General features: G+C 41.9%; 1 protein-coding gene and 1 pseudogene across 1 annotated transcript; both read left to right on the top strand.

The window, feature by feature from the left end:
• Positions 1 to 32,879: 32,879 nt before the first annotated feature.
• On the top strand, positions 32,880 to 62,500 carry LOC147626983 (uncharacterized). The gene is made up of 7 exons (XM_086815560.1): positions 32,880 to 33,065; positions 34,832 to 34,882; positions 35,024 to 35,115; positions 35,208 to 35,321; positions 61,885 to 61,952; positions 62,029 to 62,140; positions 62,241 to 62,500. The coding sequence occupies exons 1-7, from the start codon at positions 32,933 to 32,935 to the stop codon at positions 62,334 to 62,336; spliced, it is 666 nt and encodes a 221-aa protein (XP_086671686.1). The 5' UTR covers positions 32,880 to 32,932; the 3' UTR covers positions 62,337 to 62,500.
• LOC147626984 (uncharacterized) lies at positions 56,148 to 61,096 on the top strand (annotated as a pseudogene).
• Positions 62,501 to 72,089: the final 9,589 nt, after the last annotated feature.

The following is a 72,089-nucleotide window of genomic DNA, read 5'->3' as shown; positions in this document are numbered from 1 at the left end:
AAAACCATCAAGCCAAAGGAAAGCTCCCAAAATTCATGTAAGTTAGAAATCTTTTATTTTTCTTTATTCTTTTAATGGTTTTCTAATTTGTTTGTTATCTTAAAATGATAAACAGATGCTATGCCTTCTTGGAAAGGCTTTTCCCCTCTCTCATTCTTAAAATCAGCCCTTCTTTATCCTAGTCAAGTGATCTAATTGTTGGAATTAATCTTTTCATATTGTTTCTCTCTTAAAAGTGAAAATTGATTAATTTAGAATGCTTTAAACCAATTGGGGATAATTCCTAAGTAGATTAAGGTTAGAAAAATTAAAAAATGGTCAGCCATACAAAGGAGGTTAGGGTAAAATTTTCTAAAAATTTATGAAATAAATTTTATCTTTTATTAATAAAAAAGAGTAATCCCCATCGTTAGTGTATTCTAAAAGTGTCATTTTCATTCATGCATAGAAAGATGCATATTGATTATTTTTTATTATTATAAAAGAGTGATTTTTAATAGAATTAAATTCTATGCATAGAAAGATGCATATTGATTACTTTTTTTATTATAAAAGACTATTTTTTAATAGAATTAAATTCTATGCATAGAAAGATGCATATTGATTATTTATTATTATTATAAAAAAGTGATTTTTAATAGAATTAAATTCTATGCATAGAAAGATGCATATTGATTATTTTTTATTATTATAAAAGAGTGATTTTTATTGGAATTAAATTCTATGCACAGAAAGATGCATATTGATTATTTTTCTTATTATAAAAGAGTGATTTTTAATAGAATTAAATTCTATGCATAGAAAGATGCATATTGATTATTCTTTTATTACAAAACTATTAATTTCATCAAAATGGATAGTTATGCATAAATAGATGCATAAAAGAATAATTTTTTTATTATAAAAGTGTTACTTTCATCATTATTGATTTTTATGCATAAAAGGATGCATAAAAGAATTTTTTTAATTATAAAAGTGTTACTTTCATCAAAATGGATTTTTATGCATAAATAGATGCATAAAAGAATAATGTTTTTAATTATAAAAGTGTTCCTTTCATCATTATTGATTTTTATGCATAAAGTGATCATAAAAGAATTTTTAATTTTTATAAAAGTGTTACCTTCATCATTATTATTTTTTATGCATAAAATAATGCATAAAAGAATTTTTTTATTCTAAAAGTGTTACTTTCACTAATGTTGATTTTTATGCATAAAATGATGTATAAAAGAAATTTTTTATTATAAAAGTGTTACTTTTATCATTATTGATTTTTAGGCATAAAATGATGCATAAAAGAATTTTTTTAAATCAAAATAAGAGTTCACTTTAATCCTATGTTTAAATCCCATGAATATTGGAAAAATGAATAAGTAAATACTCAGTGAAGGAAAATTATACCGTTTTATATTCTCTAGGATGGTAATGAGAAAATTCAAAAAAACTATCGAAGTCAGAATTTTAGATAAATGACTAATTTATTACTCATAGGAATTCGTGTTTAGTTTTGAATTCAGTAAAGTAGTAATTGAAATATTACCTTCGAGAAAGATAGTTTAGGGAGAACCTTTCTAGACTCAAACCCTGAATCAAACTATGACCAAGACGTAACTCCTTCGTCCAGTTTCAAGAAATGACGATGTGACCAGTTCAGTAATCTACACTCAAATCACCCACCGAAATTGAAACTAAGTTGAGACCTTAGGATCAAGAATTCAGAGTTCGAGGAATTCTGCCTGGGAATCCAGACCTGTGATCTAGAAGTCTTGGGATACGGAATTAAGATATACTCATTGTATTCAAAAGAAAATCAAAACTGAAAACTTGCATAGAAACCCTGTTTTCTTAAAGGACTATCTTACGCCAGAATGCTGGTGGAGGGAGCATTTGGTATATGTGTGTTCTAAGGGAAGTTCGGTTGCAACAGCTGGCGGGGAGTGTTCAAAGGACGGCTCACGCGGCAAAGCCTGCCTAGGTCTTGACCAGCCTCGGTAAGGTTAAAATGGTGCGCTTCCGATACGATGGACGAGGGCCGATGAAGCGGTCCCTAAGTGAAGTGCCAGGACACCTAAGGAGGATCCTGTAGGGTTCTGACCAGGTGATGCACGGGCTTGTGGTACCCGAGGACACCCATGCATATGTCGTGGAAGATATATATGTATGATGACGAGAAACTTATTATAATCTGTTATTGGATCTCGTTGTTGACCTGCTGGTCTCAATGGAGAGTCCAGAGTGATACGGTTTTGTGAGAAACAAGGATTGAATGGAAATTTTGAGTTGTGACATCTGTACCCAGTAATTATTTGTCAATGGATTGTTTTATAAATTAAAGTTTAAAGAGGAGTGTGTGAGTATCTGTATTCTAAAGCAAAAGTTTAAGAATGGCTTTCAATTATGGGTGGGTGAGTGCTTGTCTGGTTCTACTATTCCAGTGGTTGGGCGGTGGCTAACCCATGGGCCGGATGGGGTTAGGTTGGAATCAGTAGAGTTTTAATAATAAAATTGATTAACGCTTAGAATTCGAATAGTTAAATAATAACCTGAAGACTTCTCAAATGAATAGATCAACGGCTGTGCCTAATTCAATTAGAAAAAAAGCGTTGATTCCTTCAAGTTAAGTTTGTTATAGTTTCCCTTCTATCCAGTTTATTCAGATGAAGGTTAGTTCAGTCTTGACCTCGTTAGAAAAATTCATTAAGAAATTCAAAATGGTGGAATCGTCCCCGCTTTCCGGGCATGGGAAATTTTCTCGGTTTCGGTTTTCGGAATGACCACCAGCTTAGTCTCGTGCCCGGACATTCGAGGGTGAGGCCCGAGTGGGAAACCCTACCCCGTGTATTGCCCTCTTCTCTAGAAATCTATTACCATGAAAGGTTAGGCCGAAGGTCTTAATCTTTGCATCCTAAAGGACATGCCCAAAGATTTAGCAATGTTTTTGTCAGCAAGCTTGACCATGAGGCTTGTGCCTATGAGTGGTGCGCTTCCCCACGCTTGATTATGCTAACATCAACACCACTATCCAATATTGCGGAGATCGTTGTTTCTTTATAAATGATAGGTAACGGGTCGTCATTTTTTAACTAAAAATGATTGAAATTTGCGTATAAGCTTGATCCGGTGTCCGTTTTAGATGCTATAAAATTCTATATTAGGGTAAAATCACACGCAGATTCCAAATTTGGGCTCAAAATTCAAAAATTCTAAGTAGAAATGACTCATTTAATAAAATCATTGATTTTTATACCATAAAAACTCTATTACATGGAATTTCTTTATTATTAGAGTGAAGATGGGTATGTTACAAGCACAAATCTATAGTTTTAATTTGAACTCACCTTGCCCGTCCACCTAGTTTATAGATGGCATTCCAAGCTTTCTCTTCTTTGTACCCACCAATTGACATCGGAAGTATGAAGTAATGAAATCAATTTTTGGAAACAATAAAAGATCAATATAGAGTCCACACAACATAAACTGAGGAGTGCCCAAAAAATAGATATAGTTATGTACGTACCTTCATCATCTTGTTCCAATCATGTGATTTGAGACCATACAATTGATGCTCACTTATCTTCTTTGTTATTTTAAATGCACCCTTTAATGAGTGCATTACACCAGCTAGTGTACGAAAAGATGAAATTTGATTCTTGACATTCTTTTTCTCTTGCCTTGTCAACCCCCATGGCACCTTTGGTAAAACCACCTTGTCATTGATGGCTATGCATTTTCAATGCCTTTGATATCCTTTAGGTTATCCCTTATTGCATTGGTGTATTTTTACCAATTAGATGGACCCAAATCATTGATGCCCCACAGTCTAAAAAACGTGCATTGGATCCAAAATATGATTTATTCTTAACTCTGTCCAATATGGTAGACGATAGAAGATTGAGTACCTTTTCATGCCCACAGGTGCTGTGATGGGAGTCACCCTCCATCTCTCGTCCCACTCTCCATCTCTCCATCTTCCCTTATGCATAGATCTTTAAGCAAGCTATATGCATAAGGCTTATACATAGAGCTTATGCAAGCTTTATGCATAAGTCTTATAGCTTATGCATAGAGCTTATGCAAGCTTTATATATAAGGCTTGTCGGAGTTTGGTCAAGACCCGGCACTTACATGGTTCTGGACCACCTAGTAGGATCTAGAGGAGCAGCGCGATGTAGTTCAACCCAATGCAATAAGTTAATGTGCTAGGACATTGAGCTACCTATCTACCTACCTAAATGCAGGGAGCTTCATTATGATTGCAAAGCAAGTTAGTTCCTAAGTCTATCTCCTGAATCCAGACGGTGATCCGCATCCAGATATGACTACACTTAACATAAGATTGAATGTTGAATGGACAAAGATATGTAGAATAAACAAAATTAAGACAAAGGCCAACCTATGAGTCATTCTTAAGCAATAACAATACAGTACAATGCCTTAGCAAGAGCTCTAGTCATAAACTGCTCACTCAACTCTCCTATCAGTAGTATTGTTCCTCTCCTTTGGCCCAAGTAGATTCGACATGGTTCTTGGACTAACCAGACGGTAATGCACTCCTTTCCTACATTCTCAGCTGGGTAGGGCCAAGTCTTCCCCAACCTCTCTATCCCCTTATCCGACTAATTTTCCTTTTTCCTTTACAACTACATGGGTACTACTCATTCTTGAAGAAGTTGTTACAAGTTTGTTACAAAATAACAAGGCTCGGTTTGTTACACAATGGTCAATCTCCGAGTGACGATCTAGGCGGCGGCCAAATGGGCTGATTGGCCGCCAACACCTGGCAATCACGATGGATGCTACACTAGTAGTAGTGAAGCCCAGAGTTGTTGTTTAGAAAACATTGTGTGTCCGGATTGCCTTTGAGTCCATATCCTCCCATCCAGACTCCTTATGGCATGTTCCAAACATCTTCATCTGGTACCTCCTCTATTGTAATGCCCCCTGAGATGAAATTGATGGGGCGATCCCCTGGGCATATCTTTGCTCGTATGCCTTCCTTCATGTTGCTTACCTAGGCATGCCCTATGCTTGTCCTCTCATCAACCCTTCGGAACTTCACATCAATGAGCCATGCCTCTAGATACCTTTCCCTTTCCCTCTTCATTATTTCCACAACAACCATGCCTGCTGTGCGAAGGCATATTGGGGCTCTGTTTGCTCTGGGTGATGACACCTTCTTCAAAGACGGTGTTCTCAGGGTACTTTCTCCTTCTTTTCCCACCCTAACTCCATTTCCACCCATGGGCGGTATTCCTATAGGTTCTATCTTCAGGAGACCCCAATGCAATAAGTCAACGCTAGGATGTTGAGTACCTATCTGCCTGCCTAAACGCAAGAAGATTGATTATGATTGCAAAGCAAGTTAGCTCCTAAGTCTATCCTGAATCTAGATAGTGAGCCGCATCCAGACATGACTACACTTAACACAAGATTGAATGTTGAATGGACAAAGATATGTAGAATAAACAAAAGTAAGACAAAGACCAACCTATGAGTCATTCTTAATCAATAACAATAGAGTACAATGCCTTAGAAAGAGCTCTACTCTATCATGAACTGCTCACTCAACTCTCGTGTCAGTATTGTTCCTCTCCTTTGGTCTCAAGTAGATCCGACCTAGTTCTTGGTAGTATCCAGACGGTAATGCACTCCTTTCCTACATTCTCAACTGGGTAGACCAAGTCTTCCCCAACCTCTCTATCCCCTTAGCCGACTACTTCCCCTTTTTCCTTTACAACTACATGGGTACTACTCGTTCTTCAAGAAGTTGTTTTACAAGTTTGTTACAAAATAACAAGGCTCAGTTTGTTGCACAACGGTAGTCCGGGGGCCAAATGGGCTGATTGGCCGCCAACACCTGGCGATCACGGTGGATGCTACGCCAATAGTGAAGTCCATAGTTGCTTTTTAGAAAAAATTGTGTGTCTGGATTGCCTTTGAGTCCGGATCCTCCCATCCATACTCCTTATGGCCTGTTCTAACCATCTTTGTCTGGTACCTCCTCTATTGCAATGCCCCCTGAGTGAACTTGATGGGGTGATCCTGGGCATATCTTGGCTCGTATGCCCTCTTCCTGATGCTTACCCAGGCATGCCCTATGACCGTCCTCTCAGCAACCCTTCGAAACTGCACATCAATAGGCCACGTCTCTAGATACCTTGCCCTTGCCCTCTTCATTGTTTCCACAACCATGCCTACTGTGCGAAGGCATATTGGGGCTCTGTTTACTCTGGTGGGGTGAGGACACCTTCTTCGAAGACAATGTTCTCAAGGTCCTTTAGCCCTCTTTTCCCACCACAACTCCATTTTCACCAATAGGGTGATATTCCTGGATGTTCTATCTTCAAGAGCCCCCAATGCAATAAGTCAATGCTAGGACGTTGAGCTACCTATCTGCCTGCCTAAACACAGGGAGATTAATTATGATTGCAAAGCAAGCTAGTTCCTAAGTCTATCCTAAATCCAGACAGTGATCCGCATCCATACATGAGACTACACTTAACACAAGATTGAATGTGTTGAATGGACAAAGATATGTAGAATAAACAAAATTAAGACAAAGACCAACCTATGAGTCATTCTTAAGCAATAACAATACAGTACAATGCCTTAGCAAAAGCTCTACTCATAAACTGCTCACTCAACTCTCCTGTTAGTATTGTTCCTCTCCTTTGGGCCCAAGTAGATCCGGCATGGTTCTTGGACTATCCAGACGGTAATGCACTCCTTTCCTACATTCTCAGCTAGGTAGACCAAGTCTTCCCCAACCTCTCTATCCCCTTATCCGACTAATTCCCCTTTTTCCTTTACAACTACATGGGTACTACTCGTTCTTCAAGACGTTGTTAAAAGTTTTTTACAAAATAACAAGGCTCGATTTGTTGCACAACGATAAGTCTGGGCGACGATCTAGGCGGCAGCTAAACAAGATGATTGGTTGTCAACACCTGACAATCACGGTGGACGTTGCACGAGTAGTGAAGCCCATAGTTGTTGTTTAGAAAAAATTGTGTGTCCAGATTACCTCTGAGTCTAGATTCTCCCATCCAGACTCCTGATGGCCTGTTTCAATCATCTTCGTCTGGTACCTCCTATGTTGCAATGCCCTCTGAGATAAACTTGATGGGGCGATCCTGGGCATATCTTGGCTCGTATGCCCTCTTCTTGTTGCTTACCCACGTATGTCATATGTGCAGCCTCTCATCAACCCTTCAAAACTGGTGACTCGACACATTCTCCTTTCTATCCATGCACCTTTTTTCGGGGAGACAACCTCGATGCCAGCTGGCTTCTCAATCTCTATGTACACTGCAATCATATTTACATATGTAATGCCTAATTTTGGATTTTGTTCCTTTCTATTTTTATTTTCTCCAGAATCATGTCTTGATTTTCAATCCTGACTAGACTCAGATTCTGCTTGTTGGACATTCTCTAGATCTGGATTGGGACACACTTTTCCTTTTGAACACACTTTTCTTAGCATTCTTCATAAGGCTTCAGTCTATACCTATTCACCAGTTTCCTTACACTTTCACCATCCAGATTTGCTAGCTAAAAGGTTCATGTCCCCATTTTCTTGATAATTCTAAATGGGCCAGTCCATCTCTTTTTTAATTTTCCTGGGTGGTGTCCCATTCTTAATGAGAAAAGTAGGACTGCATCTCCTTCTTCAAAGATCTTGAATTTTTTGTTCCTGTCCACTTGTAGCTCTCCTCTTCTACACAATTTTGGATGTCCATGCATTATGCAGTCTCCTTTCATCCAACTTAAAAAGTTGCTCAATCCTATGCACCTCTGATTCTTCTGGGGAGATCCTTTCTCCTTTACTACTATCCTAAGGGTCTGTGTGAGGAACTCCAATGCACCTCTGATTCTTCTGGGGAGATCCTTTCTCCTTTACTGCTATCCTAAGGGTCTGTGTGAGGAACTCCATGGGCACTACTGCTTCCAGTCCATACACCATGCTGAAAGGTATAAGTCCTGTTGCATTCTCGTAAGCTGTTTGGAATGCCCATAATGTTGAGAGTAGCTTCGTGTCCTAGTTGGTCCTATTCTCATTCACTATCTTGACTAGGATTCCCTTCAGAATTTTATTTGTGGATTCTACTGTTGACTTCTTATGTATTATCATATGTTGCTCTGTCAGCTTCTTAATCACTTCATTGAGGAAGTGGGTCCCTTGATCTTGATAACTATCTCTATTGGGCATCTGAATCTTATCAAGATAGTTTCATAAAGAAACTTTGCTACACTAACGATGCCTTACAGTCTCTCAGGGCCTTTTCTTCTACCCATTTTGTGCAATAATCTATAGCCACCTAGAATGCATTTATTTCATGTTCATTGAGTTGCTGGATTGAATGGGCTAACAAAGTCTAGACCCCACTTCTGGAATGGCTCTAGGGACAATATTGGGTTGTGAGGCATTTTGTCTACATCATTTGGTTGGTCGAGCCTCTGGCACATATTGCACTCCTTTGTGAACTTGTGTGCATCTTTAATGCAGTCAACCACCACAATCCTACCTGGAACACTTTTTGCCCCATGAATTCTCCTAAAAAAGTGCCCTCCACTCATTCCTTAGTGCGCTTTTGCCACCACAGCCTATTGTTCATGTTCGGGGATGCATCTTCTCAGTATTTTATCAATTCCCATCTTGTAGAGTTGTTTTGCTACTACCACATGAATGACTTGCTCTAGAGATTCAATTTTTTTCTCTGATCTCAGGACATATACTCCAGAAAGGACAAGTCCGACAGAAACTATAGCATCTCATTATACCAACTGTGTTTTTCTCTGTCTATGAGGAAGAGCTACGCATCCAGGAGGTCATCTTTCAGCCCCTCCGAATCTTCTCCTAACTCTCATTTTGATAGGATATCTACCACTACATGTTTGTTTCCAGGGGCGTGCCTTATGGTGAACTCGAACTCTTGTAACAAAAGCATCTATCTGGCTAATTTTCTTGCCAAGTCTAGTTTGTTCACCAGGTACAAGAGTGCTAAGTGATCTACATGAAATTTAAACATCTTTCCCAACAGATAGTGCCTGAACTTCTTGATCGAGTAAATCATCCCAAATGATTCCTTTTCTATGGTGGAGTATTTCCTTTCTAGCCTGGACAGCCACCTACTTGCGTAGTAAACTGGTCTGAACTAGCCTTCTAGAGATTCCTGCATCAAAGCACTACCAATGGCAAAATCAAAGGCATCAACAAATACATGAAATACCAAATCATAGTTCGGTGAGAATGGGTGCTGATGACAGTATCCTCTTGAGATTCCAAAATGCCTCCTGACTAGACATATTATGCATCTTTCACCACCATCAGACTATACAAGGATACCGCCACATTTTCAAGGAGCCTCATGAATCTGCTATGCCACTTGATTAGTCCCAAGAATCAGGCAAGTTCTTTGGCATTCTTGGGTGGTTTTAGCTTTACAATAATTGCGACCTTGGCCGGATCTACTGCTAGACCTTCTACAAAAACTATGCACCGTAAGAGGGATTCACTTGTTAACAGCAAAGGTGCACTTGGCTAGATTAAGGCTTAGTTTGGCTTCGTGAGGTGTATTACGGTCTTCTTTCTTTCCGAACACACTGAAATCATCCATGAAGACCCTCATGAATGTGGTTAAATATTCATGGAATATTTCCTAAACCATCCTTTGGAATGTGGTTGGAGCATTCTTTAGCCAAAAAGTCATTATGTGTTGGAGGCAAAAGCCCCCCATTCTATTACAGAGGCTATTTTTCTTTATACTCAGGGAACATCCATACTTGGTTGTACCCACTGAACCCATTCAAGAAGGAATATGTCTCATGCCCACCTATCACGTCCAACAGGGAATCTATGAATGGTAGTGTGGAAACAGTTCTGATATGGTGGCTTGCGGTAGTCAATGTAGACCCTCAGCTTCCCATTCTTCTTCGAGACAATGACTATTGGTGAAAGCCATTCTGCCATGTCCACTAGATAGATGAACCCTACTCTCGCAACTTATCAATCTCCTAATTCACCTATTTGGCACTGTTAGTGTTCATTCTATATCTACTCTGCCTAATAAGAATTGCATCCTCTTTTAGGTTAATCTTGTGTTGGTAGAAGCTAGGATCAATCCCCTTTATGTTGCAGTAGTTCTAGGTGAACACATCTTTGTGGAATTTTAGCAATTCTAGGAGTCTTCCTCCCTCTGAAATCTTGATCTATTTTGGCACTGACTCTAATTGTTTTTAGCTCTTGGCCATCCCCCAGATTCACTTTTTTGAGCTCATCTTCCTAGACATTGACGTTCCGCTTCCTGAGCTAGGCTTCCTCCTACTTGAGAGCCATCATAGCCTTTTCTTGCTCAGCCTACAGTTCTTATCTTCGTTTGCACTTTCTTCATATAGTAGCACTTTAGGGTGAGCCACTAGGACTTCTTGATCGTAGCTCTATACAATCCTTTCTATATCCACCTCAAATAGTGACATCAGATCTAGATTTTCTTTCATGATCTTCTCTTCTTTGTCATCTTCTATCCCTTCCAGTAATTAAGACGATCTGCATGCAGCGGCCGACTGGCTAGATTTTTTTTGTCTTTTCCCTGCGAGATACAGACCTTCTTTTTTCCCTCCGAATTGTGACCTTATCCATATCCCAATTGTGCTTGATCCTTCCACTTCTAAGCCACGGTCTTCCCAACAGCATGGGATATGCACCCACTATCTCAATCATTTTGAGGAATATGAACATGGTAGTGAACATGCATCCTACCACTTCTATTTATTCTCCCTTGATAATTCCAACTGTGGGCGGATTCTTCTTTGGTCAACCATGTAGATCTAGAACGGAGCTAGCTGCACTTATACCTAGCTTTTTGGCCAGGCTATTTGATATTATGTTCACTCGATCCTCCATTTAGAATGACCCTCGCCCACTATCTGCCCTCTCATCTTAGTGGTCACTTTCGGAAGGGACATGTCACAGTCTTAGGGCAAGAGTCTTGGACCGTTTCCACATTCCTGTATTCTGCTATCAGATTCTTCAGTTCCTGCAAAGGCATCTGCACCAATTTATCATTTGGTATTATGGCTTGAAGCAGCTTTTGCCTATAATCGGGAACTAGATTTAGCATTTGGTCTAGTGTGATGTTTAGTTTCATCTTGCTAAGATCCTCCCACATGTCATATTCCTTCACGGAGTTGCTACTTTTCTCCTTGTTAGTGGACATACCTTGACCTCTGTACATTCTTCCTCCTTTGCTTCCCTTTCCTTTTCCTGACTTTCCCTTGTAAGTTTTCCTATGTGAATTCCTTCCATTTACTTTCTTGCGACACTTCTGTTGCTTTGGGCTATAATTGACTCTAGTTGGCACTTCAGTATCCTTTCTTTGAATGCTCTACCATTGCACATCAGCTTCTTTCCTACTATAATTTCTTCCCTTTTCTTGAAGAGGTTTGTCCTGTCTATTCTCCTCTGAATTCTCTCCCAGGAGCGGGCTTTCTTGCATTGTTCACACCATCTCTTATCCACTCTACACCAACTTGGTGATTTGCTCAGGGACTCTCTGCTGCCTTGTTTACTATTCTAGCTTTTGTTTCTGTTCTAGCTCAGAATTCCCACTTGTCACCGTTGTGTGAGGAGAATCTCAAACCCCTCCTAGGCATGGTGTATAGATAGATGAAGTGGGTAAAGCATGTTGTGAAATGGATCCAATGATGGTAGAAACGGCACATGTCCAAGTGGATAAGAGCAGGTGAGCGAAATGAAAATGGAAGGTGCATGGGCGAACGAAGAAGACAAGCAACAAAAGTTTTGGAAAGAAGGAAGGTAGTGACGCAAGTTGAAGAGGCACAATTGTGATAATTTTAGAGGACTCTCCAAGTAGAGGTGAGGCTAGAGTTCCCACCAGAGAGAGGAGAGAGAGTGTGACTGTAGTTGAGTGGGCTTCTGTAGGTCAAGTTGCAAGCTGGAGATCCTACTGTTTTTTCCAAGTGTTGTTGAGTAAAGGCTAATACATTGTAAGAAATTGGTTGGATAAGAGCTGAATGGAGATAAAGCTCCTGAGAGTGTGAGTCTAATGACTAGTGAACTAATTCTAAGTCAAAATCAGATGAGATAGAGTATAGATTTAGTTGAGAGTCAGCGGAGCTTCAAAACTATTTGTTGAAGGAGAATTGGTCTTGTTTTGATTTGTCTGAGTTGGTGGAAAGTGTTTATGGGTGTAGTTTGACAATGAGAGCTGTCAGCAGTTAGAAGGATTGTGGTCTAAGTGATGTCTTTGCGGCAGTTGTGGATCAGCTAGTGTCAACACAGTGTCTACAGGGATGGGTCCTTGTGAGGGAGGATAGATTTTTTGAGAGTTTAGAAGTGCCAAAGGGCACAGAGGAGAGGAAATCTACATTAGCTGAGGCAGTTTAGTTGGTTTGGTCGGGTACAGTTAGGTCTGAAGCAAGTTTGAGCTTGTTGGCTGTCAGCAAAGGGCTTATAATATAATATCTCTGTGAGATTAGTGTAGCTTGAGGGCCAGAGAGAGTCTAAGGACATTTGAGAAAAGATTCTATTTCAGTTGAGGCTTCTGAGTCAGTCAATTCTATGTTAGACTACTGAGGCAGTTTTCAGCAAGTGAAGATCAGAGAAAGGTCACAAAAGAGTTATTTTCATCAATTTTGATTTTATGCATAGGAAGATTCATAAAAGATTGATTTTTAATTCAAATTCTAGGAGGGTAAACAAAGTGTCCAGGAAGGTTCTAGGGTTGAGAGTTTGTGGTTAGCTGAAGCAAGAGGACAATTGAGAGAGTTTGGAGGAGGACAAATTTCTTACTAGGGACAAGTGAAGGACTTCGAAGGCATTTTTCAATCTATTCTAAGTCAGCTGCTGTGGGAGCTGTTCTAATCAGTTGGAAATCAGCTAAAGTCAGGAGATTCTTTTAGGTAGAACATCAGAGATTCTGGAGGTCAGTGTGCTAACTTGAGAGGATAGCTGGAGGTGTCAGCTAGACCAGATAGGGAGGATGGGAAGATGTTAAGGTGTCCCATTGAGTCAACTAGAGGATAGTTGTTGAATTGATTGGTGCCCTTGGAACTATCCCATTCAGTTAGTTGGAGGGTTGACAGTTGTTGCTGAGTTGGTGCCCTTAGAGCTGGGATTTCAGTGTCACCCAATTCTGATCCCATTGTGTCTTCTTCTTGTGTGCCTGTAGGTGGTGTAGTAGAGGCCATCACCCAACCACCACACATGCTTTGGTGCCCCCACTAAGGATTAGAAAGATTCTATGTAGGGCTTTGGTGCCCCCACTAAGGATTAGAAAGCTTCTATGTAGGGCTTTGGTGCCCCCACTAAGGATTAGAAAGCTTCTATGTAGGGCTTTGGTCAATATTTTTGGAAGCCACCAGTTGTTGCAGTTGATTAACTCAGGGCCAATGGCTTGTTTTGGATATGAAGTGTTTAAAGGTGAGAAGCATGAAGATGTCACCCAGTTTCTGAGGAGTGTTGAGTTGACAGCCTTGGCAACACAGATAAAGATGCTTGTAAGCATAAAATGGTGAGTTTGTTGCTTGAGGATGTAGCCACAAATTGGTTTGAGTATGTGGCCTTAGATGTTGAGACAGGAAGCTAGGATGGGTTAAGAGAAGCCCTGAAGAGAAAATATGGGAGAGTTGATAGTTCTAAGGACTTGTGGAGAAAGTTGGATTAGGCCGACTCAGGAAGAGGATAAAGAAGTGTCAAATTTTATGGAAAGGTTTGAAACTTCTTGGAGGAGGATGTTGAAGACCTTGGGAGAGAACCAGGCTCCTCTTTATTTTTTAAAGAAAGACAAGTTTGTTGAATTGTTTTCTGAGAGAATCAGAGAGAAGGTGGAACTGAAGGACCCACGTATGTTTGTTAAAGAAGCTATGAATTCTGATGTGTACCAAGAGAGCAAGATGAGGTGGAAAGTCGGTTTGTATGTGTCACCCACTAAGCTAGGTAGAGCTAATGTATTTGATTTACTTGAGGTGTGATTTGCTTGAGGTGTGTCCAGTTAGAGGTAGTATGTAAGTTGTGGATCCTTGTGTGAGATTTATGTCAGAGAATGCAAGGGCAATGGAACAGGATGTTTGTGAAACTATAGAGAGTGCAGGTTGCTTGTCTATGGACCCAGAATTGGAGATAGTGGATGTTGGAAAGGTGATGGAAGAATGTCTAGAGGTTGGTGAGTCTTCTATGGAGGGGCGGGTTGTCCCTAGTATGCTAGAAATGTTACAAGATCCTCAGATGAGAATATGTTCATCAGAGGTGGCCAATGAGGCATTTACAGGTTTATTTGAGTGCGCATAAGAGATTTCTTCAGAATTGCCTTTGTTTGATGACACAAATGAAGTGTTCTTGTATATCTGAAGCAAGAAAAGAGTATTGTTTATATCGTAGATTTTAATGTTTTTGTTGTGATGAAGGTGTGTGTTTGATTAAGTTTATGGAGATAAAGCTCCTGAGAGTGTGAGTCCAATGACTAGTGAATTGATTCTGAGTGAGAATCAAATGAGATAGAGTAAGAATCAAATGAGATAGAGTACAAAATCAGTTTGAGAGTTAGCTGAGCTTCATAATTATCAGCTGAAGGTGTATTGGTCTTTTTTTGGTTTGTTTGAGTTGGTGGAAAGTGTTTTTGGGTCTAGTGTGATAGTCATAGCTATTAGCTGTCAAAAGGATTGTGGTCTAAGTGACGTTTTTGGGATAGTTGTGAATTAGCTGGTGTTAGCAGAGTGTCTACAAGGTTGGATCCTTGTTTAGAAGTGCCAATGGACATAAAGGAGAGGAAATCTACATTAGCTAAGTCAATTTAGTTTGTTTGGTTTGGTACAGTTAGGTGTGAGGTAGGTGTGAGGTTGTTGCTGTCAATAGAGGGCTTATAGTGTGATATTTCTGTGATAATAGTGTAGCCTAAGGGCCAAAGAGAGTTTGAGGACATTTGAGGAAAGTTTCTGTTTCAGTTGAGGCTTCTGAGTCAACCGGCTTTGCGTCAGACTGTTGAGGCAGTTTTCAACAAGTGAAGATCCCATTGTGTCTTTTTCTTGTGTACCTGTAGGTGGTGTAATAGAGGCCATCACCCAGTCACCACATAGCATCTTGACAAGCCCTTGTGATCTTGTCACCCACAACCATCACCTTTGGTGGCTTTTCTTGTTCTTTACCTGCTCCATGGCTCACTTTTACCTGCTCCATGGCTCACTTTTACCTGCTCCATGGCTCACTTTTACCATGTTTACAGCTGCATCAACTCATGCTGGGTTCACCTCCCTTTGCAACCTTGCCTCTTTCAGTTCCTGCTGATGGCAATGAATTATGGGACAGTCATTTTGTCTATGCCCTACACCATTGTAGTAGAAGTAGGCTCCCCTTGGTCTAAATCTTCCACCTCCTCATTTTTTCTATGCCCTAGGACATTGTAGTAGAAGTAGGCTCCCCTTGGCCCAAATCTTCCACCTCTCCGATATGGTCTGTTGATTTGAGGTCCTATGGCAACCTCGTTGATAGGTGGGGCTTGCTGCCTTTCCATCACTCTCGAATTCCTGTTCTAAGTATTGCAAAAACACTTCTCTATGGTGTGATTGTTTCTTCCGCAAATAGTGCATATCTACTACATGTTCTTCAACTGTCACTCCTCCTTCATGTGACCTTGACTGTAACACCTTGTGCACTAAACGTCCAGTCTGAGTCAAGATCATGCATGTCCTCCTTCAATCTTGGCTAGGGCGGCCTTTAGTTTGGGTATAACTCAATGGGTTAGAGTGTCAGATTGTGAATTTGAAAACATGGGTTCAAATCCCATTAGTCGCTAAAGACACATCATCCCAAGCCTCTACCACCCTCTTGTTGAGTACAGAAATATACCTTTCAGATTCTATACTTAATGACCTATAGTGTTCTTGCCTAAAATATTAAGATTACTGTCTATGAAATGTTTTCTATGTCTAAGATCTTTCCGCCCATTAACCAAGAAGCTTGGATCTAAGGCTCATCATTGGTGATTCGTAGCATGAGGGGACTTTGGCAGGAATCTAGCTCCCACTTCTGGGAGTAAAGCTGCAAGAGCCAATAGGGTTGAGAGGGTAGGATAACGAATCTCGATTATGCCGCAGAGCCAAGAGGGTCAAGAGGGTAGGATGACGAATCTTGATTATGGCTGCCCTTACCTATGGGGACTGCGATATGGCGTAGGACCGTAACGAGTACATCGACTGGTGGGTCCCGACCTAGTAAACTTGCGACTATACCACCAAACCAATTTAAATGGGCACTTTGAGCCTACTCGCCCTTCAGAACTACTGCTAATCACTTCTTTTCGCTCAGCCTACTGTATGACAGCTGCAAGAACGATACTTAACCCCGAGCACACTAAGGGCCTACCTGAGCCTCCCCCCTTACTAGGGTTTAGTTCTTCTTGAACATTTACTGCCTACTTCCTCCCTTTCTATTTATGGGGTGTTCGCTCTTAGACATCCAACACCTAGCTGCACTCTAATTCTGAGGTGTCTCCTCCATAATCCAATTCAGAAGCTTCTTCCTCCTTTTTTTTATCCTTTTTCTTCTTCTTGGAGTCTTTTCTTATTTGCCTCAAGATCCCCTCAACTTTGATTTCTCCCACTACCACTCCTTTGAAGGTGAGGGCATCCAAGTCATATGAGGCCACTCTTGTGTGAAGCTTTTTCCTTAGTCCTCTCATGAATCATTGGCTTAGGGTGGCTAGAGAGCTGGTATGTTGGGCTGATCTAGTTGCATAACAGTGCTCGAAATTCAACTGCATAGTCCTCTGTTGGCCTCTCCTTCTAAGTTAACCTCTGTAGCTTTTCTAGTACTTTTGTTTATGGTTTTGTCTTTCTTGAATCTTTTCAGGATGTTTTCTTCAAATCTTCAAATGTCTGGAAGTGCTCCAGACCATATTGCGCATACCAGCAGTTGGTGACCTTGCCACCCAAAGTTGTCACGAAATACTCTGTCTTTTGGTAACAGAGCTCTGGTGGTGGCTAGGAATGTGGTTTCAAAGACAAAGATGTGGGCATTTCGCTCTTGTCCTTGAACTTAGGGTACTTAAGAGACATCCTTCTTTTTTTACAGTTGTTGCAGGTTCTTCTTCTTCTTCTTCTTGAGCTTCCTGCCTCCTGTTTTGTAGCTCCTGGTGATCTCCTTCTTGATTTCTCAATTCTTGATTTTCCACTGGTTCCTGATTTTATCATTCTAGTAGCTGGCGCAGAATCCCTTCTAGGAGTCTTCTTGGACGATGATGTAGTTATCCTTCATGTTCTACAGCTTTGACCTGCCTGGCACGTGGGTGGTGCCGCATTGCTTTGTTTAAGTTCCCATTGTAGTCTTATGACTCTCTCATGAACATTCATGACACCAGTGTGTGCACACTTTTTTTCTAGATCTATTTCAACTAGCTTTACTCTACTAACTCACCGTGCAGAACTAACCTAGAACTAGACTCTATCTTCCTACTCCCCTACCTGGTGTAATAGTTTCCCATCAGGATCGCCCAAAAGTTTCAAAGTTTGGTCAAGTCTCAGCACTTACGTGGTTTTGGACCACCTAGTTGGCTCCAGAGGAACATCGACTAATGCATATGTGCCCAATGCAATAAGTCAATGCTAGGAAATTGAGCTACTTGTCTGCCTAAATGCAAGGAGGTTGATTATGACTACAAAGCACATTAGTTCCTAAGTCTGTCCTGAATCCAAACAGTGATCCGTATCTAGATAGGACTACACTTAACACAAGATTGAATGTTAAATAGACAAAGATATGTAGAATAAACAAAAGTAAGAGAAAGACCAACCCATGAGTCATTCTTGAGCAATAACAATATAGTACAATCCCTTAGCAAGAGCTCTACTCATCATGAACTACTCACTCAACTCTCATGTCTTCCTATTCATCTCAGTACTATTCCTCTTCTTTGGACCCAAGTAGACCCGACATGGTTCTTGGACTATCCAGACAATAATGCACTCCTTTCCTACAATCTCAACTGGGTAGACCAAGTCTTCCCCAACCTCTCTATCCCCTTATCCAACTAATTTTCCTTTTTTCTTTACAACTACATAGGTACTTCCCGTCCTTCAAGAAGTTGTTACAAAACAAGAAGGCTTAGTTTGTTGCAGTCCAAGAGGGACGATCTGGGCGACGACCAAACTGGCTGATTGGTCAAAACAAAGCTTATAGCTTATGTATAGATCTTCCTGCAAGATTTATGCGTAAGCCTTATGCATAGAGCTTATGCAAGATTTATGCGTAAGCCTTATGCATAGAGCTTATGCAAGCTTTATGTATAGAGGTTATGCCAGTATGCATAGAGCTTTATGCATGCCTTATGGCTTATGCTTTACTTATCGCTTATGCATAGAGCTTAGTGTGGAAAAAGATTAGAGAATTCTTGTGTTATATAAGCTTAGAGCATTCTTATGTTATTTAAGCTTTAAGCATTCTTGCATTAAAGTGATCAAAAAGGTCTATGTCCTATCTACATACGGTGACTCGAGTATCCCGATCATCATTCCATCTCTTGAGGTAAACTCCAATGCTCTTCTTCTTCACATTTATTTGGATTACACCCTTGGGTTCTAGGATTTCAATTTTTATATGCATTAATCTTTATTTGGATTGCAAGCTTTAAGCATATGCATAGAGCTTATGGCTTATGCATATAGCTTATGCTTAGAGCTTTAAGCCTTATGCATAAGCCTTATGCATAGAGCCTATACAAGCCTTATGCATAGAGCTTATGCAAGCCTTATGCATAAGCCTTATGCATAGAGATTATGCAAGCTTTATGGATAAGGCTGTATAGAGCTTATGCATAGAGCTTATGCATAAGGCTTATGAATAGAGCTTATGCATAGAGCTTTAGGCATATGCATAGAGCTTATGGCTTATGTATAGAGCCTTATGCGTAGAACTTATGCATAAGATCTTATGCATAGAGCTAATGCATGCCTAAAGCTCTATGCATGCATAAGGTATACACATAATAGATTTGTTTTTTAAGTCCTCCTTGTTCTATAAACATGCATAAGGTATACACATAATAGATTTGTTTTTTAAGTCCTTCTTGTTCTATAAACATGATAGCCTCGTTTTTATAATATAGACATGTGGGAGGAGAATCCAGACTCAAGAAGCTTAGTGGCACGTCGTTCGGTGTCCATCATTGATAATCTAGATATGAAGCAACTCTCACAGTTGGCCGCAAGTCTGAGTTGCATCGATATGGGAGAGAGAATGTGTGGAACATTTTGTCTCCACCCTCAATTCCTTCCATAGTTAACCCTACGCCTATGGGGGATACTCCAATGGGTGGTTCTACTCCTGGGTTATGCACTCCTATACCCTTATCCACTCCCATTGGAGGATCTAGTCCATTTCAGGGTGCTAGGCCTTCACATATAGGTTACGACTAGCCCACTCCCCTTTCTTATGTGGCACCTAGTCCATGACCTTGTACCACATCCTCATTAGATAGGAGGTCTGCTTCTTCTTGTCATTGTTCTAGTGGGGGTGGTTGTGGTGGTTTTTTTGGGGGTAGTAATAGATCTGCTTCCAAATCCCCATTAGAGGATGTGCAGGCACATCAGGTGGTTGATCCAAACACCTACGACCATTCGACACTTCCTTACCATGTGAGGAGGACAGATGGGAGTATCATTAAGGATAGAAAGGGGAAGCATGTCATAGCATGCATGCATCATCTAGTAAATCTTGAGTTCAGAAATATTTGGAGCAGTGATTGGAGAAATCAAGATAATGCAAAGAAGCAATACATTCTAAGTATACTGAAGACAGAATTTCCTGTGCCACACCCCGACTTAAATAACCTTAAGATACTGGATCATATGCGGGACCTGTGAGTCATAAGAAATCATTAATTTCTAAGGCCATCAAGTGTGGTGGCCTCAAGCCGCCAAAAGTATCAGATAAAGATTGGAAGAAGGCAAAAAAGATATATCGAGAAAACCCTGATCTACTCAAGCAACACAAAGAAGAAGCCCAAGAATGACAACATAAAAGAGGGGCTTCTCATCTTGGACCGGCGGGTGGAAGGCCATCTTTCCTTGCTCAATTTGTAAGTATTTGAACCCTTAACATTTTGTATTCAAAAATTTGGTTTTCAAAGAATTAAAAATTATATAAATTTTTCTTTTTTAATGTAAGAAAATGTGGTGGGCCTCTCTCCTTCTCGTGAGGAGTATGACTATGCTTATCATAATGGGATCTCGACTACATTTGAATGGTTGTGTCAATAGGGTGTCGCTTTGAACTATGATGCTATGTCCACTGTAAGTTACTTGTTTAAACAAGTTTTAAAAGTTCAAATTCCTGTAGTTTTAGAAGCTTTTAGAAATTTATCTAATTTGTATTTTAATCTTATATGATATAGGAAGATGAAGAAAAGGCAATAGGCAAGGAGGATGAGGAGGATAATGATGAGGAGGAGGAGGATGAGTAGAGACTGGCCTACTATGTTTTACCTTTGTCTTTGTGTATTCCCTGTTGTGTAACTACAGACTCGATGTAGCGTGCCTTTTATGGCATTTTGGATGTAACTCGCCTTCTATGGCATTTTGGATTTAATACAAAGAAGATTTCCAGAGTTACTATGTTTCAAATGTATTTTCATATGTTGATATGTTTGTGTATACAAATTAGATATATCTTCAATATATTGAATTGATAATGCCCCAATCTGTCCCAAAAAAATCTGAGCATGCCAAGCGGCGAAAATAGTTGAGAAAGAAGAAGAGGAGGTGGCCGAAACCATAGGGGAGGAGGAAGCCTTACAATAAGTAGCAAGCACTCCACCATATGAGGAGTGTACATACTCAACCGTTTCTGCTACCTTGGAGCTAGTGAATTACAAACCATGTACGGTTAGAGCACTGCTAGTGTTACAAGTCTCTTTCGAGATGAGTGTCTATTTTCTATTGTTTGCTATTTATTCTATGCTTATTTCTTAATCTCTAAAATTTGGTTATGTATTTTCTAATCTCTGAAATTAAGCTATAGTATCTTATGTATATGTAGACTTATGAAAAAGATGCTTCCTTTGGACAACAAGATACTAGACACAAGGGCACATGCTAAGAGAGTGCTAATGACACTTGGCATGGATTACAGGAGTGGGCAGTATAATCAGTGGGTCTATGCACAACGTGAAAACATGAAGAATATATTTTCCAACCCAAGTGAAGAGGTTAATGATGCAACTGCAAAGGTCCTCACAAAGCTATGGTGAAGTCTACATTAGAAAACCCCAAGTTCAAAACCATTGATGATGATGCTGTAAGAGTATGCTTGAAGGGGGTAAGTAATACCTTCGAGGTAAGTAATACCTTCTCAAAACTATAGAGGCTTAAGGTATATATAACAAGGCAAGGATTAGCTTTGAATCCTATGCTATGATTTATAAGTAATGGGATGCAAGATTCAAGGCTATTCCTAACAAGAGACAGGTGGTGCCCATTCCGTGTGAAGCATGCATGGAAAGATCTTAATGCAAAAGTCTTAGACACAATTTATGATCCAGTGCATTTGGAATGTACACAGATGCTTAAGTCTAGATCGAAGGAAGTGCTTCAAATTGCTTCAAGCCAAAAGCAAGCACAAAAGGATCTTAATGCAAAAGTCTTATTCATTATATAATTTAATGACAAAGACATGGACTTCAAATTGCATCACATACTATATGGTAAGAGTGGTCATTATTTTGTTATAACTAAAACGTAAATGTAAATTTTTGAGTTTCATTGTAGATCCTATGTTTTTGAATGTAGTACATACTTAAGACTCATGGTCCACACAAGGCATGGAGAGATCTCATTAGAAAGCTCGATGCACACTACTACATTTCAGCGGGTTACATTAGAAAGCTCGATGCACACTACTACATTTCAACGAGTTATTGACGTATTATCGGCATCTATTAAAAATTACAAAATCAAAATTTCCAAAAGCGCCTACGAATGTGCTGCTCTGCCCACACCATAACCTCTTTCCCAAGCTTGCAAATACATGTTTTTTTCATGTTTCTCTTGCCCTTACTCCTCTTTTACATGATTTTGACTTCCCTTTTCTAATGGATCTATGTTTGTGTGTGCATTTGATTGCTTTTGCAAGCGGTTTTCTTCCTCTCTTTCTCTCTATTTTATAAAGGTAAAATCACAAGGGGGGTTGCCTTAATGCTTTCTTTTGCCCTAATTAGCCACTAATCTACTAATTTTACACTATTCTTTTTCTTATTTTGTGTATATTGGTAGGAGCCCTTGCTCTCTACACTAGTAGTTACTGTTTCTTTTGCTAGTTTTTTTTTAATTTGTGCACCCCCGAGTGCTTGGGAGCATGATTTTTATATGCAATTTCGTTTTAAGTACATAAAGCCTTAAGACATAGGCTACATGCATAAAGCCTTATGCATAAGGCTTTATGTATAGCCTATGTTTTATGCATAAGGCTATGCTTCATACATAGCCAAGGCCTTATGCATAAGGCTATGTTTCATGCATAAGCTATGTATGAAGTCTTATGGATAAATCCCTATGCATAAGACTTTATGCATAGCCTATGCTTATACATAAGCTATGCATAAGCCTTTATGCATAGCCTATGCATATCGCTTTATGTATGAAGGCTATGTATAAAGTCTTATGCATGAAGCCTTATGCATAAAGCCTTATGAATGCATAAGGCTTTATGCATATGGCTTCATGCATAAGACTTTATACATGAAGCAGGCTATGCATAAAGCTTCATGCATAGCCTATGCATAAGGCTTTATGCATGAAGTAGGTTATGTATAAGCCTTATGCATGAAGCCTATGCATAAGCCTTATTCATAGGACTTCATGCAAAGGCTTTATGCATAAGCCTTATTCATAGGACTTCATGCAAAGGCTTTATGCATAAGCCTTATGCATAAATCAGGCTATGCATAAGCCTTATAGCCTTGTGCATAAAGCCTATGCATGAAGCCCTAAACATAAAGCCTATGCATAAGCCTTATGCATAAAGCTATGCCTCATGTATAAGCTTCATGCATAAAGGCTTCATGCATAAAGGCTTATGCACAAGGCTTTATGCATAGCCTGATTTACACATAAGGCTATATAAATAGACCATACTAGGCTTAATGTAGAGTTCTTTATGCATAAGGCTTATTCTTAATATATATGAATGTTTTTTTTTAAGGTCGTGGGTTTCAACATCCCTACTCGCACCCTCTTCTCCTTTAAATCTCCCTTCCCCTCCCTATTTCTTTATGCATGCATATGTGTATCCCTGGGTGCTTGGAAACATTATTTTTATATACATTGTCCTTTAATGTAGGTGGTGGTCCTATGCTTATGCATGAAGCCTATGCTTGAAGTATTATGCATGTCTTATGCATGAAACCCATGCGTGAAGCCTTTTGCAATACTTGCCAAAAAATTAGGATACAAAGGACATACAATAAACACACATAACACAAAGGCCTTTGTAATGCAACTGTAAAGAAAGTACGGTCTTACCAAATAACACAAAGATACAAATGGCATAATGTTTTAATGACACTAGTCCCGAATTTTCTAAGTTGTCCTTTGTAAGTGTTAAAGTAACACAAGTACCAAGTTTTTTCTTTCATAAGCTATCAATAGTTAAATCAAGATCTCTCATTTTCTGTAGATTTAACAATATGCATTTTTTCTTACAGACTAAGAGATCTAGACTTGGGGAGGATTGAAGTAGGTGTGACTACATATCTATAAGTTCTGAATGTCTATCTGAAACTTCCTCTAAAGTTACAGTATGGATTTGGGGCAATAACTTCATCAATGTCACCACCAACACTCACCTCATCAATGTGTTGATGAATGTGTCAACTATAACTTTTGAAGACATATACATTTTTGTGGAGAAGATGAATGAAGCCATTGGGATGTGGGTAAATGCTACTATTTTTGTTGTCTTATTGGCTATTAGATTAGTTTTATTTAGGCCGCCCCTCTTTCAATGTAAGTTTTCAATTTTTAAATATTTAATATATGAGTTTGCAGTTCTTGTTATCACAAGTTCATTATACTTTGTTATGAGAGTGCACCCTACTCTAAGAGGACTCCCTAGTATGGTATTCGTGTCATGGCAGTGCACCCTACTCTAAGGAGACTCCATTGTATGATGTAAGAAGGTTCTTTTGAGTTGTGTCTATGTTATTAACTAAGGGACTCCCTTTGTGTCTTGTTTATGTCATTGAATTTCATCGTATTCAATGAAAGGGGCTCTAAGAATTGATTGGAAGACTTTTGTGATGAGGTGTACTTTTGTATTTTTGGAGCCACATGTAGCTTTGCAATTTTATTACTAGTGTTTATTAACACCACTAAGTTTCAAGAGAGACATTCTTCACTAAACGAATGTTGCACATAGTGTATGGTCCTATGGCAAATTTCTCGAATGGAAAGAGGCCCCCTATTGCACACAACTTGTGACTCTAAAGCCATTTCTCCAAATTGAAGGAGGGTCCTCTTACATGGAAGAAATGGCTCTAGGGCCATACCCACTGACAGGCCCTCGTGTATACAGAACTTCACTAAGCCATAACTACTAAGCATTAAGTCTACAACTTGTCCTAGAAATAGGGCTCTTGTAAGCACATTAGAAATGGTGCTATGGCCATATCTTCTTACACACAAGAGATAGCATTAGGGAGGCACTAGGGTTGTTTCTATTCATAAACAAAGGGAGATGGCCATGGGTCAATATATCCCAATGGGCTTAATGTTTGAGAAATATAGGAGCACATAAGAAATGGGCTTGCATTCATACCTCCCAATGAAGAGAAGACCCTCTCGTGCACACAAGAAATGGCTATGGGAACATGTTTCTCAATGAAAAGAGGCACATTTAGACACACAAGATATGGCCCTATAGCCATATCTCTGTCTGAAAGTAGAACCCTTATAATTGCACATAACATAAGGTCCTAGGGCCACACATTGGCACACAAGAAATGGCCCTATAGCCATTTCTCTGTCAGAAATAAAAACCCCTAGGGCACACAAGAAATGACCCTTTAGTCATATCTTTGGCTGAAAGAGGACTCCCTATTGCACATAACATATGGATATGGTCCTATGGTAAATTTCCCAAATGGAAAGAGGCCCCCTTTTCCACAGAACATGTGACTCCAAGGTCATTTATCCAAATTGAAAGAGGGTCCCCTTACACAAAAGATGCGGCTCTAGGGCCATACCTAGTGCCCACGTCCTTGTGTATAGAGAACTTCCCTAATTCATACCTCCCGTAAGGTGTTCATATCTCCCAATGAAGAGAAGAGTCTCTATGCACCCAAGAAATGGCTATAGGACCATGTCTCTCGATGAAAAGAGGCACACTTGGGCACATGACCCTATAGCCATATCTCTTTTTTTGCTTGGATAGATTTATATTATTACGTAATAGCTCTTGCACACAAGAAATGGCGCCATTGCCATATATTTTGAATGAAAGGGGTGCTAAGAAATAAAGTATTTTCTAATAAGATTAACTTTAATGTTTCTTCTACCACATCTAGCTTTGATGTCTTGGACTTGGTGTTTATTAACATTGTTAGTGTTCATGATATGGCCTTCACTAAGCAATATTTTGAGTTGATTCAATTTTTTGGAATGCTTCTAACTCTTTATTGTTGTGGTAGTAGAGGCTTATACAAGTTTATTTTTTTAACACTACATGATTTAAGAGATATGGCCTTAAGGCCACACTTATCGTTACTAGGAAATGAGCAATTTTTTAGAGCCACATGTAGCTTTGTAGTTTTGGAATGTGAGTTAATACAAAATCAATATTGTGAGTTAATACAAATATTTGGAATGTGTTAACTATTTATTACTAAATTGTTAGATTTGTAAATTTATTATGCAATAGCTCTTGCACACAAGAAATGACACCATTGCCATAACTTTTTAGCTTTGCAGTTTTAGAACTAGTGCGTATCACTATTGCTAATGACCATGAGTTGACCTCCACAAAAGAAATATTGCGAGTTAATACAATCTTCACTTATAAGGATTGTGTTTATTTGTGAGATGTTGATCATTATTTAAATGTTGTGAGTTGCATTTTTCAATGACGCTAATTATCCAGGGCACACTAATAAAAGTATTTTAATTATGGATGCTTTACGGATCTAAAATTTCGGGTATTTTCCTTAGACATGATAGCATTGTGGCTAATCTCTTGATAAGAATGTAAAATTACTTTGTCTAATAGAATACATAGATTCAATTATAAAGGTCAAACACTTAGATTTGCAATGCATAGACTTGGCCATTCATATCCAGCCTAGCCATACCGTACATGCTTGGCCAAAAGTTAGCCCCATAAAATGGTTGGCCACATCACCAACAAGGTCATGATATGTCTAACATCTTGAATGAAGGGGGGCTGCCTAGCTCTCGAAAAGTCCCAGGAGTCCCCCCCGCCTCCCATATTCACCTATGAATATGCATGGATATCACTGATATTAATTATTAAATTTTATTTCTATGCATATAGAAAGATGCATAAAGGAATATTTTTTATTATAAAAGTGTTATTCTTATTAAATTTGATTTCTATGCATAGAAAGATGCATAAAGGAATTTGTTTTTATTACAAAAGTGTTATTCTTATTAAATTTGATTTCTACGCATAGAAAGATGCATAAAGGAATTTTTTTTATTACAAAAGTGTTATTCTTATTAAAATTGATTTTTACGCATAGAAAGATGCATAAAGGAATTTTTTTATTACAAAAGTGTTATTCTTATTAAATTTCATTTTTATGCATAGAAAGATGCAAAAAGAAATTTTTTTTATTACAAAAGTGTTATTCTTATTAAATTTGATTTTTATATGTTAGTAAATATGTGAGTCTCATTAGTGCCATCTTGCTCGCTCATACATTAGTAAGTTATCGATAACCCAATTTGCTCTCTCACTTGTGCAGTTTAGTAAATATGTGAATCTCATTAGTGTTATCTGCTTGCTCCACAGATGCACCCTTGAGAGATATAGAGCTATGGAGCACAAGAAAGGTAGGGAGTGAGTGTAAGAGCAAGTTGCCACATGAGCAAGCTAGAATTATTCCACATGAGCTAACAAAGCCAAGATGCACCCACCTCATATAAAGGGTCACTTTCAATCAATCAAATCAAGCAAGCTCTCAAGTTTTTCTATGAGTATAAGCCTCAATCTTGTAACCTAACTGAACTTGAGCCTAAAGCTTAATTAGTTTATTTTCTCATCATTATGAGTGCACTCAGACATCATCCACCTTAGCTTAGGGGTTTGCATCAACTCTTTATGTCATAGCTTCCATACACATAGCTTCAGGTACTCATGTTTTTAACACCTCCAAATAGCAAAAACAAGCTTTGTCTAAAGCCTATGCTTTGATACCATGTAAGAATACACAATAGCAAAAGCTAGAACAACATAATATAAAGCATTGCGCCAGGTATTCACCACAATGGCTACTCCTCATAAAGGGGGCCTTATAAAATAGAGCACATCCATAATGTGTAGACATAACACAAGGATGGAGCATTGACTAAATTCCTTTCCAACAAATATCTTTCAAATTGCTTTTTGCACTCAGTATGGACACTATGAATACACTATTTAATAAATACACCAACAATATATTCATATGTTTGATGAACAAAATATATCAAGAGTATCTAAATGATTTCATTCTCTCCTTTTTGGATGATATCTTTGTTTATTCCAATTATGTGAGGAAACATAAAATTCATCTTAGGAAAGTAGTATAAAAGAAGCTAAGAGATCATAGACTTTATGCAATGTGTTTCTTTGCCAAAGACCAGATTACCTATTGGGGGCAAGTGTTTTCCCAAGATGGAATTTTACATGGATCTTAAGAAGGTGAGGGAATCTTAGAGTGCTTGACTTCTAAAACCGTTAAAGATGTGAGAAGCTATCTCGATGTAGCTTAGGACGAGAGAAGACATAAGCTTTTGATACTATCAAAAGGAGAAGGCAACTAAGAATTACATCATGATATTCATGACATTGGTAAGCCATTTGTTGTAACTTGTGATGCCACAGTGGGAGTCAAATAGGATGTGTGATATCTCAAGAGGAAAGATTTGTAGCTTATGAATATTGTAACGCATTAATCAAGAATGGCTTCCACCTACCTTGTGTTTGTGTATTATCCACTAAACCTTACATACATAGGCATGTATGTATACACATACATACGTACATATTTACACACACACAGATAAGTACATATTTACACACACACACACACACATACATGTATATACATATATGTACATGTATACACACACACACACACACACACACACACACATGTATATGTACATATATGTGTTGAAAAATACAAGTGAATAGGGTGTGTGCGGGAACAAGCTCTTGGTTAGAGGCTGTAAAAGAAGATGAGTAAATGTGAAAGAACCTTTGAAAAGGTGAGAAGAATCTACTGGGAGAGAATAAAGGGTAGCATGAGAGAATTTAAGAGTGTGGAGTTATTCTGGGAGATATTCAGGGAAAAGAGAAGAGGTGGAGAGAATCAGGCAAGAGGTGGAGATATTCTGGGAGTGAATCATGGAGAAATCAATGGGATTTGATGCTTGATGTAAACTCTATAAATTGAGGCATAGCCCTAATGAGAATTTGCTGGTTTTTGAGTATCCATGTCTACATTAATCTATTTAATTACGTCTTAATCATTTGCTAATCACTTTGTTAATGATGTTGATTCTAGTGTTTGATCCACCATAGCTCACCATTATGCTCAAATTTCAACATGGTATCAGAGCCATGCCTAGAATCAATTAGGTTTATGAGCCCATTAGTTAATTAATTAGGATTAGTAGATAATTAGCAAAAAATCAAATTTTTAGTGAGTTTTTCACTTTCCCCTTTACCCCCAGCCAGTGGAGGACTCCATTCTCCTTGCATACATAACATTAGGCTAAGCCCTTTTAGGTACTTATAGTAGACTCATACGGCTATACAGACCTTAAATATTGTGGGCCAATTCAGCGCAGAACTGCAGATTTTCGCAGATTGAAGGGTGCCATTTTTCTGAGGAATTTTTGCCATTGCTACTTCATCAAGTCAAATCCTTCTAATTCCTCTTAGCCCAAGGGGTAATCAAGCATGCTCTACAAGCTGGTGAAGACAGAATTGAGTTTCATCAAGTCTACAGTGAGATCCAAGCTCTTCATCAAATCTGCAGGCGACTTTGGTAAAACAGAGATTAAGCTTTCAATATTTGGTCAAATCTTGTGTTTCTTGGCTTAATCCTCTACTAGACTCATTGCTATTGATGCCTTTGAAAGCATTTGAGCTCATTTGAAGTGGAAGGCACCAGATCTGGACTCCCCGCATACTCTGTTTTCTGCACACAAAACAGAGCATTAATTTGCTAATCAATGATTAATCAGTGCTAATCACTGTATTTTGGTGCAATTGAGGGTTCAAATTAACCATTAGGTATCTGATACAGATCCCTATAACTTTAGATTTCAAATCGGAGTTGGTTTGATACTCCAACCATCCCGTACAAATTGGTTACCCTTGATTTAATGTAATTTCTGGTAAAATTGTGCTGATAAAATTGTGATAATCATTATTTTACATTTAACCCTTGGTTAATGCCTGTAAATCTCACTCAAAATCAAGATTATTCACAGCCAGAGTTGCATTTGGGAATGTGCATGAGAATGAATGCTATACGCATTATGTATTGGGCACATTGCATCAGTGTAAAAATGGGAACAGACACTACCCTTGCCCAGATTAAGGCAAGAGGTAAGACCTCCCGCATAAATTTGGGTTTGCATTACATAATGATAAAAGATGAACATCAAAAGCCCAAAGAAACTGTCAGCAAAAAAACATTGAAACATGTTGCTCACATGGAGCAAACTGACCTGACGGACGAGCTCATGGCCCCAGCCACCATGAAAGAAGAAGAATATCTCTTTCCAAGAAGAGGATCCACACCAAGAAGAAGATTTGAAGGAAGACATGGACACGAGAAGAGAAGTTGCCACGAGAAGAGAAGCTGCCCCAAGGAGACTGAAAGAAGAGATGGACACGTGGAGAGAAGCTGCCACGACAAGAAAACTGAAGAAAAGAGAAGATGTGAGGCTCCAAAGAGTGAGGAGCCATGTGAAAATCTGAGAGAGAGAGAGAGAGAGAGAGAGAGAGAGAGAGACCCCACAACCCAATGTAACCTGCCCCAACAAAGTAAAACCACCTCTGAGCCACCGATGATGTAGGCCACATGGTAGATGTATGTGTGAGCACTTTAGTCAAGGTCGCGGGCACTTATAGTAGCCTTGGACACATAGAGAGAGAGAGTGTCAAGGACTATGAAGTTTAGGGACTTGAGGCACTGGTCGCGGACTGTCAAGTAAGAGAGAAACTTGATACAGGGTCCAGGTGTGCTAAGATAACTTGAGGGGAGGTGTAGGCACTAGTCGCGGACTATCAAGTAAGGGGAGGCAAACTTGGTATAGGGTCTAGGTGTATTAGGAGTATTCACTTGAGAGGAGGTGTTGAAAAATACAAGTGAATAGGGTGTGTGCGGGAACAAGCTCTTGGTTAGAGGCTGTAAAAGAAGATGAGTAAATGTGAAAGAACCTTTGAAAAGGTGAGAAGAATCTACTGGGAGAGAATAAAGGGTAGCATGAGAGAATTTAGGAGTGTGGAGTTATTCTGGGAGATATTCAGGGAAAAGAGAAGAGGTGGAGAGAATCAGGCAAGAGGTGGAGATATTTTGGGAGTGAATCATGGAGAAATCAATGGGATTTGATGCTTGATGTAAACTCTATAAATTGAGGCATAGCCCTAATGAGAATTTGCTGGTTTTTGAGTATCCATGCCTACATTAATCTATTTGCTAATTATTCACTAATTACATCTTAATCATTTACTAATCACTTTGTTAATGATGTTGATTCTAGTATTTGATCCACCATAGCTCACCATTATGCTCAAATTTCAACAATATGTACATGTACATATATGTACATGTATATATATATATACATGTACATCTATATATACATGTATATAGACATATATCTATATATATATATATGTACATATATGTACATGTACATATATATATATATACCATATATATATATATATATATATATATATATATATATATATATATATATATATATATGGTATATACATATATGTATATATACACACACACACACACACATATATATATACACAGACATTTGTATAAGTATTCACAAACATAATAATATCTATATATTATATTGAGTATGCTACATGTATTAATTTTTATTTTATTAATATTATGTAGAATATCTATTTATTTAAATATGCATAATAAGTACCCAAAACGTTTTGTTGGTATTAATTAATTAGTTTTGGCAATGAGGGACGATGGTTTCAAAGGTTTCTATAAGTTGCAATGAAGCGCCTATTTTAGCATGTAAGTAATCAACTTCCAAGTAATCGTTCGAGATCTTCCATAAGAATTCATAATTGACAAGTGGCTTTTATGCATGACGTACATATGTCTTTACGGTTGTGCAAACAAATCATCGTTCTTCCATACGATCGCATTTTCATGTACTCTTTCTCCACCAGCGTCCTTGCATATCATAGAATTGGAGGGGGGAGTGATTATTATCCACCTACGAGCTATGGCACTCACTAATGCAAAGGGCGTGGTCGCAAATTACCCAGTTGTTGTGTTGAGGTTATTGCCCTTATTGCAAGTAGGTGGCAAACTCAGTGTAGCTGAAGATGGAGAGCATGCTGGAGATGCATGTTGCCGCAACATACGAGAGGAAGACGTTAAGCCTTACAGAGAGAAGTCACGTTGGGCACTTTAGGGCGATGAGAGTGAGTGGTCAAGAGTTCATCAGCATGTGGTGAGGGAGGCAGGTGGACCAACGGATGCATACCAATAGCACGAGGGAAAATTAATTAATATACACCTAAGGTATTAATTAAATGCCACGTCAGTGGCATTTAATCAATACCCCTACAATAAAAAGACTGAATATACACCTACAATAAAAGATAAGTACCCAAAATGTTTTGTTGGTATTAATTAATTAGTTTTGGCAATTTGGGACGATGGTTTCAAAGTTTTTTGTAAGTTGCAATGAAGTGCCTATTTTAGCATGTAAGTAATCAACTTCCAAGTAATCGTTTGAGATCTTCCATAAGAATTCATAATTGACAAGTGGCTTTTATGCATGACGTACACCGGTAGTGCAAACAAATCATCGTTCTTCCATACGATCGCATTTTCATGTACTCTTTCTCCACCATCGCCCTTGCATATCATAGAATTAGAGGGGGGAGTGATTGTTATCCACCTATGAGCTATGGCACTCACTAATGCAAAGGCCGTGGTCGCAAATTACCCAGTCGTTGTGTTGAGGTTATTGCCCTTATTGCAAGTAGGTGGCAAACTTAGCATAGGTGAAGATGGAGAGCATGTCAGAGATGCTTGCCGCCATGACATAGGAGAGGAAGACATCAAGCCTTACAGAGAGAAGTCGCGCAAGGCACTTTAGGGCGATGGGGGTGAGTGGTGGAGAGTTCATTAGTATGTGGTGAGGGAGGCAGCGGATGCAAGCGAGTAGCATGAGAGGAAATTAATTAATATACACCTAAGGTATTAATTAAATGCCACGTCAGTGGCATTTAATTAATACCCCTACAATAAAAAGACTGAATATATACACCTACAATAAAAAGACTGAATATACATCTATTTATTTAAATATGCACATAAACAACTAACTGCAAGGAACGTTAATAATTATTTTGTAATACGATCAACTTAATTAGTGAGACATTTTTGTGCTGAAGCTGAAGGACGCGAAGATGTTGAGGCGTGCAGGCAGTAGCCTTCTAAGCCATGGCACCCTCGCTACTACAGCAAGAAGGGCAGCAGCAGCAGCAGCAGTAGCAGCAGCAGAATCCTCCTTGCACTCGATCCACACATCCACATCCAGCGGTAACCCCCCCTCCCCCCAAAAAATAAATAAAATAAATCCGCGACTTGAATCAAAAAGCGAAGAAAATCCCTTTCCCCCATTGAATGTGCAGTAATTAGGCTCCATTGGAGAGAAATCAGTAAACCGTATTGTTCCCGAACTGCATCCCTTTGATCGGCTGCAAACCCTGGTCTGCACAGTTTCTCCGTCTCCTTTTCTATAATCTTCCGCAAAACTAGGTTGATAAAGTTTGTGGAATTTGCCTTTGTTTGCATGCTAATGCTTTTGATATGTAACATGGCACCCATCAATAATACTTGTAGTTTCCATTGATTTCTCAGCTTGAGGGGAGTGCTTATCATTTATCTACCACATTGACATGTTTCTGCATAGGATCTTCTTCTATTTGATTGCGAACGGGGATATGATTGCACATGGTTTAGGATGACCTTCTTCACATGGTTGGCATGTGCAGCCCGCAGGGCTCCTAGTGGCCAAAGTGTAGGTTTCCAAGTTTTGGCACTACCTGCTGCTATGGCCCTAAGATGCTGACTCCAAATAAAAGGCATCTGATTGCGCATGGCCTATTATATGGCTTCCATGAAACACCATGGTGATGTATCAAGTTCAGCCAAGCATTCTAAGATGTCATTTAGTTTATGTAATGGGCCCAAGTCTCTTAATGACAATGTTCCCAAGCATTTGATTGACGGGGTTCCTGAATTTGCCATTTTGCGGCACAGATTTAATCTTTGAGAAATTTTTGCCTGCCCCAGGTTCAATACTTAATGATGTTGCCTTGCTCTCCTTTAGCATCAGTGTGTGGCTCTACACTTCACATTGAGAAAAGTGATGGAAACTCAGCTTCATATGCATAAAACAGTGATTTAGGATATGGTCATGGCTTTGTTTGTAAATCTGCAACGCTGGCGGTGTGCACAAGAGTTTTGTATTACACACCCCTAGTTATGTATCGCCAAATGTTTTATGTATGAAGATTAGATTGATGTTATAGCATGTAGTGTAATCCGTGATCAACTTTTCAATTTATGAGAGGGTTTTTTTTTGTGAAGTATTAGAAACTCAGTCGGAAGGTTAGAGAATGTGGGAAAATGTGAGTACGGAGATGCCATCATAACCTGCACTTGCCTTTGGATGCTCTTGAGGTGAGCAAGATGGATACAATTGAATATTTTAAATGTTCCAAGTTCGCAAATTCTAAATTGCACTCTTTTCTCTCTCAAGTATGAGAAATCATGTGAACTTCCCACTGATTTGTCTCCTTAGTTGCTGGTTGGTGCGACCTGTTTAATTGTTGATGGGTTGATTGGAATTGGTACAATGTCTTGGCATCCTTGTATGGGGCTGTTTGGGTTGAAACGCTTGACTATTATGCCAAGATGCCATTCTAGCTATTTCTTTATTATGGTATTTGTAAGACCGTTGAGCTTTCATGAGAGCAAAACAAGTCAAAAGTTGTAAGAACTAGCCATGTGCATTGTCTCTAACACCAAAAGCTGCTGAGATCGTGATGTGGATGGTGTTTTGCTCACTGCTGAACCAAAGGGTGAGATCTGGAGTGGTTCTGGCATTATTGTCTTGCTATACATAGACTAGGTGTATCTGGAAAATGTGCATTGGACTTGTTTGAGCTGAAATCTTTACTTAATTTTCATATATCCAAACTGGTTAGGCTAATAAAAATGAGGCATAGTTCTGGACTCGTGTCTTTATTGCCATGTTTAATGGGGCTGCGGCACTGAGATTTTCTGGTACTATGATGCAGCTGCTCCTTCTCCATCACCAGTGGAAGAGTATTCAAAAGACTGGAGTACTGGTATGACACTTCTATCCATTTTCTTATTGGGATTCTACACACTGTATTAAGATCATATAAATAGCTCATCTTTAAGAACACAATCTAGAGATTAGGGTCCAGAGTACTCTTTGTGGTCTTTAACTCACTGCATGGTTCCAGTTCTGGACAAGAGTGTGAACACCTTATTCTTGACGGAGCTATTTCGAGGAATGTCTCTTACGTTGAAGTATTTTTTTGACAAGAAAGTGACGGTATGTGCCCTATCATGGTTTTTTGGTTAGTTGTGTACTTTCCATTTATGGAATTGTCTTTTAATTTTTTTGTTGTTATCTTTGCAATGCAGATCAATTATCCTTTTGAAAAAGGCCCGTTAAGTCCACGATTTCGTGGTGAACATGCTCTTCGGAGGTATCCAACTGGAGAAGAGCGTTGTATTGCCTGCAAATTATGCGAAGCTGTTAGTATCTTTTGCCCTCCTTCAAAATATAGTGTATTTATCCTACATACACAAATTGAGGATAGATTTTCTTGAGGAAGGTGGTTGCTATGATGATACGAGTTTTTGGGTCTCTATTAACCCATAGTCACAAGAAACATTTCGTCCATTTCGTCCTTTTAGACACGTTTTGTTTTGTTTCGTCTCTATGGACGAAATGGAGAGGTTTCGAAGTGACACTCGTCAAATTAAAAGTGAGAATTTAAAAAAACCGAAGGAAATTTCAACAACTGGGTGTGAAATTAGATGCAATTGAGGTTAAAAGTAAGAAATTGGGATTCATAAAATTGGGAGAAAGTGAGAATTTGAGTTGTTTTAATATTGGGTGTGAAATTCGGCGCAATTTTGAGGCTAAAGTATAAAACTGGGATTTTTAAATTGGAAGAAGGTGACAAAATGAAGAGCTAGTGGAACACTTGTAGGAAATTTAAAAAATGAATGTGAAATTAGGTGAAATTGACCAAGAAGTTGAATTTGGGTAAAATGATGTTTCAACCATTGAGGTTGAAAGTATGAAATTGGGATTTGTAAATTGGGGAAAAGTAAGAAATAGAAGAGCTAGTGGAATACTTGTAAGAAGTTTTAACAAAATTATTTTTTGTATAAGTTGTCAAATTGGGTGAAAATCCCAATTAGTGGGTTACAACAGCTTTAATTTGTGAGACAATATGATTTATGCAAAAGCTCCAATTTTTGCAGCCAATTTAAGGGTTAATTAGAGGTTAATTGCTGAAATTTTCAAGAAACCCCAAATTTCTGCTTCGTAGTGCCGGCTTAGTTGGGCGGAAGTGGCTGTGTCACCGACAGAGGTGGGTGGAGATGCGTGTTGCAATGACGGAAGTGGGCAGAGATGCAAAATAAAAAAATTACCTTAGCCAATCTCTAATTGGATGCTTGGCGAGCTGTCTTGTGCAGGCGCTGAGTTGGAGTAGCCGGTAGAAGAGGCCGCGAAGATGACGCGCAAAGGAGCTATAGAAGAAAACTGTTGTATGGCCAATGAGGATGTGCACAACAGCAGTTGCTGACGTGGCAATGACAGACTCTCATAGGGTGTGGCAATAGCTCGATAGGCGGAGGCAACAAATTGATAAGCCGAGGGAGGCGAACTGGGCACCGCTGGTCGAAGTCGAGGTTAGTAGGTTGGGCAGCGCTGACTGTGCGTTGACGAGCAGATTTGGAAGAGCAGAGTAGAGCCGGCAGCAGCTAAGCGGTAAAAGTCGACTGCGAGAGTTTGAGCCGGGGTGATGTCAGAATTGAACGCAGCCGTGTAGAGGATCTCGACAGTGCAGAGCTGGTGACAACTCTGACAGGTAGAGGGCACCTTCTTCTTTGTTGAAAGGATGACGAGCTCCACCTCCGTCTGTGCGAGCACCTAGTGTGATACCAATCGTTGCGTCAAATTAGGGTTAGGGTTAGTAGCTTGCAACCTAAGGAGGATGAAAGATATCCATTGCAAAAATGTAGAGAGAGAACAAGAGAAAAAACTAGAGAGATAAACAATGAACTTAGAGAGAGATGATTGCACGACTCATGACTTGATTAGATTGATTATTGAAATGAAGTACAAGACCTTTGCATATATAGCCCTTTCAGTATACCAAGCCCTTTGACCCTTATTAAATACAAGCTTATCCACCTATAAGAGGTGGTTCACACGCGAATACTCTAAAGCACACTTACAGCCATTAAAGGGGCTGTTCACATATATCCCAACAAGGTCGTGGATCGGGCCGATAGTAGTAAAACAAACTGACTAGTAGCATTGGTGTATGTATATATGTATATATATATAAAAGTGGGTAGCTAAATTGTCATAATCATTTGATTTCTTTAGCGTTAAACTTTCATAGAATGTTTCTCTATAGGAGAAGTGGTAGCCTGGAGTGCATCGGTCATAAGTTACAATTGACTTTTTTCACTCAGCCATATCCATTGTACTAGAGATTCAGTTGGATTTCTTGCTTGTACATATATACAATAGTTTGGGACTCTTGTGTGTGCTGTGTGATTCCTCCACACTCTTCTTTCTATTTGTGAAAACCCTAGCACATAGATACAAGTGTTCTACAATGCTTAACCCGAGAAATGAAAAAAACCGAGACGCACATACTGTCATGTGCATAGTGTGTATCTACCGCGTGCTACATGCACACAAGACTAGCTTCGAGGCTTGGGGAAGCTTGGAGCTAGGCAGGCTGATTGGCGAGCTGGGCTAGGGATAGACTAACGGATGAGCACCCAAGTATGGACGGGCGGGCACCCAAGTGTGGATGCCCAATGACCGGCCAAGAGCCTATAAAAGGGTGGGCAAGGTTAGTCAATAGCTCATAGAGTCTTGCGTGTCTTTGTGAGAGCTCTAGGGTCAGGAGCCTGGATCTAGTGCAGACGTGTACTTGCTTTATGCAGCCGAGGCCGATAGCAGTCTCGAGGCCCGCGAAGGTAGCTTCGTGGCGGTATGGGACGTCACGAGGTAGAGATTGGTCGGTATGTCTAGCTAGTTAGCTCAGCTCGTGGCTCGGTGGGGACAGCCAAGACTTGTGGGTTGTACCCATGGCCATCAAGGGAGGTGAGTCAGGTCTGCACCCCCTTCACGTTGCTTGGCTTTGTTTTGCAGGTTTTTGAGTCTTGTACTAGGAGCGTTCTACGAGGTGATCCTTTGGGGTTTTGACAGTGGTATCAGAGATAGGGATAGACTAACGGGCGGGCACCCAAGTATGGACGGGCGAGCGCCTAAGTGTGGACGCCCGGTGACCGACCAAGAGCCTATAAAATGGTGGCGGTTAGTCAATAGTTCATAGAGTCTCGCGTGTCTTTGTGAGAGCTCTATGGCAAGAAGCCTGGATCTAGTGCAGACGTGCACATGCTTTATGCAGCCGAGGCCGGCAGCAGTCTCGAGGCCCGCGAGGGTAGCTTCGTGGCGGTATGGGACGTCACGAGGTAGAGATTGGTCGGTACGTCTAGCTAGTTAGCTCAGCTCATGGTTCGGTGGAGACAACCAAGACTTGTGGGTTGTATCCACGGTTGTCAAGGTTGGGAGGTGAGTCAAGCCTGCACCTCCTTCATGTTGCTTGGCTTTGTTTTGCAGGTTTTGAGTCTTGTACCAGGAGTGTTCTACGAGGTGATCCTTTTGGGTTAATCAATGCTCCAACCACTTTTCAGCAAATGATGAACGATCTTTTTCGTCAACATTTGGAGAAATTCGTGGTTGTGTTCCTGGATGATATTTTAATATATAGTCGTACTCTTGAGGATCACGTTAGACACCTCACGATTGTCTTAACTCTTTTAAGACAGAATCGACTATATGCTAAATTAAGTAAATGTGAGTTTTTTATGACATAAATCATTTACTTGGGACACAAGATCACAAGAGACGGGTTGAGCATTGACTATGACCGAGTTCAGAAGGTTTTGGCTTGGCCTATACCGCAGATTGTGAAACAACTTCGTTCTTTTCTCGGTTTTGTTGTTTTTCTTCGGAAATCTGCGCGGGAGTACTCTCAGCTCACACTACCGATGACGGACTTATTGAAAGGTCGTGGATGTAAGTCGAATCAGCCTATCACTTGGAATAACGATCAAGATATGGCCTTTAGACTTTTGAAAGATAAAGTCAAGGAAGCACCTAGCTTAGCACTACCCGACCCTAGTAGGCCTTATGTTCTTGAGACTGATGCCAGTGACTATGATTCTATTTGGGTTGTGGTGGATCGCTTGACAAAAATGGCTAGAATTTTACCGACACGGAAGACCATTACAGCTACGCAATTAGCAAGGCATGTTATCGAACAATTGTTTAGACTGTACGGGTTACCGTCCGCAGGACATAGTCAGTGATAGGGACTCTAAGTTTACAAGTGACTGTTGGTGGCTTGTTTTTGAGAAGCTGGAAACAACTTTGAATTTGAGTTCCTCAGATCATCCTCAATTTGATGGCCAGACTGAAAGAGTTAATCAGATTTTGGAGGATATGCTTCGAGCATATGTCTCCAAAAGACAGAGTTCATGGGAGGATTATCTTCCTATGTTAAAATTTGCACATAATAGTACTAAGCATACTGTGAACCGGCCTCGGTCTTCAAACAAAACCAAAGGGCGGTACAAAAACAAACTTGCACACAAAACACTTCAACATCTTTGAGGACCAAGAAAAGAAAAACAAACAGGGGGAGCTAGAGTGCTCCTGCAAACAGTACACAAACACCGATTGGCCCCAAAACGTAATGGCGCCCCTTGTGGTATTTCTTTAATTGATTATAAGAGAGCTTTGATTACAATAAGGCTGGAAACTCAGCCGTCACAGTAGAACCCTGAAGCCTGCAAAGACCCTGCATCATGGCTTCTTGTCCACTTGGCATCCACAAACAAGTCCAGCCATTGTTCACATCGAAAGACTCTCACATTGAGTCCTGCATACAGAAGCTTTCTCCCATGATCAGGGTTGCCACAACCATCCATAGCCTCTCACCCTATGAACAGCATCACACCTTGACATTTCCAGTGCTTCTGCATCACAACACACACTCCCAAACTGTCTCCCAAAAGAGAACTCGCATCATAGCACAACATACCATACAGTCAATACACCTGTACCAACCCTCTCTACCTTCCAAGGATACTATCCATCTCTGTCATGGATTTACCTTCCGCCTGCATGTGACCTATCTCTTGGAGAACCATAAACATGTTTCCTCGAGAAACCTACGACCTGTTTCCCGTGAAACCCTTAGGCATGTTTCCCTTTGAAACCTTTGTCCTGTTTCCATACAGAACCATTCACAGCACCATTCAACAACAATGCCAACAACGGCATACATCTAGTTACCTGTACCCTCATGAAACACCTGGAAACATAGAGATGCCCATAACTGTAAGCCCCTTTGTTCCTTTCCAGTAGGAAGAAAACAATCTGCACCATGAGCATGCAGCCATGCGAGCTTGCGTCGCTCCCATGCCAGTGAACACATTCAATTGACCTGTACTTGCAGCCGGAAACCCAAGAACATAGCTGAATTTGCTGCCAAACAAAAAAAACAGCCCATAAACAGTCCTGCCCTCTTGTTTTGCAGCCGAGAGAGAGAACACCTGTGGGTGAACCTGATGTCCAGCCCTGCACTCCCTCTTTCAGTCCACGCTTCTATGTCCAGCACTGTATGTATAAACAACAATTCAGCCCGGCAGACAACCTCTTGCCAAAAGCCAAGGAGAGAGAAATTCAGTAGACGCCTGTATACACTGCAGCACAGCAACCAGCCAGCCCTCCAAAAGCCAAAGGGAGAGAGAAAGGTTCAGCAACTGTGTCTCAGTTCTGTTGTACAGCAGCCAACTGACCTTTTTCCCCAAAAATCAAGCATAAGAAGATGCTCAGCTGCGCTTGTATTCTCTGTAGTGCAGCCCGCCAGCAGTACCTTCCAAAAAGTATGAGAGAGAGAGAGAAAGCCAAGGCGTATGTGCAGTTCCAGTGTTTTTCCACCAGTAGAGAGGCACATCCAGCCATCTGCTTTCTGCTGTTCAGCCCCTATGCGCCCCTGCAAAACTGCCCGCCAGTCTTCCAAAAACCTGTATCAGCCCTCAGCATGCAGCCGACAGTCATTGGGGAGAGAGAGAGAGAGAGAAAGAGAGAGAGAGAGAGAGGGCATGCGCCGCAGCTCCAGCTGACAGTCACGAGAGAGAGAGAGAGAGAGAGAGAGAGAGAGAGAGAGAGAGAGAGAGGGCATGCGCTGCAGCTCCAGCCCGCCTCCTCTTGCTCTTCAACCCTCCGCCTTTTCATCAATAGAGAGGCGCCTAAAAGCAGCCCGCCAGCCCCTTGTTTTCTCCCAAAAAGCAAGAGAGAGATAGAGAGAGGCGTGTCTCCCAAAAGTGGAGTAGCCTCCCAAAAGTGCTTTTGGGCCACCAAAGGTTATAAAACCTTTTAAATTAGAATCTCTTCGTCCCCTTCACACTTGGGGTTGTCCACACATGGGTTTCCTTTTTTAACTCCAAACTGATGCCATTCACACTGTCCACCATGTCCCCGTGCACACCTGCATACTGTCGAGAGAAAAACACAGGGTCGTGACATACCCCCCTCTTGAAAAATAGCAAGCGTCCTCGATTGCACTCAATGGCACAGTAAGGCATCTTATGAGGAAAGACTCCCCATATGACAAAAGCAATGGTCCTCAAGTGCATCTGGGTGATGAAAAAAAATCATCCTGCACAATAAGGCCACACCGTCACGTGAAAGTGACAAACAACTCTTGCTTGTTCCTTCAAAACCTGTAGCAAAAGTCTAAAACCAAGTGGAAGCACGTAACCTGTGTTAGCCAAAACAAAACCATGCATCATTCTACAAATGACACACATATGCATGACACATATATGCATTCGCAAACAATATGCTCCTCAAAATGCTCTACCTACTCTAAAGTAACAGTCTCAGGGCTGCTCGCAAGCCTTACGTCCATGGGCATCTCACAAGACCCACGATTGATGGTCGATGGTGTGTTTGCGAGTTCCGAAAGATTCCGAGACTTTACGGACAGATCGATCTCCGAAATTATCCCCTAGATATTGTGGACCATTTCGTATTACACGGCGGATTGGTTCAGTCGCATATGAACTAGATTTGCCTTCTCATGTGAAAGTTCATCCCGTATTTCATGTCAATAGACTCAAGGAAGTACTGGGTGGAACAGACCAGTTAGTTACTCCACAAGAAATCATAGATGTCGAGGACATGACATTTGTTCCACACGAACCGAAAAAGATCTTGGATTTCGTGAAAGACGATTGCGTAGCACACTTCTCACGGAATACAAGATCAAGTAGAAGGATCGTGTTGAGGAGGACGCTACATGGGAGACATTGACTACCCTTCAGAGGGATTACCTTGGGTTTTTAGTGAGCTCAGGAGTGAGCTCTTAGAGGAAGGGGAGTATGTCATGTGCACAGTGTGTATCTACCGTGTACTGCATGCACACAAGACTAGCTTCGAGGCTTAGGGAAACTTGGAGCTAGACAGGCTGATTGGTGAGTTGGGCTAGGGATAGACTAATGGGCGGGCACCTAAGTATGGACGGGCGGGCGCCCAAGTGTGGACGCCCGGTGACCGGCCAAGAGCCTATAAAAGGGTGGCCAAGGTTAGTCAATAGTTCATAGAGTCTCGCGTGTCTTTTTGAGAGCTCTATGGTCAGGAACTTGGATCTAGTGCAGACGTGCACATGCTTTATGTAGCCGAGGCCGGCAGCAGTCTCGAGGCCCGTGAGGGTAGCTTTGTGGCGGTATGGGACGTCATGAGGTAGAGATTGGTTGGTACGTCCAGCTAGCTAGCTCAGCTCGTGGCTCGGTGGGGACAGCCAAGACTTGTGGGTTGTACACACGGCTGTCAAGGTTGGGAGGTGAGTCAGGTTTGCACCCCCTTCATGTTGCTTGGCTTTGTTTTGTAGGTTTCGAGTCTTGTATCGGGAGCGTTCTACGAGGTGATCCTTTGGGGTTTTGACACATACATGTATCTCCTTCACTCATTCTTTGGTTTTGAAGAAGCCTTCTTCTCAGATTGCTCCCCAATCGTAGAGTATTCTCTTGTACGAGTTCTGGCAAAACTGCCTTGTGTAGAGAATACTCTTGATCCATAAACTACAGCCATTTGTGAAACTCGGCATATGGACCACCATCCTTGGCTTCCCAAATCCCCATATATGTCTAGCGATGGGTGAATCAAATAGAAACCCATAGCTTCCCAGAACTGCTGTGTCAACACTATAATCACCAGTACCACTAGGCACTAGTATGCTTGGACCGACATTTCCTTGCTTGATGGACACCTATAGTCGGTCCTCCCAATGGACACCTTCCTATGGAGCATACTCCAGATAATACACCTTGCAATGTAACGAAGGAAACACTTCGTCCTTCAAAGCTTTCTTTGATGAAAACTCTCTCGGTTTCCGCTGAACTTCCTCCTTATACAGGATGGTCTATAGTAGCCTCGTTAGCTTGTGACCTACCTTCTCCGATTCACATAATGTATCTGCTCCCCCTAATTTGCTACATGCACGGAGGTTGATCATGGTAATGCACAACAAGGCCTTCTTTATACCTTTATGTGGTGAGTTCTTTAGCATCCAATTCACAGAGCAGAGAGAGAGAGAAGAGAATAGAAGTGAAGTAGATGGCACAGTATTGGTTCCCAATTACCCATTGAAAATGGCTGCCCAACAAAAGAACGAGGAAGACCATACGTCGGCTGAGTATCCACCAATCCGAGGCATTGCAGAAGACTCTTCGGGCCACTTATGCAAGTCGAGATAGCTGTAGGACTGCACATATGCTGGCTGAATGCTGAAGAGGAGCTTCATTGAAAGCATGGGGATGATAGGATGCTGTCTGTTGACTTGATTGCCGAATGCTTTGCTGAATTACTGAATGATGAAAGAGGGACTGAAGCGTTTGCTTATATATGTTCTCAGGCTGCTGGTCGGTCCATCTAGAGGCTGTTGGCCTGTTTTAATGGACAAAAATGCTGTTTTTACAGCATTAAATGCTGCACTAACATCTTTTCCTGTCTTTAGTCCTGGGTGACTCCTTGCTCAGTGACCGACCTGCTGTTGCTTGTTTTGATGCTGGCTGACTGGTGCTCTAGGGCTCCCATGGCTGGCCGACTGTATGTAGAGGCAAAAGTAGGCAGCCGACTGGCTGCCTAGGCCCCTCCATGGCCTTGATGTTGCCCTTTATGGGCTTCCATGCTTATGGGATGGCCTTTGGCTGTCCCATAGAGCAACTATGCATCTATATGCTTGCTAATGCATGACCTAGACTATGGCTGATTGCTACATGTACTTTGTTTGATGAATTCTCTAAGTGGGTTAAGAGGATTGACTCCTGACTGACCTCTATGGCTCGGAGACTGACCTACGTAGCTCGTGCCTGGCTGTCCCTGGACTGAGGGCTCACAATGGGGTCATGGCGTACGACAAATATTCCTATAAAAAGGTATTACTTCTGTATAAAATGTTGCACTGATGATCATGCCAGTGTGTCACCCTGTACCCCAGTGCAGGGTGCACGTGACATACTTGTGTCAGAATGCACAGCAGAAAAGAGATGAACTGCTGTGAGAAAGAAAATGCAAGAGTTTAGAGAGAGAGAAGCTGTATAAACTCTGCTATATACACAAGATCCGGTATAGAATGATACAATGAAGTGTGGGGGGACAAAGTGCTATATATACCACCTTGGGCAGTAGGTTGGCCAGTGGAAAACAGGCCGACAGCCCACAAAAGGTGTCCACGACTAGGAAAATCCAGTCAGCCAGCACCACACCTGGTTGGCGAGCAAAAAACGGAGATCTCCTGGTCGGCCAACACAAAAATGTGGACCACACTTGGTCAGCCAGTACTACTACAGCCGATAGCAGAAAAGAACACCCCCCATGTGGTGCAAAATTGGGAAAGGATAGAAAAAATGGAGACTACTCCTAACCGGGCGGGCACACCCACAACAGAGGCCCTCACTCCCTACTGAGTAATATGGTACAGATAGGAGATGATTGCTAACACTTCCTCTCCGCTCCTGGATGCCAACCCGAGTGAGCTGGAGTGCCGACGGAGCATCACCTGAGGTCGAGACTTCGTGAAGAGGTCCGTTGCATTATCCTCCGTCAAACAAAACTCTAGTAAGATGTCATCAGCCAAAATCTTCTCATGAACAAAGTGACTCTGGATGACTATGGATTCCTCCTATGGAAACCCAATCTCGTCAAGTAACCTCCGCAACCACACCACCTCGCAAGCAGCACCACAAGCAGCCCCGTACTGTCCCTCAATAGAAGACAAGGCAACTAGTTGGCTACCTCTTGCTGCTCCAAGAAATAACTCCTAAGCCAAGGGTAAATCCGTAGCCTGATGTAGATCTCCTCGTGTCTGGATCTCCTTCCCAATCTGAGTCACTCCAACCTCGGACTCGGACTCGGACTCGGTCCTTCGTTCCCCCTCCAGTAGCATAGAAGAGTCCAAGATCCATCCTTCGTACCCTGCAGATACCGCAAGATCCACAATCCTGCGTCCCAATGAGTCTTCAAAGGTGTCTACATGAATGAGCTCAACAGCCCCACTAGAAAACTCAAGTCCAATTTGGTGTTCAACAACCAAATCAATGAACAAACAAGCTTTCGATACAAGGAGGCATCAACCTTCCCACAGGGTGCAAGTTTGGTATTCGGGTCCATCAGTGAAGAAATAGGCTTGCAGTTCTCCATTCCAAAGGCCTCCAGTAACTCATGAACATACCGCTGCTGAGAAACAAAGAACGCCCTTTGGGTCTGCCAAATCTCCAATCCCAAAAGGAAATGGAGTAAGCCTAAATCCGTCATCTCAAATTCCTTTGACAAGGCAGCCTTCGTCATAGCTACGTGCTCCACATGACCGTCGATGAGAATAAGGAAACAAAGAACCCCCTCTGGGTCTACCAAATCTCCAATCCCAAAAAGAAATGGAGTAAGCCTAAATCCGTCATCTCAAACTCCTTTGACAAGGCAGCATTCGTCACAACTATGTGCTCCACATGACCGCTAGTGAGAATAAGATCATCCACATAAAGGATAATCAAGGTGACCATACCACATTCTCGAAAGAGATACAAGTTTGGATCTGCAAATCATCTGTGGAATCCCTTCTGTAGAAAGAAGGAATCAATCTTTTGATTCCAAGCCCTGGGAGCTTGCTTAAGACCATACAAGGCCTTCCGTAACCTGTATACCATCCCCTTTGATCCCGGAACCTTAAAGCCTGGAGGTTGCTCAACATACACCACTTCCTGCAAGTCACCCTTAAGGAACACAGATTTTACATCCATCTGATACACTGGCCACCGCTGAGAAGAGGCAAGGGCAAGAACTGTCCGAATCGTGGTCATCTTTGCTGTCGGTGCAAAGGGGTCTTCATAGTCGATGCAAGGCCGCTGAGCAAAGCCCTTAGCCACAAGTCTGGCCTTGTGCTTGTCCACTGACCCATTAGACGTATACTTGGTCTTATAGACCCACTTGACACCAATGATTGACCGTTTTGACGGCCTCGGAACCAACTCCCAAGTGTTATTCTTCTCTATGGCTTCAAGTTTCTCTTGCATGGCTTTTCTCCAAGTCTCTTGGGAAAGAGCTTCCTTAATGGAAGTGGGCTCTTTGTCCCGAATGATACGAGACATCAAAGCATAGTTCACCTGTAAGTAAAAGCTTCTTTGACTGACAAACGTAAGAACTGGAATGTCCTTGCCTGCTGCCAACATTTGGCAAGCGATCCACCATCTGGTCCCGGAAAGCCCACCGCAGCGCATCCACATTCAAGTGGCCAAAACGGAAAAGCCACAAATCACCAAGCTAAGTACCTGTCAAAGAAGAGAGTGCTGAGAGGTTGTAGATCCTATTCTCCACTCCGCCTTCCCAAACAACCTAGCCTGTCTCTTTGTCCCGGAGAGCAACAAAATGCTGATCAAACTCCACCCTTATGCCAGCCTTGCAAACCTCATGTACTGACAAAAGATGACACCAAGGGATGGGACATAAAGAACCCGGGAGGAATGCTTCCCCCCTTTGCCATCGGGAATAATCTCCAACCTGCCCTCACTGTGAATCGGGATAGTGGATGCATCACCAATAAGGATGTGACCTATTTACCTGCGAAGATCTTGAAACAACTCTCGGGAGTGGATTCTAGACAATGGTGCTTCCAGGCATCATGATCCGAGTATCCTTGGCGGTGAGACCAACTGCCTCCTTGCTCGAAGAAGATGAAGTATCTGTGTCCATAATCTCCAAGTGCACAAAAGCTGGAGTCTTTGCAGTTGCAGCTGAAGAATCATCACTTTTCTTGGTACTCCGTTGAGGACACTTCCTCCAATAGTGACCCTTCTTGCCACAATGGTTACAGGTCCGCTTTGCCTTCAAGGCATCATGATCCGAGTCGGGCTCTTGCTCAGAAGACTTCACCTGTGAAGACTTCCCTTTGCCCTTGTAACTTGTTGTTGCGGCCTTTCGACTGCTGACCAGTTAGAGCCTCAAAACCTCCACCCTGTGGAGGGTTCGTAAACTTCTCTTCCTGATCCAAAACCATCGGCACAAGCTCCTACCATGTGACGGTGCTGAGCCTCTCACTGATGATCAAAGAAGAATAGAAAGTTGCATATTGAAGGGTGAGATGAGACAGCAAAGTGATGGCCATATCCTCTAAAGATATCTCCTTCCCAGCCTGAAGAACCTCTTGCTGAAAAGCCTGGAGTTTGTTGATGTGTCCCCGCATTGTCGAAGACTTTGCAGGATTCATCACTCGCATCTGCACTTCCAAGGAAATCCGCTTCATGGGTGATACCTTGTTATACAAAAAATCCAAGTGCTGCCAAATCCCTCGGGTCAACGTCATGTGTTTGATGTGATCGATCACTTGGGGTGTGCAATTAAGGAAGATGAAAGAACGCACACGGGCATTGACACGATCCCACAACTGTGCCTAAGCCTCCCGCACTTTCCTAGTAGAAGGTAAAAGCTCACCCTCCTCTAACTGTGGCCGTGGAACTCCAACCACAATGAAATCAGCCAAATCATAAGTCTCTAGGACAGACTCCATCATTACCTTCCATATGCCATAATTGGTCCCGTCCAACTGTTGGTCCACCGGCCAGTACTACTACAGCCGACAGCAGGAAAGAACAGCCCCCACGTGGTGCAAAACTAGGAAAGGACAGAAAAAATGGAAAAAATGGAGACTACTCCTAACCGGGCACACCCACAACAGAGACCCTCACTCCCTATTGAGAAATATGATACAGACAGGAGATGACTGCTAACAACTTGCTCATGGTTCTCACTAGCACTCAAAGGCGTCAACATCCACAACCCTCAAAGCCTCAACATTCAGAGTCCTCATATCATCACACTAATATGGAGGACCAGATCCACCAGTCTGGCGATCTGGCCTGAGCGGATTAGCAGCAGGCTTTGCAAGAGATGCAGCAATAGTTCCAACAACAAGTTCAAGAGTCCGTGGCCATAGTGGCTTCTCAGATCCAGCAGTTGCAAATGGATCGCTATTCTCATACTAGTTTTGTACCAGCAGTCGGGATTACATCATCAGTACCAGACAATGAAGACGACATTCCCTTTGAAGTGGAAGGTGACGATCTTAAGATTCTTTATCGTCTTTTGCAAGCTAGTAAAACAAAGAAATTGGAAATCAAAACCCCCGAGTCCTATGGAGGACAACGGAATAAGCGTACACTTGAACAATGGCTTTACAAACTTCGCCTGTATTTTGACTTGATAGTCTTTACTGATGCCAAGAAGATTACATTTGCTACGTTCTTACTTAAGGATAATGCCTTACTTTGGTGGCAACGACGACAACACATTGGAAAAACGGTTATGACGTGCGGTCATTCGTAAGCAATTTATCCCTGCCAATGCAGATTTTCAAGCTCAAACTCTTTTACGCTAGTTGGACCAAACTGGTTCTTTGGCTTCTTATATCTCACAATTCACAATTTGATAGTGGAGATTGATTCTTTGTCCCTAGCGGACGAGCTTCATGCCTTTTGTACTGATGTTGTGCAAAAGTACAACCATGTCGACCTTGCTACTCCATTCATTACACCAAGCGTGTTCAAGATCTGAATCTGAATTCTCAAACATCAGCCTCTCAAGGTCTGCAGCAACCTTGTTGACAAGAAGGGTCATCTTCTAATCATTCTGAGCGTCAACAATCCTTCCAACCATGTGCATTTGATCGTGGACGAGATTCTGGATGTGACCAATCCCGCACTCTTCGTCTTGCAATAGTTTCGTCTTCTGATGAACAGCAAAAGACAGGATTGTGCACAATTTGTCATGGAAATCATAGATGGTTTACATGCCCTAAACGACCTAATGCTACTCAAAACCATAATGTGGAACCTTCAACTTCAGAAGACTGCTCCGATAATTCAAAAGAAACATGTAGTAGCTCATGCACTTCATAGCCTTGCTTCAATCATTTCTTCAGAGAGTTCACATATATCAACTTTGTCATCCCATGTGGGTAAGGTTGAAACAAGTGTTATATCCGTCCTGGTAGTCTTTGTATCTTCAAAGAAGTCCATCGTTGGTGATTCATCATGTTGAGATAAAGAATCGAAGGATTATCCAATATCATCTTGCTGTTTTTTTGGAGGCGTGCTGGAAGAATCCTCGATGTTGTCATCAAGTGACTCAATAAAGTTTGCTATAGATGTGCCAAGGTTAGGAGAGTCAACTTTAGTTCCACAAATCTATTCCATGTCAGTCAAACAAGAGCATATTGTTTTCAACATTGGAGAGAATTTCACACATTCTTCTAACAAATTGAATAAATACTTGACTACTCTCAAGCCAAACACTCAGCAGATACTATTTAGGTATCATCGAGAGAATTCATGGTTGAACCTTTTAGATTCTTCTACACCGCAACATAGCCAAGTTATCTGCAAGCCCAACATTTGGAAGTAGACAAAGAATAAGATATTAAAGAATGATGCTACAACTTGGGATTTAGCATTTGAAGCACGACAACAAGACAATAGAGGAAACTTTTTCAATATTTCTCAGTGCAAGCTTCACCACAAGCATAAATGGCCTAATGACAAAGATCTTCAGCAACATCAGAAGTCTCTAGAGTCTTATTTTAAGTGGGAGGGAATGTCACGATTGTGACTTGATCTCTCTAACTACTCTTGATTAGCCTTTGATCATTGAAAGGATACCAGTGAAAGGGCACACCCGGTCACATGGGTCGTCGTCAAAAGACATCTCTACGTCCAAATGACATAACTATTCATTCAAGAGTCACATCCTTTCATCAGGGATATGCCTCGTCATTTGTATCTTTTTAGGCTCTATTTAAGAAGGCCTTGTGTATCGATGCGAACAACCCAGCTTTTTGCTGTTTGCCTTATATTTACTCAAGCATTTAAGTATTAATCTCTTTAATTATGTTTAAGAATGTTTAATTAAGCTAAAAGCTAAACACCTTCGGATGTGCCTGTTGTTGTGAGTGGGATAACACTGCCCCACTAGAATTGGGTTACCCTTTGCAACTTGTACAAGGCTTGGGTGAGCACAGTTCATGCCCTTCGGCTTTTGGTCGTATTGGGTCCAGAATTGGAACTCTTCCACGCTGTGACCATCTTGTCGAGATGGGTAACCATAATCTCCATACAGGAAAACACTTCCATAAGTGCCTCTGAACCTGTGATAATGAGCTAGAACCTGTGATAAGAGAGTGATGGTGAGGGTTGCAACCCTTCTCACTAAGGAAGGGCGGGTTGGGGCAAGCACCCGGAGAGAACCCAAATAGTGACCTTTCCCACTCTACCCTAACTAAGCAGCCAAGTCACATGGGTGATGAAAAGAAAAAAATTGGCAATTCCCTTGGCTCTTATACCAACTGTAGAACACTTGTGTCTATGTGCTAGAGAAGAGAGCAGCGGAATCAAACACACCACACGATTCCTAAAACTAATGGTTGTATTATGTACAACAAAGAAGTAATACAACTAAAATTCAATTACATATAATGGTCGAGAATGAAGATGTCAAATAACAGCCCACGCACCTGAAGATTTTCCGTGGCCAGCCCTCGCTCAGTAGAGAAACGCTCACTAGCGTTGAGAAATGCAGATGATTTTGACAAATTTCCTATGCATGTATATAAAGTACATATTGATGCTGGTCGGCCTGCTGACGTACCGTCGGCCAGGTCAAAGGTTTGCCCACGGCGAGGTTCACTCAAGCACTAGTTGATTCCCATGTGGAACTGGCCGTGCCACACGACCCTTGCTCCGACAAGGCTAAACAAGGAGGCTTTCAGCCATCCTTAGTGATTTAGTTGTTGGTCTCTTGATTCCGAGGGGACTTGCGAACGAGCCTTCCGCGAAGAAGTTGATTATTGTCCTTGATCTCTTGCTAGAAGACATAGGAGAGGAAACTCTATGCGGCTAGGCCCTTAATTTTGTCACCATTTGGTCGCCTAAGTGTCTCTCTCCTATTTTGTGCCAAGGTACAGGAGGCCAGATAGCTTTGTGTCGCCCGTACTAAGGCTAGGACTTGTGTCATCCGTAGTGTGGCCAGGACGTGGAACCCACTATCAGGGATACTAGTTTTAGGCTTCCCATTGAGCTAGTTCCGTGCTCGAGAGACCTGCCATTTACAATTCCAAGAACGGAAGATATATCCATTACATAATGCATGTCACCCGTGGTGTGGCCTGGACGTGGAACGCATTGGTAGGGATACCAGTTTTAGGCTTCCCATCGAGCCAGTTCCGTGCCCGGGAAGACCTGCTATTTACAGGTTCCAGGAATGGAAGATATATCCATTTCATAATGCATGTGCTTGCATCTCTGCTTGCTTGAAAGTGATTTCGCGTGACTTGTTTTTGTGTGATTGCGTGCTATGATGTGTCCAGTTCATGGGCGTGGGATGCCCATCCATGAACTATGTGAATGCTTTGTATTCTAACATGGCTTGTGGCATGTGAACATGTGATAATTATCTAATCTAACCCTTTAATTTCGGGCAAAGGTTTTATTACCTTTGGGCGTTTAGACTTCATTAAAGTCTGGATTGCCCATTGGGTTGTGCCCGGGGCCCAAAGGCCATGTGGGCAGCCTAAACTTTGGGCACCCAATGTGGTCATTTAAAGCCACCTTGTGCCCACTTTAATGTGTGGGCACTTAATGGAGGTGCCCACCGTTAAACTTAGTGGGCTATACCACATGGCATAAGAAGATTTGACCCCAATAATCCTCCCCTCCAGCAAGCTCTCCCATGACTCCTTTTTCCTCCTCATGCATCCAGGCGCATCTCTCCCTTGGATTTTCCCTCCTTTTGCAAGTCGACTTCTGTAGAGAAGAGCTACGACTGACGTTCCTGACTGTATCTGTTGCATTTCCTGCTGTACCGGAACTGACGTGGCTGTGTACCAGCTGCCACACCTGTACAAACTACTGGCTTGTACCCTGCTGTACCTTACAGTCGTAGCTGCACACTCTGCCATACCTGCTGCTGTACCTTGCTGTACCTTACAGTCGTAGCTGCACTTACTGCCATACCTGCTGCTGTACCTTGCTGTACTGACTGCAGCACCTGCCGTACTTTGCTGTACCAACTGCAGTACCTGTTGTATCTTGCTGCACTCGACAACACCTACAGTATCTACTGTACTGACTGCACCTATTGGGTACTTTGCTGTACTGACTATTATACTGGTTGCTTAACTATACGCAACTCCTGTGAAGTTGTCGACTATCTGCTGTACCCTTTCCGTACCTGCTGTACAGTGCTGAACCCGACAATACCTGCTGTACTGTACTGTACCCGGCTGCCCTACAGTTCTTGCCAGTATGTGCTGTGCAGAACCTGTACCAGTATCTGTTGTGCTGAACCCGTAACACTGCCATACAGCTCTCCTGCCAACTGGGTACCTGCAGCCATTACCTGCTTCTACTTGGAGCACCTGGTAGCTGCTTGAGTATCTGCTCTTCTAAAAGTGCCTATTTGCGTATTTGTCACAGTATGAGTACCTGTTTGTGTACTTGTGTTTCTAGGATCTCCGCCACAGCCTCTCTGAGGGAGTGAGCCAGGCTCTAGTATGAGAGCACTTGTTTGTGTGAACAATAGTTTTGCCTTCACTCTGCTCCAGGTGTATGAGGTCATTGGTATGTTTGGGGGGGGGGATCGGCTGGTTCGCGGCCCCAGTGGTGGTGTACTGTGCAATCTCCATCTTTGCAATGTTACCTTGATCACTGTTGTGTATTTTCAGCTATCTGTTGCATTGTTGTTGGTCCATATTTAAGTGTTGACGAGTTTGTTGTTCACGAGATGGTGCCCAGGAACGTACACACCTAACCCGTGGTATTGCATATTCCATGCACTGCTCTGGCAAATTTGTCTTATAGGTTTGGTGTGGATGGGTTAGCTAGACTCTTTCTCCACCATTACATGCCACTCCTTGAACCGAGCAAAAGCTTGGTCCTTCTGTGAAAGGAAATAAACCCATGTGAATCTGGAACAATCATCAACAAGCAACATAAAGTACAAAGAACCTCCTAGGGATGTTGTCTGCATAGGTCCACACAAATCAGTGTGTACCAACTCCAATGGTTTCGAAGCCCGCATGGAAGCCTGCTTCGGAAAAGATTCCCTGTGTTGCTTACCACGTATACAAGAACTACAGCGTCCTTGCCTGCTACCAACATCTAGCAAGCCAACCACCATCTGGTCCTGGAAAGCTCTCCGTAGCGCATCCACATTCAAGTGGCCAAACCGAAAGTGCCTCAAGTCACCAATCTGAGAACCTGTCAAAGAGGAGAGTGCAGAGAGTTTGTATATACCATTCTCCACGCCGCCTTCCCAAACAACTTGGCCAGTCTCGCGGTCCCGTAGAGCAATAGAATGCTTCTCAAACTCCACCCAGAAGCTAGTCTTGCATACCTCATGCACTGACAACAGATGAAAACCAAGTGCTGGGACGTAAAGAACACGAGAGGATTGCTTCCCTCCTCTGCCATCGGGAATGATCTCCATCCGGCCCTCACTGTGTATCGGAATTGTGGAATTGTCGCCAATGAAAATGGGACCTAACTGCCATTTCAGATCTAGAAAGAAGTAACGGGAAGGAGTCATGTGCTTGGAAGCACCACTATCGAGAATCCATTCCCGAGTACCCTTTGCGGTGAAACCAACTGCCTCCTCGCTCGAAGAAGAAGAAGCATCCGTGTCCATCATCAAAAGGTGAGAGTCTTTGGAGCTGAAGCTGAAGAATCAACACTCTTCCTAGTCCGCTTGGGACACTTCCTCCAATAGTGGCCTTTCTCGCCACAATCATTACAAGTCCTCTCGACCTTCAGTTTCTCTCGGTCTGAGTTGGGCTTCTTCTCAGAATACTTCTCAGATGAAGCCTTCCCGTTGTTCTTGTTGTTGTTATTACGGCCTTTCGACCGTTGGCCAGTTAAGGCCTTAGAACCTCCGCCCTGTGGAGGGTTTGTGAATCGCTCTTCTTGGTCCAAGACCATGGGCACAAGCTCTTCCCATGTGATGGTGTTGAGCCTGCCACCACTGGTAATCAACGAAGAGTAAAAGGTTGAGTACTGAGAGGGCAAATGTGACAGCAACGTTATGGCCATATCCTCTGATGATATCTCTTATCTTGCCTGGAGAACTTCCTGCTGAAGAGCCTACAGCTTGTTGATGTGCTCCCGCATCGTCGACGACTTTGCAGGATTCATCACCCGCATCTGAACTTCCAAGGAGATTCTCTTCATGGGTGATACCTTGTTGTAGAGAGAAGCCAAATGTTGCCAAATACCTCTGGCCAGCGTCATATGCTTTATGTGGTTGATCACTTGTGGTGTGCAATTGAGGAAGACGAAAGAACGGACTCTGGCATTGACACGATCCCATAACTGTGCCTGTGCCTCCCGTTCCTTCCGAATAGAAGGTAACTCCCCTTCCTCTAACTCCGGCTGTGGAACCCCAACAACAATGAAATCAGCAAGGTCGTAAGACTCCAAAACAGATTCCATCATTACCCCGGGAACGTGGGGAGTGTCGAGAACTTCACGTGCTTCTCAGCCATCTCAAGTAAATCTGCCATTGTGGGGGTGTAACTGAAAAGGGAGGGTGGGTGGGAAAAATGAGCCCGCCTTTCGCTTGCTTCTCCTCTTCCTGTACATCCCAAAACAATCCTCCAATCAGCACTACAAACGGCCCCCCTCTTGCTCACACAGTTCCCAAGATCTTCCAAGAGCCTAGAGCTCTGATTACTAAGAAGGACAAGATCAAGGTTTTGCGACAATCCAAGGCACTCCAAGGCACCAAGTTGTGGCTAGCAGACGAGCTTACAAGTGTGCAGCTTGAAAAAAAAAGTGCAGAACTTGCTAAAGTTTGAGAAGCCCGCCAAGCTGGAAAGTGGGTTGTCTACCGCGAAGGAAGAGAAATAATTGAAGACTTCCGAAAGCCTAAACCCCACTAACTGGCTCTCTCCTACGTACCACAAGCATTTCATATTACACATTGTAGTTGACCCTTAGCTTTTTATTTTTATTTTCAATGTTCGCGCTTATGCGCACTTGCGCCTAAGTGCACCCGGAAGCGGATTGTAATGATTGTGATGTCATGTCTTTTGGTCCCATATGCCTTCAAGGCATTCCTCGGACGTTAATACGACTTTGATGATAACCTAACTTGGATGCAGAGACAACATAGGAAATCATGCATGCCACAAATTAAAGCAGCACGTGCTGAAGGGAAAAAGGCACATTATAGAGACGGCCATGTATACATAGAGGGCAAGATGGTGGCATAGCGCCATATGGCCTATGGGACACAGGAAATTATCAAGAAGCACAAGGAGATATATAAGACTTAATTAACAAACATAAGACAAATGCTGTAAGAAAGATTGAGTTATTTGCATTGAGACAGGGGCCTTTCTTAAATGGCCGAAAGGGTACAAGTGAAGAGACACATCCTTGGGAAGGGGTGTGGCTCTTGAGTCAACGGTTATGTCCTTTGGACTTAGGGGTGTGTCTTTTAATGAATAGACATGTCCTTTGATAGTGACCTATGTGTAAGGGTGTGACCCTTCACAGGTGTCCTTTCAGTTAATAAGGGATTAAGGAGTAATTAAGGAGAGTTTAAGAGAGTTAGTCACAATCGTGATAGATATATGCAGCAGTTTGGAACTGCAATGGGGCTCTATGGACACATCCAGGCAGACTAGAGGAGGTTATGGAGAATCGGGACATCATGTTTCTGACAGAGACACATGAAAGCCCAGAGAGAGGCCTACCACGGGTAGCAGGGTGCCAGTGGGAATCAGTGTATAGACAAGGGATGCGACAGGGCACTTCCAGAGGCTCAGGTGGGATCGCTATACTATTCAGACGAGCACTACACCAGCGTATCAGGGTGGTGTCAAGAGACCCAGAGGCACGCTACATGTGGATTAGCCTACAGCTCTCAGAGGTGAGAACAGTTTACTTGGCAATATGCTACTTCCCGCCGAAGGGGTCGAGATTCAACACAGGTCACATGGAGGACCAGATTGGAGGAGGAGAGGAGAGAGGGGCCCTTCCTAGTGAGTCTCCATACGCCACTCTATCCGCAGATATCCTACGCTATTCGACCATGGGGGAGGTTCTCCTGATGGGGGACTTCAATGCACGCACACAGAATCAATAGTGTGAATCATTCGACTTCACAGATCCCCTCATCCTACAGGCACTAGACGATGTAGATGCAGGGACCACGAGGATGTCAGAGGACAGTGGGCCAGACAGTACAGGTTATGGGCAACACCTTCTAGACCTGGGAGCTAGACACCATCTCGTTATTTATAACGGGATGTCACAAGGGCCAGAATCGGGAAGACTCACATGTTTCCCATCATCAGGAGGCAGCAGCGCTGTGGACTACATATTGGGCTCGCGGGAGAGCACAGACCTGATAGACTCTTTCACTATCCCTACATGCCCCATTGGTGCAGACCATACTTATTTGGCTTTTTCTCTTAGGAGCTCTCTTGATCTGCCACCCCCGACCACTCAGGCATCTCGTACCATCCTCCACTTTACCCGGGAGCTTGCAGACGTTTATGATTCAAAAGTACATGATGGCCTCTTTGGTATGGACCCTACAGCACCCATCGATGTACTGACGGCCTAGCTTTCACACATACTGCACACAGCAGCTAGCCATAGCTTTCCACACCATCTCCAGACAGGGAAGCCACCTAGATCCGAGGACATGCCCCAGAATAGATGGTATGATAATGAGTGCAGAGAGCTTCATCAACATCTCCCAGCCCAGATAGCGAAAGGGGAAATAACACACAACAGCAGGCCAGTAGACAGATGCGGTCTCTTACACGCCGTAAGCGACGCACATATGAGGAGGCTCAATACTGGGACATCTACCACATGCTCATGAGCAAAGATGCAGCCACTGCTTGGCGACGACTCAGAGAGCCACGCCCCCCCACCTCGATTACTGATCCTCAACGCTGGCAGAGTTATGCAGAAGGGCTTTATGATGTTTCGCACCAGCCACTCATCCCTCGCCCCACCGAGACTCCACCGACCTCATCGGTTTTCTTTACTACCGATATGGTATCTCGAGCTATACATAGATTCCAACATGGGAGAGTTGATGATCACACCGGCTTACAGGGTGAGCATTTCATTTATGCAACTGACGCACTCTCTCCTTTTATTGCTTACCTCTTTAACAGGGCTCTGGTAGAAGGTTTCCCGGCTGAGTGGACGATGCACACTATTGTACCGATCCACAAAGCTGGGGACATGTTGGACCCCGGTAATTACAGGACTATCATGATTGGTCATACCTTGGCCAAACTCTATGGGGCTATCCTGGAGGCAGAATTGAGCACACACGCTGAGAGGGAGGGGCTTCGTGCCCCTGGTCAGGCAGGTTTTCGGCGAGCCTTCTCTACTATTGATCACATTTTCACCCTGAGATGCCTGATTGACCAAACTCGGGCACGGAGACAGAGACTCTATTGCTGTTTTGTGGACTTCCGCAAAGCCTTCGACACAGTCCTGGGAGAGCGCCTCTTCCACCGCTTACAGACACTGGGCATACCCCCCGACATGATGTGGGGGATTTACAGATTATATGAGCAAGTGTTTGGACGAGTTAGATGCCCAGGGGGACTATCAGATATGATTGCCAGCACCATTGGTGTGAAGCAGGGCTGCCCTCTCTCCCCGACACTCTTTGGCTTATACATCGACGAGGTAGCAGACTACATCATACACGGAGGAGGCTTTGGGATTGACATCTCAGGTACGACTGTACACATTCTATTATATGCTGATGATATCATTCTTGTGTCGGATACTCGGACAGGGCTACAAAGGCATCTACAGGCTCTGGATACTTTCTGTGCGGAGCGAGGACTCACAGTGAACCTTGGGAAAACCAAGGTTATGGTCTTTCATACATCAGCAGCAGTCAGATGCCAGACTATCCTTACACTAGCCCGGGGACAGGTAGAGGTGGTGGGCTCATATGTATACCTTGGGGTCACATTTACCAGCTCATCGGGGAGATTCTCTATGGCACAGGCGGCCAGAGACAGAGTGACACGAGGGTATGCAGCACTAGCAATTTTGGAATGCCAGTGTCACCAGGCACACTTCCAGGAGTCCCGTACTAAGGGGTGGCTATTTGATACACTAGTTACTCCAGCATTGATGTATGCAGCAACAGTATGGGCACCAGGTTTGGCTACATCCTCATGGACACAGATAGAGCGCCCTCAGATTTTGATGCTCTCACGGATGATCTGCAGCAAACCTTCAGTACCACATGATATCCTTCGAGCGGAGTTTGCTGTACCACCTATGTTAGTAGAGGCCATGTTCCAGACTATATCTTTTATACACAGGATGCGGGAGCTCCTCCCACTAAATCGGGTATCTCGGGCTGCTTTTGAGGCATCCAGACAGCTTGCTGAGGAGGGACATACCTGGTCATGGTACTCCCAGGTGGTACAGTGGATATCATCACACATGATTGATATTGACAGATTACCACCCTTATAGTATGACCTAGCTGCACCACACAGACGCCTCTCTCAGACAGAGAGGAATAGAGTCATGAGACATGACATTTGGCAGGGCCACATACAGGAGACTTGGCTATCTCCCGGTCAGCCACTCCCGACGAAGATGCTCTACTACAGAGACCACTTCTTGAGCACCTCCATAGACGGCTTCATCCAGCGACCACGATACTTGGAGGTCCACTTATCACATGGAGCCAGAGTAGCCATTGGGCGACTAAGGGTCTCATCACACCAACTAGAGATCGAGACTGGGAGAGCAGCACGCATCCCTCGAGCAGAGCGCATTTGCAGATTATGCCTGACGGGGGTAGAGACAGAGGAGCATTTTGTTTGCCAGTGGTGTGCTTTGCAGGAGATCAGGGCATGCTATCCTGAGGTTTTTAGAGGGACCACATCACTTAGACAGATCTGGGAGAGATCGGACCAGAGACAGCTAGGCAGACTACTACTACTAGCACTACAAAGACACAGGGAGATCTTACTTCAGACACCCGCACATCATAGCGGAGGAAGATAGTCCTAGTTGACTGACTTCTTTGAGAGATTGGCACCAGTAGCCCAGCCACGTACATTGGGAGTGACATCTCAGCGAGTGGAGGAGATTCGAACTAGGCGACGACCCAGACTAGCCGGCTACCAGACACCACGGCTACACCACAGAGATCGCGGCCATCCGGTCTCGACACCAGTAGGAGGTCGAGGAGCAGTTGGCACATTTTCGCTATGATCCAGGACGCATGTTCTAGACATTTACGGCATCCTCAGATCGGATGTATGACATATTGTACCCAGACTATGGGACTGGATGGAGTTAGGAGTAGATAACATATCATACTTGTATCACCCCTTCAGCATATAGAGATGCATTAGTAGCCCTAGTACTCCATCCACATCCTCTCGTTTGTACACCACCATTGAGTCCCCTATGGTCGTGTTGTCAGACTTGTACATTTTATTCTCACTCCACATTTTCCTCTTGATGACTGGAGGAACATCATTGTACTACTTGTTTGTCTCATAGGCCAATTTTGGCCTTTTGCAGACGTTAATATATCTTTCTTTCTTTCTTTCTTTCTCTCTCTCTCTCTCTCTCTCTCACTCTCTCTCTCAGCCTAAGATTAATATGGGGTACGCTGCAGGGTATCTCAAGGGCAACAAGAGTCCACATGTGTGCTCCCTTCGGTTTTTGTCTAAGATGGGAGGCGATCGGAGAGGGGTGTCACCATACCCACTGGCTAGCACACGAAGGCTGATTCAAACCGCCAGCTGTAGCTTGTGCTACAAGGGCTTCCTTTAACGCTGAAAGATCGTTCCTCTCCTCCTCTTTCTCTCGATTTACTTGTCACCTCAATCTGCCAATCCTGCAACCTCTTGTACTTCTCGTGCAAATCCCCATTGAGAAAGGCTGTTTTAATGTCCAACTGATGTACTTTCCAGCTATGATGCATTGCCAATGCAACAACACATCTAATGGTAGTCATTTGAGAAGTGGGAGAAAAGGTTTCATCACAATCAATCTCTTTCTATTGGGAGTAGGCCTTTGCTACAAGCCTAGCTTTGTAACAATAGATCCATCTGCTTTTCTTCTAACCTTGTAAACACACTTTGTGCCAATCGCCTTTTTACCCAATCCCAAGTACCATTTTTCTGAATGGCATCTATTTCATCTTGCATGGCTCTCATTCAATCCTTGTTTTCTTGAGCCTCTTCAAATGAGTCCGGCTCTTCTACATCACATAGACTTCTCATCCAAGCAACATGATGTGGTTCCAAAGTGTTTCTAGAACCAGTTCGTGTCTTGCTAATGAGAGGAGCTGAAAGTTTACTCTCTTGCAAAGTACGAACCAGCCATCTAGGAACTGTTTCGGGTTCCTGAAGATATGTCCTTTTCTCTCATATGTCATCTACTTGTTCTCGAGAAAGAGGCTGATCATTGGGCTGATCCCGAACATCTACATGCTAGCGGCTGTACAGTTCTGTACTACTGTACAGTCCTGCACCTACCATCCATACCTGGAATTTGCTACTGTTCTTGTTGTACTGCCTGCTGGATCTGCTGTACCGGCTGATTCAGCTGTGGGCTGCATCTGCAAGTTTACTGGATGATTACATGCATGAGTACTTGCAGTACCCATTCAGGAGTTGGAATTTTCTACATCAGGGTATGTTGTTTTGGTCATGAGTCAGAGTTGTGGATGTATTTGTAACACTGGACATCCTATTTTTGATAATCCGGCCGTTCTCCGGTCAGAGAGAAGAGGAGCCCCGAAGCTTGAATAAAACTTCTTGGTAAATAGAATTTTAAGCCACGTGCGGGAAGGGGAAGGGGAAGGGGGGGGGGATGGGAGGCCCGTTCCTGCTCTAGTGTGGAGTCGCCTATGCAAATCTCTTTCAGAGTTTTGTGGTTCAAGTTTGTGTTAAATGTGTGGCTATGGCCATCCATAAGTGTTTAATTTGCATTAATTGTGCAAGAACCCTGCTTGAGTCATATCTTCAGAAACTGTTGTCCGAATTAAATGGGTTGCCTCCGGCCCAGTTATGGTTGGATGTCTGGTACCATGTATGGGCTGGTTTTCAGGCCTATTTGCTGCTTAATTGCTTGGCTTTCCTGTACCGCTGCACTTTATCACCATGTCATGTGTTTGTTGGTCTTCACTTTCTCCATTTGTACTGTATCACACTCTCATAGGGCCAGTGCTTTTAATATGCGGTGGTGCTTTCTCACTTTCCAGCTCTGTCAAAGTATTAACCATGGTACAACACATGATTTTGTGGTCAGCAGGGACTGATGCATGTGACCAATGAGCATGGTTGAAGCCAGCATGTTTCTGTTAAGTGTGTGGACTATCCAGTTTTTGGCAGGCACTCACAAAAGTACTCCAATATTTTTGCAGATATGTCCTGCACAAGCCATAACTATTGAAGCAGAGGAACGTGAAGATGGCAGCCGTCGAACCACAAGGTATGCCATCAGCATGAGAGTTTAGGGTGTCGTCGAGTAAATGAATTTTTTAAAGGTTTTGTATGATGATTGGCAGGTATGATATTGATATGACCAAGTGCATATATTGTGGCTTCTGCCAAGAAGCCTGCCCAGTGGATGCCATAGTAGAAGGGCCAAACTTTGAGTTTGCGACAGAAACTCATGAGGTCTCTCTCTCTTTCTCTATTAAGTGAAGCCTTCAACCAACTGAGCTGTTACAGGTGCAGGGCTTTTGAACTTAACATTATACATGCTACATTTTCCCAGGAACTTCTATATGACAAGGAGAAACTGCTTGAGAATGGGGATAGATGGGAGACGGAAATCGCAGAGAATCTGCGAGCTGAGAGCATGTATCGATAAGAATCCTTTGCCATTGTATAAAAATGAAGGCTCGAAGCCACAATTAAGTGATACCACCTCTATGGTGTCTGTATCAAACATAAGCCTTTATGACAGTGAAATTGGTCTAGTGTTCATGCCTGTTGATCAGTAAACACAATAAAAAGTGCCATTTTCTTACCAAATTGAGGCAATGTGCTAACATTTGCTTTCACATCGATATACTATGGGTTACATACTAACGGCTGATTTTGTATACTACAGTGTATGCCACAAGCCTAATGAGACTTGTATCTCATTTCAAAATGCATATTTACAGTGATTACCTATTTTTAAGATAACTACATCACACATGGATGATACGTGTATGTTGAAGTTGTTGATTACTATTTGTAGAGGTCTATCTCTAGGATGAATCGTGTAGCTTGACCTTATAGTCATAAGGACAATTGTTAGAGGGTGAGAGTGATTGGATTTCATAACCACAGAGCACGTCGACCCTCCCGAAGTCAAAGTGGCCAGAGAGATTGTGGAGATTATGGTTATGGGAGGGCTGACCACTAATGCGGCTGTAGTGGGTTCCAGGTGAGTGATAGTGGCACGATCCCTTCACCCCCGAGGACACCTCCAATAGTAACAACAATACACTGGCAGATTCAGAGCATCCCCGCACGTTTTCTTCGTGATTTTGGGAAACGGAAGATGACGCTCTTCCTTTGGTAGATTTCTCACAGGAGCTTGGCAATGAGCGTCAGGCTGGTAGTTGGAGGTCGGCGAGTCCTCAGTTCTAGGTGTGGACACACCTCTAAGAGTCCCAACGGCATTGCCTTTGAGATTGTTCTACGGTGCAGCGGTTTGGTTGCAGATCCTCCTTATCTTCACCATGGACCAAGCATCTGCTCGCACCATCACTTGGGGGTCGATAGCCTGGGCTTCTGAGTCAGCACCAGCCCTGGCATATGAGGAAACAGAACATGAGCTCGTCCTTCGTCTATCTCACCACAATATCACGACAACTCCACTGTTAGTAGCCCCAATAGGGAGGAGTATCACAGGCCCCTGTGAGGTGGGAGATCATCAACAATATAGTAGCATGGCACATTTGGCGTGCTTACTCTAGCGAGCTCGCCACCCAGTGAGTCTATCAAGAGCTTATGGACAGACATCATACACACCTTCCACGGTCATTGGGAGAAGCCTGTGAGGCAGCTTCAAGCGTATGTCAAAGTGCCGAGAGGCTTCTCTGCGGATTTGGAGCAACAATCCTTTCCACAGGGCATTATAGGTCACTTGTTTGGCTGTCCCTCATTGTATGAGGTTGCCTCTCTTCGAGCTGTTAACCAGCGAGCAAGAGCCCTCTCTGTCTCCCCCCCCCTCTCCCTTTTTTTTTGTCTCCGTGATTGAGATTGGGTCATGTTAGCCATTTCAATTGTATTTTTGGTAACTAACAGAAGGATTTTTTCTTGGAAAAAAATAAAGATAGAAAAGCCATGGACATTATTGGGTTAATTCTTGGAGATAATATCATTTATCATATTAGCAACAAAGAGCATGCCAAAGAAGCTTGGTATGAGCTAAAGAGTATTTAGAGCTAGGGTGAAAAATTCAAAAATAAATATGAAAATACAGTTCTATGGGCTTGATATGGAGTTCAAAGACTCATTTGTGGAGCATATAGGTAAGATGAAGAGCATTATGATGCAACTTGTAGGTATCAAGGCACCCGTGGATGAGAAAGATGCAATTATGAATTAAAAGCATGCTTCAAGAGTTTTCTTCGGTGGTAACAACTCTTACTAATTAAATCTTACACTTGAAGGTGTTGAATTTTCCTTGTCTAAAGAAGATAAGAAACTAAAAGGTACACAACAAAGCTCAGCAAACAATAGGGAGATTGTTTTCTTTAACAAATCTAATGTCAAATGTAACCATTGTGGAAGGATGGTCATGTAATGGTCCAATGTTGTTATTGAAACAAGCCTAAGCTTGTATGTGATGCATGTAGTAAGGTAGGCCACTTTGAGAAGCATTGCTGGTCAAAGGAAAAGCAACAAAGCAACTTGATGGTGGAGATAACTCATGAGGATGCTCCACAAGGACACCTCTTCTAGGTGTAATGATATTTTATGTCATGACTCATGTCTATGTATATCGCATTACTTTCTTGGGATGAGGCCCATTTCGGCACCAAGGGGGGTGATGAAATATGGTGCATGTCATGTTATGTATGGGGTACATGTATGTGAGTAAGGTAGAAGAAGCTTAAGATGTTATGAAATTAGAATGGATGCAAACTAAGGTTATTTGGGGATGTGAATGGATGAATATAAAAGGTGGTCAATCGTCAAAAAGTAGTCACATAAAAGGTGCAAGGGTGCACAAGGCATATGAGCATTTATGAACACATCGATGGCATAAGTGTGCATAAAACATGTGGATGAGAGCTCTATGAGAGCTACATTTGGATGTAACAAGCTTATTCTCATAATGAAAAACGTGAGTCTTTGATTAGTATTGATTTCATTCTTAATATTATGATTAGATTAACACTATGTCCTAAAGTATGCCTTCTCTCACATTCCATCCACCATAGCTCTCTTGTGCAACCTCATACCTTGTATCATTTTCTTATACTATTAACTTTTCATAATAGCTAAACTACTGACTTTTATAGTGTATGTTTGTGATTTGTGAAAATGTTCCTCTACGTCCAGTCTTTCTATGATAGATTAAGGAAGACCACCTTCATTTATAACTTACATTTGGGTGGAAAGTAGCATTTTTTGGCATATGATTTGAATTTAGTCCATGTGATTAGGACACCTCTTTAATTTTGGCTTACTACACTTGCTTCCACCACCTTGACTAATACCTCTATTTGGCTCTCTAGGTGGTATCTTTAATGTTTATATATTAGGGATATGCCTTGAAACACTAGCTATTAAACCTTCACATGTTCACTGAATTAGATTAACACTATGTCCTAAAGTATGTCTTCTCTCACATTCCATTCACCATAGCTCTCTTGTGCAACCTCATACCTTGTATCATTTTCTTATACTATTAACTTTTCATAACAGCTAAACTACTGACTTTTATAGTATATGTTTGTGATTTGTGAAAATGTTCCTCTACCGTCCAACCTTTCTATGATAGATTAAGGAAGACCACCTTCATTTATAACTTACATTTGGGTGGAAAGTAGCATTTTTTGGCATATGATTTGAATTTAGTCCATGTGATTAGGACACCTCTTTAATTTTGGCTTACTACACTTGCTTCCACCACCTTGACTAATACCTCTATTTGGCTCTCTAGGTGGTATCTTTAATGTTTATATATTAGGGATATGCCTTGAAACACCAGCTATTAAACCTTCACATCAGTAGAATACATACACCTGGTGAACATTATGATCTTCAAAGGAGACATTTGTTTGAAGCAACTGGGAGGATATTTATAATCAGAGAGTGCATTCCATGGTTTCAATCTACCATGCATGGTGTGTTATCTTAAAGGACCCATGTGCAGAGGCTAATATGCAAAGCTCATATTAGAGCTAAAGTAGGATAAATTTAGAGTGTGGCCTTATTATTAGAGTGTTATATTTAGCAAGTTATATGCACATGGAAGATGACATCCCACTTGGGTGCTCTTAAGATTGGAGTTGAGATCAAGGCTCTTTTTAGCTTGTGGAATGCAATAAGAATATGAATCATCTATAGTACCCTGTGTGTTCCATAAATCTCCAAACAACCTTCCAACTTTCTGGTCTTTTGAGTTCTATACTAACTCATATGTTTCCTTTCTCTATGGTTATTCCATTTTTTGACACCACATGCTCTAACCATGAATTTACACTTGTCTAGGTTTAGGCATAGCCTATAGTAGCTACATCTTATTGTAGATGTGTGATATGCTCTCTTCTCAACTTTGAGTTCACACAAAGGTCGTCCATAAAGACCTCTAAGAATTTATGTAGAAAATCTTGTAAGTGGTGTGGATAGGTTCATGGCTCTAGACTCATGTTTGTAGGCTCACGTCAAGCTCATGTTTGTAGATTCACATGTTTGGGATCATGTATGCAGGGTCATGTGTCTAGGTTCACGTCTCTAGACTCATGTCACTTGGCTCACGTTCGTAGGTTCATGTGTCTAGGCTCATGTCCCTAGACTCATGTATATAGGTTCAGGTGTCTAGGTTCACACTTGTAGGTTCATGCCTTTTTTGTATGAACTCAGCTCACATACTTTCCCGGTATGACATAGGCCTATCTAGGGTACGAAAAAATATAGGAACAGAGTCTATGACATGGTTGGTGTGCACTTATTGGTAATAAAGTATACTTAATTCTCTAATAATTATGAAGAACAAGAATTTTTCTTAAAACTTCCTAATGTGGGTAGCTAGTACGTCCGTTCGTGACCTCACTTCGTTATTACACTGGAATGGTGAAGGGAGATATCTCAATGCATAGATGGAGGTAAGAAGATATGGTTCTTCGCGATGATTCTCTCTCACAAAGGTGATGAAAGAGGAAGGTAAAGCAAACCTACAATCAAACCTATCTAAACAAGCATGTAAGAACATAATAGCATGCAAGCAAGCAAGAAGAGGGAAGGAGGAGAGCTCTTGGCATGATTATGTATTGCTTATTGTAAAAAATAACTTATATACAAGTGACTAGCTTTCATACTAGGTCAGCTAAACTTAAAAATGAACCACATTAAGCACATGGTAAGGCTGCTTTCTATGTTCTAGTGTCGGCTTACAAAATAGATAAGTGCTCGTGCTTAATCGCAAAGTGTCTTACAAGAGATCCAATAGGAAAAACCATGTTAAAACCAACGGATTGGTTAACAGGGTGGAGCATTGATTTCTAACACCATGACATTTAGAGGAGAGGAAAAAAGTATCTCGACCCATTATTAGTCTATGTCCACACATTATTACCATATAAATGGCTATAAATTTTTCCTATAAACAGTCTCACAAGGATCATGTAGCTGATTAATCCGAAAATAACAATAAGCTTTGCAAAAATATTTAAACTTCTCTCGTCAAAGAACATTCTTGAATATATCTACCACATTGTCGTGTGCAGAGACATTACCTAGGCTAATCTCTCCTACAATGAGCCTCTCCCTAAAATAATGATAATGCCTCTCAATGTGCCTTGTGCAAGCATGAAACAATGGGTTCCTTATAATGGCTAATGCACTTTGGTTGTTGTTAGTGAAAGATGGAGGTGGGAGCTAACACCAAGATCTGTTAAAAGGCATATGAGCCATATGCACTGCACAATCACTATAAAAGCTACCCTATACTCAACTTCATAGCTCGAAGTGGCCATTGTTGGCTTCTTATTACCCGAGCCATGATATACATGAATCACCAAGATAAAAACAAAAGTCACTAGTGGCCATTGTCGGTTCTTATGCTGAGCTATGGTATATATGAATCACCAAGATATAAGTAGAAAAAACTAGTGAACATTCACATGTCATGTAATAAGCCCAAATCTATCATCTCATTAGAGCTTGTGATTAGTATGTCATTAACATATAAAATGATGATAAAAAAACAATCGTTACTCCTTTCTTTACTCTCAGTTGGTGGACTGTTGCAAAAATTATTTGTAAAACCAAGTATGCATTTACCTTCCCATACCATGCTATGGAAGGCTACTTAAGGCCATATAAAGCTTTTCTTAACCTATATACTTTAGAATCTTGTCCCTTTTCAACAAAACCACGAGGGTGAGATACATAAACCTCCTCATATAAATCACCGTTCAAGAAGGCAGTCTTGATATCCAACTGATATACATTCCAACCGTGATGGGTGCCAATGTAATAATACCCTAGATTATAGTCATACAAGGCGTGGGTGTAAAGGTATCATAAAAATCTATACCTTTCTCCTAAGCATAACCCTTTTCACCAAGCCTTGCCTTGTAGCAGTTATTAATGCTACCATCAGCTTTACACTTAAGCTTATAAACCCACTTCGTACCAATGGATTTTTTACCATATCCACAAAATACAACACATGTGGTAGTAACTAAACAAGAATTATATGCCAATCTCTTATACCTTATTTAACATGTAAAGCCCATTGCTTAGAGTACCAGCGGATAACACAACGATGTCTTCATCACTCCACGGTCATGAAGAACTACACACCTATCATCAACAAATGTGACCACTATGCCTGCCTTAGCAATGGTAGAGACTAATAGTAAGTTCTTTTTAATGCCTGGCATAAACAAGACTTATGAGAGAGTGATTGTCCCACCATTGTGTAGCAGTGAACAACCTTACCAACTCCTTTCACTAGATATGAGGAGTTTCTTGCACATGTGATTGTGCATCCTTGAGAAGCAGAATCAAGGGAGGAAAACAAATCATGTTGAGAAGTAATGTGCTTACTAGCACCACTATCAAAATACCAGACATGCTAATTTGTTTACTGACATGCATACATATGGTCAGAATGGTTATACATCATGGACAGAGGGGTCATAATAATTATAGTGCACAATGAATGTGCAATCATCCTATGGATAGTTTGCTGACTCCTTTTTCAAGCACTTGGTGCTAATGATGCATCAGCCACAACCATACCTGAATCTTTCTTCTTTTCCTTCTCCATGTTTTTTCTACATTCATTGATATAATGGCATGGCTTCTAATAGTAGTTTTGTTTTCCTTTCTCCTTAGGTTTACTACCCCCCTTTTGGGCATCCTTACCTGAAGACTGGGTTGATTCTACACCTTTGGCTTATAATTGCACTAAGAAAAGGCTTATGTTTTTGACCATCAATAATGCTTGATCTTACAAGAGCACTGCAACCAACTCATCAAAACATAAGGGCAATGGGGTTACCCTTCATCATGAGCTGAAGTGTGGATGTAAAATCTTCGTAATTCGATAAAGTTGAGAACAATAGACACCAATAAACTATTTGGATAGACCTCATCAATGCATGCAAGTTACTCCTTGAGATCTTTAATCCTTATGAGGAACTCATCCATTAAATCTCCCTTATTCATATGCTTGGACTTTAGCTACTTGTGTAAGTAGGCCACTCATGCCGTGTTCTATGCACATGATAAAGCGTAACAAGCGCATCCCAAGCTTGCTGGGTAGTTTTACATAAGCGAATATGAGGAATGATGCTCCTTTTCATAAAAAGTAGCACCAACGCACATACATGCGTAGCCCTGCCATCCACCTTTCTTGTTCTACTATGGGAGGTGCGGAGGTAGATGCCACATTCACATCTCAACGAGTGTCATCATCTGAAGTACTTATACTATCCTGTGCTAGCAAGATCCTTAATGCCTTAATGCCAATAACGACATTCTAAATCCCTTTGGCAACCAATATATGCTGCAGTATAGAGAACCACAATGGGTAGTTGGTCCCGTCAAGCTTATCCTCAAGGGAAAGTATCCTAAATACACCACTACTTGCCACCATTTAATCCTACAAGTAACGAATCTCTGACACAAAATTCATATTTCCTAACTTGTTGCAGGTAGTATTGCCAATGCCCACCATTGATTACAATCAAGATTACTACTAGTAGATCACTAATGACCAAGGAAACCTGCAAAGTGTATGAAAAATGGCACAGTGTAGACTAGAAATATTAATAGCAAGAATGCAAAAATTGATGACAATGATGATGTAGTCAAACTTGCTAATGACGACTCAAAGATGCGATGTCAAATATAACAAAATGGTTATGTTTGTTTACTAAATTGCTGATATAGTGTATAAAACCCAAAATCAAACAAAGATAGTTCAAATCGACACTCCCCCGAGATGTCTGTGGTGGAAACATGATAGCATGCAAACGAGTCTCCAAACACGTAGCATGCAAACTAGTCTCCAAACACGTGGCGCAATCTAAGACAATTAAAATAGTAGCTCGAGGAGAAGAAAATAAGGGGGTGAGGGCCAAGAGAACTTGCTCTGATACCAACTATTGGGGTGAGGGCCAAGAGAACTTACTCTGATACCAACTATTGGGGTGAAGATGAAGATAGCAACACACACACACACAAATGGGGCAAGGAAAGACAGAGAGAAGCACAACACTCAAAGTAGATAGATGAGAAATGAGTGAAGTACACTGGTAAAGTGACATGATAAGGTCAATTACACATACTCATAAGATTGTGTATATATGCTCGAGGGAAAATACCTCCTTAAGAGGGAAAAAGTATCCCGACACATTATTAGCCTATATCTACATGCTTGGGGGAAAAACCCTCCTTAAGAGGGAAAAATTACCCCGACCCATTATTAGCACATCCACACATCACTACCATATAAATGGCTACATGAATGAGTGTGGGTATTGGAAAGAAGAGTGCTGATAATTTAAAACAAGTGAAAGGAGAAAGTGGAGAATCAATAGGGTTGCCTCTAACAATTTTTTTTGTTCATCATCCTCACCATTATAAGGACAAACATAGTGCACTTTATATTTAGCCTTGATATTAAGAGGGTGTTTATCCTTATTAATCTTATTTACCCTAGTATTATTCTTCCCTTTCAGGGTAACACCAACAAAGATGATGGCTTGAATAGGACAAGAATGTTAACAGGATAAGAATGTTGGGTATCTTCCCCTTTAAGGCTAATACAAATAGAGATCATATGGGATTCCTACCAGGTGTAACCAAATTCCAACACCCTCCCTCGATGGCCAAGATGCAAGGGTACCTAGAGGCTTTGACGACACAAGGCTCAAAGGTCCGCCTACTTGAAGTGACTTGTCCTTCTCTTTGGTTGCACATGCTTCGGACTCTATTTAAGATCACGACAGAACAGTCAAAGATGTCGATGACCAGCCTTGCTAGCAACATGTACCCCTCCCACACTCTAATATCATATTAGAATTGGAAAGCACCATATATAGAATCTATCATAGTGTCCAAATTTACCATATTGAAAGAAAGCACCAATAAAAGAACCTAATATTGAATTTCGAAAGAACTAAACTTCAGATCATTGGAAGTAGCCTTCTCAATGGTTGAGGAAATACAAACCTTATTATAAGCTTTATCCTATTAGATATTGATTCTCCACCATTATACTATATTATCCAAGCACTTGTAGCTCATGATCCCCATTATGATGATATTCCATAATGGTACACACATGGAGAAAGTTGACTAGCTCATGTTTGTATGGCCCACATTATGAGAAGTAGCCGTGGTTGAGTAGCTTGGGCACCCACCATGACATCCCCATATATTCACATGGGATGGAATGTTATTCCATATAAAGGTCCACACTTTACTGCTAGGAGATGGCCATGGGAGGTGGGAAGATTACGTAGTAGTATGTAGTTCATTTTTACAAGCTAAGTCTACAGTTAAGTCTACAACAGTCCACACTTTACTCTATGAGATGGCCATGGGAGGTGGAAAGATTACATAGTAGCATCTAGTTTATTTTATGAGCTAAGTCTATAATACGACAAATGATGACATCGACTATGACCATGACCTATGTGGTCATATCACCATGGTTGCCTGTTAACCCATTCCTAGGGTTAACAAGAGCTACCACCATTATCTTACATAAAGGAGTCATGGTAGGTACATAAAAAGGTCATACATTCAAGATATGAAGCAGTGGTGTCCAAATCTACAACTTGGACGGGCGCCCGTAATGGTCCGTGGAATACGTAAGGTGATTCCCGCTTCAAGAGCATGTGGTAGCAAGTTAGGATGAAGTCCTAAGTGATTTAAT

Source organism: Cibotium barometz, chromosome 21 (genome assembly GCF_041138505.1).
Source record: "Cibotium barometz isolate CiBa-2024 chromosome 21, ASM4113850v1, whole genome shotgun sequence".
In the NCBI taxonomy this organism is placed as follows: Eukaryota; Viridiplantae; Streptophyta; class Polypodiopsida; order Cyatheales; family Cibotiaceae; genus Cibotium; species Cibotium barometz.
This window is presented reverse-complemented; position numbering and strand designations above follow the sequence as displayed.

Excerpts from the sequence above, each read along its gene's own strand:
- LOC147626983 (XM_086815560.1), top strand. The coding sequence starts at position 32,933 with ATGTTGAGGCGTGCAGGCAGTAGCCTTCTAAGCCATGGCACCCTCGCT. Across the intron at positions 34,883-35,023 it reads TTCAAAAGACTGGAGTACTG|TTCTGGACAAGAGTGTGAAC; the intron begins GTATGACACTTC and ends GCATGGTTCCAG. Across the intron at positions 61,953-62,028 it reads GGCAGCCGTCGAACCACAAG|GTATGATATTGATATGACCA; the intron begins GTATGCCATCAG and ends GATGATTGGCAG.